Genomic DNA, 60,948 nt, shown 5'->3' with positions numbered 1-60,948 from the left:
TATTATGAGTACTTAGAACAGGGGTCTCAAACTCAATTTACCTGGGGGCCACTGGAGCTAGGGTCTGGGCAAGGCTGGGCCACATCAGGTTTCCCCCCCCCCAAAAAAACGCATTAATTAAAAACAGAAAAATATACAAACTTTTTCAGTGCTTTGGTTCCGATTTTCTACAATAAAAGCTCTGATAAAACATTCCACTGTTCTCAAATATCTTAATTTTTATTTTTCTGCACAAAATAAGATGAAAAATAAATAAACAAATCAAGAAAATCAATCAGTAATAAATAAATATAATAATAATAAAATGGCAAATAATAAAAACTTAAGAAACCACATATAGTTGGTGGGTAGACAAATTATTTTTTTCAGATTAAAATGAACAAAGCATTATTAGAGCCCTGTAGACATGACAAAACACGACTATAGTCACATTTATACTCTTTTTATTTACAACATATTGCGCAACTGCAGGGTCTTGAGACACATGCTAACTCGCAAACTAGAGAGCTAGCGACCTAAACGGTAGCCTTCAAGTTATTTCCTTTAAACTTAAATAGCCAAAAACTTACCACTTCCACACGGATAGGGAGGATAACTATTAACAGTTATTTAACCTTTAACATGAACATTAATCAAACGTAATAATTTTTTCTGGGTACATGATACCATACAGCATCCATATCAAACTTGCGCGGGCCGCACTAACATTAAACTTTCATATCAAGGTGGGGGCCTCAAACTAGTGTCCTGCGTGCCATATTTGGCCCGCGGGCCGCGGGCCGCGTGTTTGAGACCCCTGAGTTAGAAGGTAAATATTACTTGTGTTGAGATAAGGCTGCCCTGTTCTGGAATCTTTAGTATGAGGGACCTAAGGGTGCCATGTTTTACCAACAGCCCCGTGCTTTAGCAAAGGCCAGGCTGCATTGTTATGCAACAGTTTGCTATGAATGAATAGGTTTCAGTGCAGGCCCAGTGAATGCATGTGGAAATGAGTGAATGAGATGAGGAGCTGCAAAGGGGGATCCCAGAGGGAGTCCCCTTGGCTCTTGTATGTCTTCTGTGTTTTACTTTTGCCCTTAAATGCATCCTATCTATACCAGAGCTGGAGAAGTAATGCAAGGTAATACAGGAGCAAAACAGCCGGTTTAATCCCCACAGCCCCGATATAAGACCACCAGCCAAAACTCCTGAGGGGGTGACTCTTTGTTTCCTAATGAACCTCTGCTTCATTTCTATACTTGATAAAATAGCATTAAATCCATGCCATCTAAACCAGGGGTCTCAAACACGCGGCCCGCGGTCCAAATGTGGCCCGCAGGACACTAGTTTGAGGCCCCCACCTTGATATGAAAGTTTAATGTTAGTGCGGCCCGCGCAAGTTTGATATGGATGCTGTATGGTATCATGTACCCAGAAAAAATTATTACGTTTGATTAATGTTCATGTTAAAGGTTAAATAACTGTTAATAGTTATCCTCCCTATCCGTGTGGAAGTGGTAAGTTTTTGGCTATTTAAGTTTAAAGGAAATAACTCGAAGGCTACCGTTTAGGTCGCTAGCTCTCTAGTTTGCGAGTTAGCATGTGTCTCAAGACCCTGCAGTTGCGCAATATGTTGTAAATAAAAAGAGTATAAATGTGACTATAGTCGTGTTTTGTCATGTCTACAGGGCTCTAATAATGCTTTGTTCATTTTAATCTGAAAAAAATAAAAAAATAATTTGTCTACCCACCAACTATATGTGGTTTCTTAAGTTTTTATTATTTGCCCTTTTATTATTATTATTATTATATTTATTTATTACTGATTGATTGATTTTCTTTATTCTTGATTTGTTTATTTATTTTTCATCTTATTTTGTGCAGAAAAATAAAAAATTAAGATATTTGAGAACAGTGGAATGTTTTATCAGAACTTTTATTGTAGAAAATCGGAACCAAAGCACTGAAAACTTTGTATATTTTGCTGTTTTTAATAAATACGTTTTTTTTTTTTTTTGGAAAACCTGATGCGCCCCAGCCTTGCCCAGACCCTAGCTCCAGTGACTTGACAAAACATGACTATAGTCACATTTATACTCTTTTTATTTACAACATATTGCGCAACTGCAGGGTCTTGAGACACATGCTAACTCTCAAACTAGAGAGCTAGCGACCTAAACGGTAGCCTTCAAGTTATTTCCTTTAAACTTAAAAAGCCAAAAACTTACCACTTCCACACGGATAGGGAGGATAACTCATTCATTCATTCATTTTCTACCGCTTTTTCCTCACGAGGGTCGCGGGGGGTGCTGGAGCCTATCCCAGCTGTCTTCGGGCGAGAGGCGGGGTACACCCTGGACTGGGCGCCAGCCAATCACAGGGCACATATAGACAAACAACCATTCACACTCGCATTCATACCTATGGACAATTTGGAGTGGCCAATTAACCTAGCATGTTTTTGGAATGTGGGAGGAAACCGGAGTACCCGGAGAAAACCCACGCATGCACGGGGAGAACATGCAAACTCCACACAGAGATGGCCGAGGGCGGGGACCGAACCCTGGTCTCCTAGCTGTGAGGTCTGCGCACTAACCACCAGACCGCCGTGCCGGGGAGGATAACTATTAACAGTTATTTAACCTTTAACATGAACATTAATCAAACGTAATAATTTTTTCTGGGTACATGATACCATACAGCATTCATATCAAACTTGACCGCACTAACATTAAACTTTCATATCAAGGCGAGGGCCTCAAACTAGTGTCCTGCGGGCCACATTTGGCCCGCGGGCCGCGTGTTTGAGACCCCTGTTATAAACAAAAAAGTCCCTTTCCCCTCTCTTCTCTGAGCTCCGGCACTGAGCCAATATTCCCACTGTCTTCCCTCTCCCTCTCTGTGAAGTGACATCACCAGTTGGCATCAAAAAGCATGGGGGAATAATTGGGTCTTAGATGGTTGAAGTAACTAAGAGTGTGTGCGAATTTGCACGGATTTACTCAACATGAAGCACATAGATGTTGGCATCGCCAGTCAAGTAGCATAGCATATTAAACATATATACTGTATTTGCATATGTATGTAAATGAGTGACATTTAAGTCAACAATTCAGATTTTTGAGGCTGCGGGTTGGTTTAGAGTGGGGGTGGGTGCTTTAATAACTCCCTATAGACTCCATACATGACCACCCAGCAAAGCCCCGGCTGTTCACTACGCTTTGCGCTACATACTCAGCCTACTTAGCGAGAAGCCTTTATTTGCACGATGCGCTTTGTCAACTTCTATTTAGCGGCTTCTTTACAACACACCCGGGGCCTTTGAATATTAACTGTGTGATCACTCTTGCCACACAAGCAGCCTCTTTGGACCCCCCGATCAACTCAGCCCAGCTCCCCTGCAGTTCGCTTCAGGGCTTTGTGCCCAAACCGAGTCTCTTGTCATTGGCTGTGGTGGAAATGTAGTTGAAGCAATGCTTCAGTGCCATCATTTAAAGATTTTGATTCAGGCATCAGAAAAAGCAAGAAAGAGCGGGGTGTCATTGTAAGCTGCAAGTGAAGTGCGACTGTTTGTGTCCTGTAATGACCGCAGCAGCCGGGGGCAGGAAGGCATCCGAGGGTGGGAATGTCTGAGCCGGTGTTTTTTTTTGCAGGCCAATAATCTCCTTTATTGAGTCTCAGGAAATCCTAATTGGAGTCGGAAGTGGCCCTTGTGGCCAGATGTGCAAAGACAAACAGTCAAACTCAACCCCCCCCCCTTCCCACCCTGTCCTAGGACAACTGCTGAGTTTAATTTAAACTCACAAACACTAAGAACCCAATGACAACTGACCACAAGCAACTCGGCATCTTTGGGGAATCCCACTCCCACTTTACAGCCCAAACAAAAAGAGAAACGTGAGATGCTCTCTTGCATCCTGTATTAAAATGTTATGGCACTACGGACACAGCTTGGAGAACATAGCAAAGTATCAGATGTACAATAAGGACAGGCTATAAAAACACGCAAAGGAAACATACACATAATGTCATTGTATGGTCATATCACCTCGTACTTCGGTACGAGGTACATTCATTTTCTACCGCTTTTTCTACCTTTTTAATTTTATTAAATTTTATTATATTTTATTAAATTTTATTAATTTTATTAATTTTATTAATTTTATTAAATTTTATTTAATATAATTTAATTTTATTTAATTTTATTTAATTTTAATTAATTTTATTTAATTTTCATTCATTCATTTTCTACCGCTTTTTTCAACCTTTTAAATTTTATTAAATTTTATTAAATTTTATTAAATTTTATTTAATTTTATTAAATTTTATTAAATTTTATTAAATTTTATTTAATTTTGTTTAATTTTATTTAATTTTCATTTATTCATTTCTACCGCTTTTCTACCTTTTTAATTTAATTTTATTTAATTTTATTTAATTTTATTTAATTTTATTTAATTTTATTTAATTTTATTTAATTTATTAATTCATTCATTTTCTACCGCTTTTTCTACCTTTTAAATTTTATTAAATTTTATTAAATTTTATTAAATTTTATTAAATTTTATTAAATTTTATTAAATTTTATTAAATTTTATTAAATTTTATTAAATTTTCATTCATTCATTTTCTACCGCTTTTTCTACCTTTTTAATTTAATTTAATTTAATTTAATTTAATTTAATTTAATTTAATTTAATTTAATTTAATTTAATTTAATTTAATTTAATTTAATTTAATTTAATTTAATTTAATTTAATTTAATTTAATTTAATTTAATTTAATTTATTCATTCATTTTCTACCGCTTTTTCCTCACGAGGGTTGCGGGGGTGCTGGAGCCTATCCCAGCTGTCTTCGGGCGAGAGGCGGGGTACACCCTGGACTGGTGGCCAGCCAATCACAGGGCACATATAGACAAACAACCATTCACACTCACATTCATACCTATGGACAATTTGGAGTCGCCAATTAACCTAGCATGTTTTTGGAATGTGGGAGGAAACCGGAGTACCCGGAGAAAACCCACGCATGCACGGGGAGAACATGCAAACTCCACACAGAGATGGCCGAGGGTACGAGGTACATTATTTAAAAAAAACAAAACAAAAAAAAACCTTAAACTGTATTATGGAAAGCAGGAAGTGAACAAATGTGACAGTTACTGATTTCACACAGAGATGGCTGAGGGTGAAATTGAACCTAGGTCTCCCAGGTCTGAGGTATGCGCGCTAACCACACGACCGCCGTGCAATCTATTTTTGTTATTGGACACCCTGAACTGGTGGCCAGCCAATCACAGGGCACACATAGACAAACAACCATTCACACTCACATTCATACTTATTGACAATTTGGAGTCGCTAATTAACCTAGCATGTTTTTGGAACATGCAAACTCCATGCAGAGATAGCCGGGGGGGGGGGAATTGAACTCGGGTGTCCTAGCTGTGAGGCCTGCCACTAACCACTCGGTCGCCGTGCAGCCCGTTAGAAATACCATTGGTCTAAAAAAAAGTAAACAAATATGTCTGCCAAGGTCTATGAATGCTTAGTAAGTCTGACTTTTCCACTCTTCTTCCATTAAAGAGGACTGAGAGTCACTCACAGTTGTGTTTGTAATTCTGACTCACAGCCTCTCATCTCTCTCTCAGTGTCCATCTTGTTCGCGTCATCGTTTTATGTCCTGTCGGTGAACCCCCACGCACTGCAGCAAACATCGTGTGTGAAGTCCCTGCAAGGTTTTGCATGTATAGCTGCATAGGAAGTGCACTCTTATAGATTCTAGAGATCTATATAGATTTGTCATGTGGGAGTGCAAATGGAGAGTGCCTGTGCGTGTTTCTTCCTTGCTTCCTCTTGTAAGGCTGGAGGTCTGACCCAGTCCAAAGATCCTTGTCAGGCCATAACTGCACGTGATCCAAGTACATTTCTAAGGAACCTGGGTTTGATTTAGAAGAACCCCTTCCCAGACACAATGTCACAGTCCCAGATCAGAGCCAGGTGTGTGTGTGTGTGTTTTCGTGGAAGCTGTGTTTAAAAATACTTTTGCACACAAATGTAGTTGCACTGACCTATTTAATGTACCACAAAACCCAGGAGGCACAAAAAAACGCATATGGTTATAATCAATAGTTTCAGTATTACACAGTCTTTTACACGACATACAAATGGAGCATGAGGGTTCATAATCCATATTATGGATTGCTTTACATCAGGGGTCTCAAACACACGGCATGTGGGCCAAATGTGGCCCGCAGGACACTAGTTTGAGGCCCCCGTCTTGATATGAAAGTTTAATGTTAGTGCGGCCCGCGCAAGTTTGATATGGATGCTGTATGGTATCATGTACCCAGAAAAAAATATTACGTTTGATTAATGTTCATGTTAAAGGTTAAATAACTGTTAATAGTTATCCTCGCTATCCGTGTGGAAGTGGTAAGTTTTTGGCTTTTTAAGTTTAAAGGAAATAACTTGAAGGCTACCGTTTAGGTCGCTAGCTCTCTAGTTTGCGAGTTAGCATGTGTCTCAAGACCCTGCAGTTGCGCAATATGTTGTAAATCAGGGGTCTCTAACACGTGGCCCGCGGGCCAAATGTGGCCCGCAGGACACTAGTTTGAGGCCCCCGCCTTGATATGAAAGTTTAATGTTAGTGCGCAAGTTCGATATGGATGCTGTATGGTATCATGTACCCAGAAAAAATTGTTACGTTTGATTAATGTTCATGTTAAAGGTTAAATAACTGTTAATAGTTATCCTCCCTATCCGTGTGGAAGTGGTAAATTTTTGGCTATTTAAGTTTAAAGGAAATAACTTGAAGGCTACCGTTTAGGTCGCTAGCTCTCTAGTTTGCGAGTTAGCATGTGTCTCAAGACCCTGCAGTTGCGCAATATGTTGTAAATAAAAAGAGTATAAATGTGACTATAGTCGTGTTTTGTCATGTCTACAGGGCTCTAATAATGCTTTGTTCATTTTAATCTGAAAAAAATAATTTGTCAACCCACCAACTATATGTGGTTTCTTAAGTTTTTATTATTTGCCGTTTTATTATTATTATTATATTTATTTATTACTGATTGATTGATTTTCTTTATTCTTGATTTGTTTATTTATTTTTCATCTTATTTTGTGCAGAAAAATAAAAATTAAGATATTTGAGAACAGTGGAATGTTTTATCCGAGCTTTTATTGTAAAAAATCGGAACCAAAGCACTGAAAAAGTTTGTATATTTTTCTGTTTTTAATAAATGCGTTTTTTTTTTTTTTTGGAAAACCTGATGCGACCCAGCCTTGCCCAGACCCTAGCTCCAGTGGCTCCCAAGTAAATTGAGTTTGAGACCCCTACTTTACATCATGGTTGGTTTTTTTGCATTGCACAAACAGCTGTAAAGTTTTTTGTACTTTTAGGGAGTTTTGGGAGGAAGATGTCATTTTGAATGTAATGCTTCCGCAACTTTCAAGTAAGATTATGGTGTGACATCTGAGGGACGGGAGGGGCCTACAATAAATTGAAAGCTTGCGGGCTCCCACAAGAAATCTTACACATGAACACTTTCATGCACATTCTCTGCAGCTCACTGTTACGCAAAGAAAGGCTGGAAACACACAACAGATTGTTTTGTCTCCTGGAGTTGGACCGCCTTGGTGAAACAAGTGAAGGATGCCAAGTTAAAATCCCTTCCTCAGTGATCTCTGCCACTATGCCCGTTTGCAAGAGAGCGGGGGCAATGGAGGTGAAAATGTGCAGACTTGCGACTATAAAGCGGCCGTCTGTCAACAGTGGCGTTTCCTTGTATTCTGAGAAGTACGCTGTGACGTTGTGTCTCACTGAATAGAAAATGAAGTTTCCTGAGAGAGGTTTATTCTGGCACGGCTACACTACAACATGCCCCGCTGCACAGCAACAACAATAGCCGCATCTACGGGGTCGTAACCTCCTAATTACTGCAGCCCAGGAGGCGACGACAAGTACTTGTCAGCGGCACCTATGATAGAGGCTACCTGAGATGGGACTCACCAGCGCTAGGTGATATAGGCTGCAGCACCTCAGATGAAAAGTCTGCCTGACAACACTCGGGTCATTTCAGCACCACAGTGTGACTTCTAGCCTCTTGCCTTTCACCCATCATATCTTTTTTCCGAAATCATGGTGGGTTACGGTGAAGATGTGGACATCAGTTCCCATGTCTGAGAGCCATCGACTCCTGCTCTCAGGTTCTCAGCAGGATATATTTCTTAGCATGATCAAGGCCTTCCGCACCAGTACCAAATGATAGTCCTGCTTCAATGATAACATTGGCTCAAATGTCAACAATTTGACCGTTTCAAGTATTAAATGCTGTTTCATTCACAATTTTATGGCCTTAAGTTTAAATTACATTACTTTTGATGTCAACAATCCATCAAAAATGCCAAGTGTGGCCCGCAGGACACTAGTTTGAGGCCCCCGCCTTGATATGAAAGTTTGATATGGATGCTGTATGGTAATCATGTACCCAGAAAAAAATTATTACGTTTGATTAATGTTCATGTTAAAGGTTAAATAACTGTTAATAGTTATCCTCCCTATCCGTGTGGAAGTGGTAAGTTTTTGGCAATTTAAGTTTAAAGGAAATAACTGGAAGGCTACCGTTTAGGTCGCTAGCTCTCTAGTTTGTGAGTTAGCATGTGTCTCAAGACCCTGCAGTTGAGCAATATGTTGTAAATCAGGGGTCTCAAACACGCGGCCCGCAGGCCAAATGTGGCCCGCAGGACACTAGTTTGAGGCCCCCACCTTGATATGAAAGTTTAATGTTAGTGCGCAAGTTTGATATGGATGCTGTATGGTATCATGTACCCAGAAAAAATTATTACGTTTGATTAATGTTCATGTTAAAGGTTAAATAACTGTTAATAGTTATCCTCCCTATCCGTGTGGAAGTGGTAAGTTTTTGGCTATTTAAGTTTAAAGGAAATAACTTGAAGGCTACCGTTTAGGTCGCTAGCTCTCTAGTTTGCGAGTTAGCATGTGTCTCAAGACCCTGCAGTTGCGCAATATATTGTAAATAAAAAGAGTATAGATGTGACTATAGTCGTGTTTTGTCATGTCTACAGGGCTCTAATAATGCTTTGTTCATTTTAATCTGAAAAAAATAATTTGTCTACCTACCAACTATATGTGGTTTCTTACGTTTTTATTATTTGCCGTTTTATTATTATTGTTATTATATTTATTTATTTATTACTGATTGATTGATTTTCTTTATTCTTGATTTGTTTATTTATTTTTCATATTATTTTGTGCAGAAAAAATTAAGGTATTTGAGAACAGTGGAATGTTTTATCAGCGCTTTTATTGTAGAAAATCAGAACCAAAGCACCGAAAAAGTGCATCGCTGCTCAGTTAGCCTCAATTTCCAACAACAGGGTAACATATGAGCCTTTTCACTATAACCCTAAATACACATAATTACATGTACAAAGTGTGTTTCAAAGTACATTATGAAGAGGAATATAACTGCACACATAAAAATAATTAACACAGCATATAGTAAGACCGCAAATCCGTTTATAAATCCAGAAATAGATTTCAATACCAACTATTCATGCTAGCAAAATAGCATTCTTTTTGAGGTAATGTTGACAACAAAACCATGGGTGAATTGTGAATACAGTTTTCATTCTTATAGTAGTTCTTATTTTGACAGTTTTATTATTGTACTTTTTTGTTTAAGATACTATTTTTGCATATTTTATATCATTTTGTCCTGTGTTTTGTTGTTGTATATTAGCTAGGCTATACTGTATTGTAAATCACCCTGCTACATTAATATACTTCAAGAGCTTAAATAAATGGAAATGTATTTAATTATTATTTTTTTAAACGCATATGTATTTGCCCGATATCGGTACCAGTCTGAATTTTACTCAATATCGTATCGTAAACTAAATAGTACCATAGCGGGCCACTAGGATCACTAAATACAGGACATCCATTTTTGTTGTTTTGAGCTTGTTCTGACTGATGCGTTCAATGTAGGTCTGTTTTTTGGCAGCTTCTCTTCAACGTGAAAACATACATAGTCTGAAACTTTCAAATGCCTTGATAAATGGATTTAAAGATGTATTTGACTTTCAAGGCTTTCAAGCTCGTACACGGTGTAAAAGAACAGCCGATGTAGACCAAAGCCGTGTTAAAATGCGTGCACTCCCACCTGACAACTTCCAAATCCGCCCCCATGGGAAAACTGGGAGGACACACAATCAAGGCATATCAGGCTTGGGAGTGCGTGAGCGCGCCTGCGCGTCCCCGGCGGCGAGTGACCCGTCTTTCCAGCGGCTGAATCGCGTTGCTCATCGGGATAAAAAAAAAGGGAACAAAAGAGCGACGCGGTGAAATGTTGAAATAAGTACGTTATTCCCCATCTGGAGACGTGTCGTCGCTCATATCAGGTAAGCTAGTCGTGGTGTCTAATTTAACTGACCGATATTTAACCCTTAATTGTGTTGAAATGTCACTAATGCTAATACTGAGTTGTTTCATACATATCTTTATTATCTTTATTTAAAGTGTTATCAACATAAAAGTTCATAAAAGAGTTTTTAACAAGTTTTGGAGAGGATCGAAAACTTTCCCAACACTTTTAAAATCTTTTCCAAGTTTTTAATAATAACACGGGTGTTTGTGATTACTCGGCTTTGAAGCCTGGATCTGAAACTTATGAGTCACAATGTAATTGTGTTAGCAATCCTGCTTAAACCTGCCTTTACAAGTGTGTTCGTTAAGCTCACACAAAAAGGAAAAAAAAGATTATTGGGAAGTCAACACCCCATGTATTTTAATTAGAAGGGAGTAGCTGTGTTTGCATGTACTGTACATGAGGTGAGATGAACAGGATGGGACAAGCAGCTCAAACAGTGAAGTCATATTTGTCAGCATGTACTTTTTCCCTCCTAAAAATGCCTAGAACTTGCATGGAAAGTTGAAACAGAGGTTAAGTCCAAAGTCTTGACTGTTAATGAAAGGGAAGGCAATAGTCAGGTGAGGTCATGGATGGATTACTCTTGCAAGAGGATAAGCAGGACTTCTTTTGTGCTTAATATTGCCTGAGATTCGATTTTTCTTGTTGTATTCTTATCTAGACTGGTTGACCTTTGAACCTTGAAAAGATGTCCGAGTAGACCCCCCCCCCCCCCCCCCCGCTTCGCTCTCTATGCTCATCAACCTGACTCAAACCGTCAAGGAACCTTTCATGGAACGCTGCCTCCCCTCCCCGCCGCCCCTGCTCCTGTGCTAAGTGAAAGCCATGGATTCATGCACGGTGATGATGCCACCCATGGTAGCTCCCCCGCCACCTCCGCCCCCTCCTCCGCCACCTCCACCTGCTTCCTCGTCAACTTTAACCCGAGTGTGCGGTGCCAATCGGAGTCGCCTGAGGAAGCTCAACTGGGAGCGTATCCCCAAAGAGAAGGTGGAGGGGAGGAAGAGCGTATGGAGCGGCGCGGGCCCGGGTGAGGATGAGTTTCCCATCGATCTTCACTCGTTGGATGAACTGTTTGGCCAGAAGGACTGTAAGCCTCAGGATAGGACAACCACTCTGAGACGGCGGTCTGCTCTGCTACGTTGCAGAACTCCTCAGGACAGTCCAGAAGAGGTCAGTAAAGTATGCTCGTAGCAATACTTTTCTAATTATTATAATTAACTCACCTTACCATTACAGATATCCCTGCTGGACTCCAAACGCAGCATGAACATTGGGATATTCCTTCGCCAGTTCAAAATGTAAGCAGAATTCTTATTATATTCAATGTAATGGGTGGTTGTATTTTGAAGAAATTGAGGTGTGTCATGCATTACTTGACTGCAACCACCAGAGGTAATGGTAATGGTAATGGTTTTATTTCATTTGAACATGCATCTGATTACAATTGAATGCATCCCATAATAAGTTCACAGTTCCACATGTCCAAAAGGAGTAGGAAGAAGCAAAGCTTATTAAATCTTACCATTTAATAATGGTACTCCATCTGGTACTTTTACAATCAGTAACTGTTACATTTGGTCACTTCCTGCTTTCCATAATACAGTTTTTTTTTTTAAAAAATATTTTATTTTTTTAATAATGTACCTCGTACCGAAGTACGTAGAGGTGCTGTTGATTCACTATTAACCACTTTTATTTTTTGTTGTTGTTACAGGAGTAAAAAAGAATTTTTTTAAGGGAGAATATTTCTTTAATATTTTATTACATTTATTCGATTTTTTAAAAAATAAAAATTGCATAATTGATTTATCATTAACTAATTTAATACTATCTTCTTCGGGCAAGAGGCGGGGTACACCCTGGACTGGTCGCCAGCCAATCACAGGGCACAATATAGACAAACAACCATTCACACCACACTCACATAAAATAGTATGTCAATCATCTAATCATGCTGCACTCACATTAGTCTCTCTGTAGCCCGGTTAGCGCCATTAGCTCTTCCATCTCACGTTCCCCATGACGACTAGACGGTAAACATGTTTAATACTGTCTTTATACATCAACCTTTATACCGTCTTTTTTTGCTGTTCACTCCCGTTATGCAGCTTCTCCTCCTTCATATCTCTGTGGGGATTGCTCCGTGTAGCGAAGGGGTGCTCGAAGCTAACAGCTGCTCCAGAGTGTAAACAATGGAGCAAACGTAACAAGATGAACATGCATAGATGCACACTTGTTTAAGAGGTCGGTATGGGACAAAAAACAATAAGAAACACTAAAAACGAAGCAGAAGACATGGAGCTATCTTAACTAGCTTGCACTCGGACTGCGCCATCTTGAAACAATAGGCCTCTGCATCCCAGCCCAAGTTAGCATCCATGTTTAGATCGCCATAGTACACCATATTTATGTGTCTTGAAAAATCAGTTAAGATTGTCTAAAATGGTAATGAAGGGGTTGAATTAAAAAAAAAAAAAAAAGGCTGGGCTTGAATGAGTTCATGTTGTAAAAATTAAAACTTGCGTAATTGTTGTAGAACATTTCCCCCAGAGACAAATGCCCATCCTTAAATGGCACACCCGGTTTGGATCTGCACCAAGTGCAGTTACACTTTATGTATTATTATATTTGAAAAACAAATCAAATAAGTAAAATCCAAAAGTAAAAAGTTACTTCTTTCATTGTTATGTCACCGACACATAATATAAATGACTACAAATAACTATGACTCCATGTTAGCAGTTTTGATTTTGCAGGTTTTGCTTGCGGTCTTATCAGTTCTCATGGAAGGTACTGCAGGAAACAGACGTGTGTTCAAAACTGCCCTGGGGAAAACACCACTTCACTTGACACTACCATAAATCAAACGACATGGAGTTGGAGGGTGGCGAGGGCGGGTGTTTTGGGTGGGGTTCTTGAGGATATTGCAGGGAACAGGTGCTAAGGGTATAGGGTCCGGTCTAAGCAGATGGACTGGCCATCTCAGAAGTCATAATAGGAGTCAGAGTTGACACCTGCTGAAGCCCTCAGGGATTGTCTCCTGTTTAAATGACCCCCTACTGTGAGGGACCTCGCTGGTGGCATCTAAAGTCATTAACTCACTATAGCTTTTTTCCCCGTAATTATTGCATCATGGGTTGTTTTTGTAATGCTCACTTGATATGATGACATCTGTTTGTTGTGCTGCTGCGGAGTGAACAACTTATCTATTCTATTCCTAACTAGATATGTCAAGACTTGCCTCTCAAAAGAGCCTTCTTTATGCAAACGTTTGTCCTGTCTGGCGCTTTTTTGACTTCTGTTCTGTTCTCAATGTAAACGGAGCCGCTGTTGAAATGCGGCGTCGGTTAAAACAACATACTGTATATGCTTTTGTCCCTCATATGAAAGCACAGGGGAGCGCTGTGCAATACCTGCACAATGTAATGACATCCAACACAAGAGCTCTAATAGAAATCCTGCCTTTTTACAAAGATGACTAAAAAGGCACTCATAAAAGAGAGAGAAATATTTTGAGTCTTCAAGTTATTTATTATATGCTAGGTACCAGTGTTTTGTGGATGTATAAATGTTCTGTTTTACTGTTATTTTAGAAGATATGAAAGTTTTTAGGGCAGCACAGTGGACGAGTGGTTAGCGCGCAGACCTCACAGCGAGGAGACCAGGGTTCGATTCCACCCTCGGCCATCTCTGTGTGGAGTTTGCATGTTTTCTTCGTGTATGCGTGGGTTTTCTCCGGGTACTCCGGTTTCCTCCCACATTCTAAAAACATGCTAGGTTAACTCCAAATTGTCCATAGGTATGAATGTGAGTGTGAATGGTTGTTTGTCTCTGTGTGTCCTGTGATTGGCTGGCCACCAGTCCAGGGGAAAAAGTGGTAGAAAATGAATGAATGAATTAAATTATTAACGGGTGGCACGGTGGTCTAGTGGTTAGTGTGCAGACCTCACAGCTAGGAGACCAGGGTTCAATTCCACCCTCGGCCATCTCTGTGTGTTCTCCCTGTGCATGCGTGGATTTTCTCCGGGTGCTCCGGTTTCCTCCCACATTCCAAAAACATGCTAGGTTAATTAGCGACACCAAATTGTCCGAAGGTATGAATATGAGTGTGAATGGTTGTTTGTCTATATGTGCCCTGTGATTGGCTGGCCACCAGTCCAGGGTGTACCCCGCCTTTTGCCCGAAGACAGCTGGGATAGGCTCCAGCACCCCTTGCGACCCTCGTGAGGAAAAAGCGGTAGAAAATGAATGAATTAAATTATTAACGGGCGGCACGGCGGATGAGTGGTTAGTGTGCAGACCTCACAGCTAGGAGACGAGGGTTAAATTCCACCCTCGGCCATCTCTGTGTGTTCTCCCCATGAATGCGTGGGTTTTCTCCGGGTACTCCGGTTTCCTCCCACATTCCAAAAACATGCTAATTAATTAATTGGCGACTCCAAATTTTCCATTGGTATGAATGTGAGTATGAATGGTTGTTTGTCTATATGTGCCCTGTGATTGGCTGGCCACCAGTCCAGGGTTTACCCCGCCTCTCGCCCGAAGACAGCTGGGATAGGCTCCAGCACCCCCACAACCGTTGCGAGGAAAAAGCGGTAGAAAACAAATTAAATTATTAACGGGCGGCACGATGGTTAGCGCGCAGCCCTCACAGCGAGGAGACCAGGGTTCAATTCCACCCTCGGCCATCTCTGTGTGGAGTTGGTGGGTTTTCTCCGGGTACTCCGGTTTCCTCCCACATTCCAAAAACATGCTAGATTAATCGGCGACTCCAAATTGTCCATAGGTATGAATGTGAGTGTGAATGGTTGTTTGTCTATATGTGCCCTGTGATTGGCTGGCCACCAGTCCAGGGTGTACCCCGCCTCTCACCCAAAGACAGCTGGGATAGGCTCCAGCACCCCTTGCGACCCTTGTGAGGACAAAGCGGTAGAAAATGAATGAATGAATGAAAGTTTTTATCTTCCACACGCTTATGAAATGAATTAAGATGTTGAGTTATGGGCCATATACACTCTACATCCAGTAGCATGTTGGTGATAGAGTGTGTGTGTGTGTGTGTGTGTGTGTTATGGATGGTAAGACGAGGCTAATGGAAAGCTGCTGGACTAAAAAAAATAAGATGTGTCACTGGTGCAAAGTAAGCCAGAGGTCAACAGGATCGGTTTCTTGACATCCCAAAGCTCTTCAGACATCTTCCATGTGATAGACATGTATGGCGTCGAACACCCCCTCCCCCTCCATGTAGACTGATAAGAATAGGGAAAACCTCGTTATCTCATTATTGTGTGAAAACAAAGGGCTGATATTGCTCGGAGGGAGGGGGGGGGGGTTGGGAAATGACACCAGTGCTAGTCTGGGATCCTCGTTGTATAAATGATGTCATTCTTACATTGCACTTTTTTTTTCCCCCACACAGGCCGGCTAAGGAGATAGTTGAGGATATCAGGCATGGAGCCGGAGATCGCTACGGAGCCGAAAAGCTCACGGAGCTCTGTAAACTGCTGCCTGACAATGAGGAGGTAAAGTGCACCCCCCCACCCCCTCACCTATACTTCATCTGTCTCTGGTTAGGATGATCAAAAAGTGTGCTGTTTCACCGTGTTGTAAGATGTGGTCTGTTTTCGCGGAAGGAACACGGTGAAAGATATTGGAATTGACTGTTAAACAGCAAGCCGTTTTTTTTTCCAGATTTTTCCTCAACATCTGTTCTCTTTCAGGAATCTCGCCTGAGGAGGTTCAGTGGGGAGCGGAGTTGGCTTGGGGAGCCTGATCTTTTCATGCTCCTGCTGGTGGAAGTCCCCAGGTACGCCTCACCTTAGCCCTTGTTTGGATAAAACTACCCAGCATGCCCCCCTGTTCGTCGCAGAGTATCCTTTTTTTTTTTTTTTTTCCCCAGCTCTATTTTCTGTGTGACTCGCGTGCCTTCCCTTGAAATGACGTGTGTTTGTTTAAGTGATGATCAGGAGGGCTTTTTTTGTCTTCATCATCACTCATCCGTCTCTCTCTCTCTTTTTTTTTTCCCCCTTCCATTAGTTTTCGCCTACGTTTGGACGCCATGATCCTACAGCAAGAGTTTGACCCTGCTCTGACCTCTCTGTGTGTGGCAGCCAGATGTTTGAGGGAGGCGGCCAGAGGTAAAGTAACAGCAAAGAGTTATGTACTCTACCCTTATTAAGATCTTTGTCTTTTTTAATGCCTGTATATAGAATTAAGTGGTAAGAAAATACTTTTTATATATTCATGTTTAGACTGTTTTTGTTATTGTTCTTGACTCGAATCTTCATCTAGAACTGCTGAGCTGTCCAGAACTACACTCCATCCTCCGTTTGGTGCTTAAAGCAGGGAACTACATGAACGCTGTGAGTGTCTCATAAAGCCGTCAGTTCTGATAAAGCTGACATTTTCTCTGTGCGCAATACACAATACTCTTGAGTGTGTGTGTTACTCTGACACCTGTTTATTTGAAAGCATCACAAAGTGTTCGTCTGTGAAATTTCTGACCTTGTAATGTGGCTTCTCAGGGTGGATACGCGGGGAATGCAGCTGGATTCCGAATATCATCGCTACTCAAACTGGCTGACACCAAAGCAAACAAACCCGGCATGAATCTGCTGCACTTTGTCGCAATGGTTAGTATGTGAAGTGTATACTGTAGTAGTAGAATTTGAATATTTTGCAATACTATAAAGGAGTATTCATGTCAAATTGAATAGGAAATATTAGCTCAGCTCACTTGTAAACAAACTGTTTCGTTTCATCAAATGCTATGCAAACATTCTGCAATAAGGGGGGCGGGGCTTCTTCAAGACATCAAACTATCAGCCATCCGAAACGCCAGCATTGCTATGACGCACAGGGGTTTGTTCCTATCGCCGCAGCGTTTGAAAAGGTTGCCAGGGACGACCCGAGGGCTATCTGTGATATCATCATGGAAATGATTAGTAAGATTGCTAGTAGAGCCCTTGGCTAGGAGCCACCGCTGCAGTAATAAATAAATATAATAATAATAATAAAACGGCAAATAATAAAAACTTAAGAAACCACATATAGTTGGTGGGTAGACAAATTATTTTTTTCAGATTAAAATGAACAATGAAATGAACAAAACACGACTATAGTCACATTTATACTCTTTTTATTTACAACATATTGCGCAACTGCAGGGTCTTGAGACACATGCTAACTCGCAAACTAGAGAGCTAGTGACCTAAACGGTAGCCTTCAAGTTATTTCCTTTAAATTTAATTTAAACTTAAATAGCCAAAAACTTACCACTTCCACACGGATAGGGAGGATAACTATTAACAGTTATTTAACCTTTAACATGAACATTAATCAAACGTAATAATTTTTTCTGGGTACATGATACCATACAGCATCCATATCAAACTTGCGCGGGCCGCACTAACATTAAACTTTCATATCAAGGCGGGGGCCTCAAACTAGTGCCCTGCGGGCCACATTTGGCCCGCGGGCCGCGTGTTTAAGACCCCTGCCTTAAATGATTCCATTATTTTCATTCAGTACTTTTCTTCTTGTATTTGTTTCCACCAACTCCATGTTTTGCATGCAATATTTTATGTATTTCATAATTTTTTTCTTGCCTAAGAGTGTTTGACGTTTTACTTTCATTTGGAACAATAGCTCTACAACCATTTGTGTTGGTCTTCACAGGAAGCTGTGAAAAAGGATCAGAGTTTACTGTCATTTCCTAGCCAACTGGGCCATGTTGGCCCCGCCTCAAGGTCAGTCTCTTCCCCAAACATGGATCCCATTATGAATATACAAGTTCAGCCTAATAACATCAATACGGCAGAAACACATGTTCAGTTGAGATGACTTTGTCAAAGTAGGCCAGAATGTAGTCCGTGTAGCTGGACCCTTTTTTTATCATGTGTGTAATTGTCTCTGATGTCAATGATTTAAAGCTTGTACTTTTATGTTTTGTTTTAGGTTGAGTGAGGAGTCCGTGTTGGAGGATTTATCCAAGTTAAAAAGCAGAGTGCTGGCGCTGAAAGTAAATGTCCAGACGGAGGCAGAAATTTTGCAGCTTACGCAACCTTTCCTGGAGGTACAACACATTGATCACGTACTTTAATTTTCGGGACTAATGCGAGTACCCAAATACAAGCCAAACCTACTCAATTTAAAAAGGCTTTGTACATGCAAAATATATGCTAAATTGCTGTAATATAGTGCATGTATGACTAGTTGAGCAATTGGTTTCTGTACCAAAACCACTTCAGTATCGGAACGAACAGCCTCACAATTCCCGAGCCTGTGCTGTCGTCCCCACCAAACAGCATCCATCCCGCAGAAACCTGTCGGCATGAGCAAACCTCCCCACACTGCTAAGATCCACAGGCATAGCCAAGCAAAAGCCACCAGATCCATCACTTTCTACCGAAAAGTCCCGTCATGTGTTCTCCATCTTGACTGCGTGTGCACAAAGTGCAAAACAACTGCTTCAAAGCACACAAGATGTTGCGAGAACCAGAACATGACCACACTGTATAAGCCACGGGGTTTGAATCGTAAGGGGGAAAAAAAACGGAAGTTCTAGTACTTACACACAATGGCGATTCTAGCTTCAGTGGCGCCCTGTGCGATTCCCACTTCATGAAAATTTCAAATTTGAATACATTGTGGCGGCACGGCGGTCGAGTGGTTAGCGTGCAGACCTCACAGCTAGGAGGACCAGGGTTCGATTCCACCCTCGGCCACATTGTTCTCCTTTAGACTGCATAACTCTTCAGTGGATTGATTTATTTGTGGCAAGGTTCTTATCTCTCAGTAATGGAGCTAATGCTAATAGCTGACAAACACAAATGTGACCCTCGTGAGGCAAAAGCGGTAGAAAATAATGATTGAATGAGCCGATTCTGCACGGTGGTCGAGTGGTTATGGCGCAGGCATCACAGCTAGGAGACCCGGGTTCGATTCCACCCTCGGCCATCTCTGTGTGGAGTTTGCATGTTCTCCATGTGCATGCGTGGGTTTTCTCCGGGTACTCCGGTTTCCTCCCACATTCCAAAAAACATGCTAGGTTAATTGGCGACTCCAAATTGTCCATAGGTATGAATGTGAGTGTGAATGGTTGTTTGTCTATATGTGCCCTGTGATTGGCTGGCGACCAATCCAGGGTGTACCCCGCCTCTCGCCCAAAGACACTCGACCCTCGTGAGGAAAAGCGGTAGAAAATGAATGAATGAATGAATACATCAACTCTCAAATGTGGAGCAAACAAGTAACTGTTGACTGTTGTGTTTGTCTGTTCAGATGACAGAGGAACGTCTAAAGGAGGCCGAGGATGAAGTTGAGGGAATGAGGATGTCAAGTAGAGCGCTTGTGGATTTTTTCTGTGAGGATGACAGCACATTTAAACTGGAGGAGGCCTGCAGGGTCTTTGACTTATTTTGCTACCGCTTCCAAAAAGCTGTCAAGGTACGAAGCCGAAATGCCTATATTAAAGTAAAGGCTCACATGAGCAACATGAAATACTCTACATCAGGGGTCTCAAACTCACGGCCCGCAGGCCAAATGCGGCCCGCAGGACACTAGTTTGAGGCCCCCGCCTTGATATGAAAATTTAATTTGTTAATTTGTTTCATTTGTTTTTTGATTTGCTTATTTATTTTTCCATCTTATTTTGTGTCAAAAATAAAAATTAACATTAAACATTTATTTAATAATAAAAAATTATGTTAATTTGTTTCATTTGTTTTTTGATTTGCTTATTTACTTTTCCATCTTATTTTGTGTCGAAAAATAAAAATTAACATTAAACATTTATTTAATTTAATAATAAATAAAAATTAATTTATGATTTATAATAATTTTATGTTTTATCAGAGCTTTTCCAAAGAACCAAAGCACTGAAAAAGTGGAGGTTATAGCAGAAGCATTGAAGACTATTATATATATTTATTAATATTTAATATAATTATTTATTAATATTTTTATTATATTTTTTCTGTTTTTACTATATATATATATATATATATATATATATATTTTTTTTTTTTTTTATTATTATTTTTTTTACCTGATGTGGCCCAGCCTCACCCAGACCTTAGCTCCAGTGGCCCCCAGGTAAATTGAGTTTGAGGCCCCTGCTCTATATCATATTCTCTCTCTTACAGGAGAATGCAGAGCGTGAGCTGAAGGAGAAGAAACGTCTGGAACGTCAGAGAGTGATTGGGGAAAAGCGCCGCTCTCTGGCTGTGTGCACAGATCTGGACCTTAGGCTCAGCCTCACCAAAGAGCCTCACGGTCAGGAGAACCAAGATGAGCTGGAGAAACTCCTGGAGAAGAACTTGAGCTACACCTGGAACCGTCGGAGTCTGAGAAGCTCCGATCCGCGCAGGTACTCCCATCACCTGTGCAGTGACAAGAGCTTCCCAGAGCTGGGCAGCAGCCCGACGTCCTTCACTTGTCACTCCAACAGCTCGTCGGATCACGAGAGCTCCACCGTGCTTTGTAGCTCTCCGGAGATGGACGGTACTTGTTCTCCCGTTGGTCAAGCAGGTGTATTGGATCAGGACAACAGGACTAGTATGGAGGGTGTTCATGACACTCATATTGCATCATATTCACAACATGGACGTGGTTTCACGGTTGGGAAACATGGATCTAAGAACATTTCTATTTCTACAAATGAAAGTGGACTAACCATTACCGAGAACACGGAGTATTCGCCTGTCTTCTGTCGGAATTCTGCTGCCATAAAAACCGATTCACATTCCCACACCTCCAGTCATGGACACGGTTTTGGAAAGAGTAATCCTCTTCAGAACAAATCTAATAACACAAGCGATGACCGGACTACATCAGTCAGATTTCAAAGATCTGAAAAAGAATGTGTTAACACTCCGGATAAAATGGAGTTACCTCCACTAAGTACATCAAATGCGACTGCGATGTCCGGTCCCGATGATGCTACGAGAAAGCTCAATGCAGAAGCGTTGACGACTCTTCCTGTCAAGGACACCTGGATGCTGCCCAGTCTTCCGGAATTCAGCCAGTCTCACCCGGAGGAGTGTTCGGATGTGCCGAGTCCTGAGAGGGAACTTGCAAGGTCGTACTCTCGCGTGGGGGAAACTGTAGAGTGCCACACTCTTGTCAAAGGCCTCCGATCCTACGACACCCTGTCACCCCCGACGTCTCCGCTCCCGCGTCCCACGCCGAGCCTCTGCTCCAAGTGGAGGAAAGAGCGAGAGGTTGATGCTCCACCGCCAACTCCATCATTAAAAGACGAGAGTGGAGGTTTGAAGCTTCCTGTGCGGAGCGGGGTCAGGGTCAAAAGAGGACTTGGGTCACGTGCCGGACCTGCACAAGCCTGCACAAGCATCCCAAGGGTGCGCACCAAAACGGAGGGTTCAAATATTACCGCCCCAGCCGTGACGCAGTTAGCAGCGCCAAGCCATCCAACCGGCTCCCGTTTGTCCATGCGTTCATCGCCTGTCACTCAACCGACTTCACTCCACGCAAATGTGAAAAGAAGCAGCAGCACACGTGAGAGGAATCAGACAATCAATGACACACAATCTTTAGCAAAGTCCCCCCTACACAAAAGGACCTTAGAGAGACCGACAGCAGACAAGGTCTCAAACAGGACCCGGTCCACGTTCATCAGAGGGAGTCCTCTTCGTGTGTCCAAACGGGTTGCCCCCAACTCGGAGACTCAGACTCCAATCCAGGCTGCGCCCGCCCACAGCCCCTCATCCGCCACCGCTAAGACAATACGCACAACGGAACAGACAAGACAATCTTCCACCCGGAGCAAAAACCCCAAAACTGCAAACACAAGTGCCTCTGCTGCTACCTCTAAAATCCCGTCACGAATTCCCGGTTCCAAAATGCCTCGACCGACTACAACACAGCCACTGTGGAAGTAAGAATGATGCCTTTATATACCTGGAAGTCTATGCAGATCTACCGCTTTCCTCACGAGGGTCACGGGGGTGCTGGAGCCTATCCCATCTGTCTTTGGGCGAGAGGCGGGGTACACCCTGGACTGGTCGCCAGCCAATCCGCAGTACCCGGAGAAAACCCACACATGCACCGGGAGAACATGCAAACTCCACACAGAGATCGCCGAGGGTGGAATTGAACCCTGGTCTCCTAGCTGTGAGGTCTACGCGCTAACCACTCGACCACCGTGCCGCCCTCTATGCAGATCTGGATATTTTTTTAAAACTTGATAAATTCTAGATCTACCACATTGGCTTTGTAGCTAAACTACTTTTGCCATGTTATATTATTATTATTATTTTCATGCACCAGCATACAAATAGATCTTCTTAATTAAACCCTACCTCCTTTTTTATGTTCATTTGTATCCTTTGCAGGCAATAGGATGCAAACTGTAGAGCAGGTAAAACACTCAATTTGGTGTCTGAACAAACAGCCAAATGTGCCCAGTCAGAATACCACTAGTGCGCTTGTTACCGTAATGAAAAAGTGTATTCAGTGGCATGTAGGTAGAATATTTTCCAAAACACTGTGATGCCTATGCTATTGTTTTTGTCGGTCTTAATTGGTACAAAATTTGTATCCTTCTGCGGTGAAGCCTCATTGTTCCGATGCACTTTTTTAACTGAAGAGGCCATGAGAATTTGACTGTTTTGTTGTTTTTATATTAAAAAAATGTATAACTTAATTGAATAACAGTGGTTGTTATTCACTGTTTTATGTGGATTTGTAAATAAGATAAATAAAGGAGTTGTTATGGACGATGGTGTTCGCATCTCTTGACACAGTACCCTCGATTCTGTAGGTGGCTGTCGTCATGGAGATGCTTAAGACGATCCGGGGATTCTTCTGCCAGAACAAGGGGGTGCAAGTGCTAGAGTGGAGGGTGATGGCGGGTGTCGGGGGTCCCAGCAGTGGGAACTCGGTCTTTACAAGCCTCGGTGACGCTAGAACCTCTTGAGAAAAGCAATAAAGCAGTGCCTCCTTTGTGCTCTCGAGTGTCCGGTTGTCGCACAGCACTAGCCTCTTAACCCCCACTGTGTAAAGGTGACATCATCAGAGTGGGCCAAAATGATCCCACTTGAGTTGCTGAACCCTGCTTGATGCTTTTGTTTTCCTTGTTTTGTTTTGTTTTTAAACCAAGTTTGGATCAATTGAGTATTGACCTGCACTGTATAAACTAGAGATTAGCAGAGGGCAAATTAACATTCAATTATTATGTCATGGGAATAAAGTTTTGAAGCACATACATTTAATACAGAAATATTAGCGATGTAGACAAGTCAATGTCAACTTATGGGCAACTGTGCCCCTGCCAAAAAAATATTGTTTGATGGCGGCCATCTTTTAAAAAAATTGCTTGTTAGTCCCTGGCAATAATATCACAGTTTGATTACTGCTCCCACACTATATTATGTTTTATTTTCAGAAACCACTGTTTTGTGGTAGAATATGGTTTATTATTAGTGGAAAATAATTAAATTCTGGCAAATATTGTTCTGGCAGTATTGTTGCATGGATTAGACATCCATCCTTAATACATTATCTTACCTTGCACTTGATGTAGCCAGCCATGGATGAAGGTTTTCCTCCCATTCCGTGTGAAAGCGGTAAGTATGTGGCTTCTTTCTGTGTCCTTCTTTCCCATTTTGTTTGAAATCCTTTTTTAAATTTAGAAGAAAGAAATCTAAGGTTAACTGGTTAGCTCGCAAGCATGTTAGCTTGCTAGCAAGCAGCCGTCGAGAGTCCATGTGGAAAAACAGTTGTACAATAAACACAAACAATGAATAATAGGTGTGTAATGGTGAAAATAGGGGTGTTATTCCAGGTCTGCAGGGCCCTAAATATGAAAATATTCAATTTACTATCATCCAATATCGCTGAAATTCAGGTATGGAATCCATTAATCACTATAAACGAGGGATGACTGTATATGCTAAATTACATGGCATTACACAGGCGTCTTTCCAAGGTTATAACGTTTTAAAATAAATATTGTTTATAATTGTTTTTTATTATTATTTATTTTAATATAATACCTGATTGTTTTGGCGCACACAATTGCACAAATGGATCCAAAAACAGTTTATGGCATAGACCTAAAGACTACAAACTTTCAAACAAGCTACAGTACAATAACATGTTTGTTTGCGTGTGAGGCGTTTTAAATAATTGCCTTTTGAGTCATTTATTCTGAAATGGCAGACTAGTAGTTTTCTACAAACCATATTGAAAACGTTTACGTTTTTTTATTTAGATTAAACAACAATGCCACCTAGCGACAGTAAAAAGACAATTCCATGATTAAAAACTACAATTCCCAGCTTCCGTCGTATCCTGACGTTACGTTCTACGTATTGGGCAGCTCCCCGGATGCGGCTGTGATTGACTATACCAGGCAGAAGAGATCGCTAGCTAAGTGGCGGTAAGTCACAAAATGCTTTAAATGTAATTGTTAAAGCTTACTGTTACACCTATAATATGTGTCATTGTATAGTGAATATTCTACTATGACTCCCAGGGATGTGTCGGGTTCTGAATACATCGTTTGGAACAGTGATGTGAAATGAATTTATCAAGTTGTTTGCTAACTGGCTAGCTTGCTAGCTATCGTACGCGCTAGTTCCTTAGCGTGATGCTAACCGCCAGTGGGGAACGCCTAGTACCATACGAGATCACTCAGCGATAATAATCACAAGTTAATCGTTTCGCTTTTGAGACGGTCGTTTTCCTGTTGATGCTAGCGCTTGTTTTTTCCCACGTCATACCTTGTTATTTACTGGAAGGTTGAACTTGTTTTGCAGCTGAAAGTCGGAAGATTAGCGAATGTAGCTGTGGTTAGCGTGTTTGCTATCAAGATTGGTATTTAATGTGGTGATTTAAATGATACTTCAATCACTTCCACTGTATACTTTTAACTGTTTAACGCCGCTGGTGATTAATAGGGAAGTGATGGTGTAATCAAAATAAATTAGTGTACTTTGGGGTTACCTAGGTGCCCTTGTTTGTTTTTCAGGTGCTGCAGCCCCAGTGGTCGTTAGCAGGATGCAGACCATAAAGTGTGTGGTTGTTGGTGATGGAGCAGTGGGGAAAACATGCCTGCTCATCTCGTACACCACCAATGCCTTCCCTGAAGAATACATTCCAACAGTGTTTGACAACTATAGCGCTCAGATGAGCGTGGACGGCCGCAATGTCAGCCTTAATTTGTGGGACACAGCCGGCCAGGAGGAGTATGACCGCCTGCGTACTCTCTCCTATCCTCAGACCAACGTCTTTATCATCTGCTTCTCCATCGGCAGCCCCTCCTCCCACGCTAATGTCAGGCACAAGTGGCACCCTGAGGTGTCTCACCACTGCCCCAGTGTGCCCATCCTGCTCGTGGGCACCAAGAGAGACCTGAGGGGTGACGCAGAAACGGTGAAGAAGCTGAAGGAGCAAGGGTTGGCTCCCACTACCCAGCAACAGGGGAATGCCCTCGCTAAGCAAATCGGGGCCGTCAAATACATGGAGTGTTCTGCTCTCCTGCAGGAAGGCGTGCGGGAGGTATTTGCCGAGGCCGTGAGAGCAGTGTTGTACCCCGTCACGAAAAAGAACACCAAGAAATGTGTGCTTTTGTAATGAGGATTCCTGGATTTGGATTGCGGAGGAGGAGCTGTTGAGTTCCACAGATGCAAAGGATGGCCGAGAGCAGTCCCTTCTTGGCTCCTGCCATGCCACCTCAAGCAATTTAGACTTCTTTATCAGCTCCTTATTCATCCTCAGGAGGACTCCACCCTGATGCCATCATCACCAAAGTGACTTTGCCAAAATGAGGGCAAAAAAAAACAAAACAAAACGGATCTCTTATTTTTCTTACATTTAAATTTTTGATATCTACACTTTCTTCACATGTTACACTTGTAGGTTTATAGCTTCTCTGCTTTGCCTTTATAAGAAATGCTGATAATGGTCGTCACAAGCCATAATTCCATCTAAACCAAGCTGCCCTGTTTGACTGGAGAGATCTACTGTTGTTTAGGTGGAGCAATAGTGACTACCTCATGCTCACATAGGTTCTTGCATCTCGCGAGTGTCAAACACCTGCATAGTGACGCTTGCCATTTAGTCCACACGTAGACGCCGAGCAGCTTTTTTTAATTTCAAGCAGCTTGAGTCCAGTCAACGCGTGACGATCCCGGACAAGGGCCAGTTCCCAGCACATCACCGGTATGCGCGGATTAGTGTTGAGCTCGGTGCTCAGCGTGGCATGGTCGAGGTGTCCATCCCGCTGCCCACGCATGGAAGAGCCAGCCGGCCTTTTTTTGAAGATAAGCCGCTCTCATTAAAATCAGCCAACTAGACATCTCTTGAGCCAAATTAAAACCAAACCGGTACCGGATCCTTCTAAATGACAGAATAGGATGCGGCTCAGCTCGCTCCTGCCTCCTCACTATTAAAAACTTGGAATTAAGGACAGGGTTTTCTCGATCGATGTTGGCAGCCATTTATATTATGGCAAATTTGCATTGTTCTGAGCTCCTGTTTCAATGCCTGTGTCATCTTAAGCAGATGAGTACTTCCCAGTGGAGGTCTGCATGGCTGGAGCTCAATGTTGCATAGCTGATGTCATTTTTTTTTTTTTTTTTAGACCACAAACTAGTGAATCAACAGTGCCTCTGCTGGTTACAAGTAGTGTACTCCATTTTGCCTTAGTTGTTTCAATGCCGCGATTAATTGATGATGGTCGCCACCCTGTCTTGGAATCCCAAACAATTGTATTTTCTAATCAGAACATGTTCAATTTACTCCAGTAAAAACGGTTTTAATCTACAATGTGGCCAAAGTTTACTATATTTTTTGTAATAGCCTATGTTTATTAGATTGTTCACGTCAATGGCTTCGCTGCCTTGCATTAAATGCTAGCAGAATATGACCACGGCGTAATTGACCCAGTGTATATGTAATATCCAAACATGTTTTAAATGGCTCGCGCTAGGCTGTGTATTTCTCTTCCTGTATTTCATTAAAATAATTCCATTCTTGAATATGAATAAGACAAAAAAAACAAGAATTTCTACCACCACGTATATTTTTCTTAAGCATCGCAGCAGTTTTAATTGTCATGATTGACAGAGGCAGGCGTTTTGTCTGCTCACATGCCTTATCCAAACCAAAAACCGCAGTGGTGGTATTTTGTCAAACCCAAAGGTTGTCATTTTAGTGCCACAAAAGCCTTTAAATACAACCCCCCTCCCTTGTCCTCTTCACCAAACTATGAATCTCACGTTACGTTCTTACTTTCTTCCTGTCAGTAAACACACTGCAGCACTCTTTAAAGCTCGGTTGCAAAACTGACATCTCAATGCGCAAGTACGATTCTTAACACATTGTGGTTTATATGCCTGCATTGCATGCTGCAGCGAGAGCAGCGTATAACAATAACTGCAGTGGTGGAAGGTGCCTTGTCGGTTTTTATGTTGTTTTTAGCAATAAGTGGTGGGTTGTTTTTAGCTTCACGCTGCCAGTAATGACTTTTTTTTTTTACTCAGTGAATTGTATGAAATGACTTTATTGCGGCCTGTAATAACCAATACGCAATAACATTTAAAAGGGCTGATTTAAAGTGAAAATATGTGCACAATTAGACAAACTGTGGTCATTTTGTCCCCCCTTCCCACACTTTTAACATGTCCTGATTTCACTCAATAACGGAAGTGGAACATACACCTGTGGGCTCTTTTGTTGTCGGTGTCCCAGAGCTGTATGCTACCGTGTGCGTGGTACTACGCTTTTACACTGGGAACTTGATTTGTAGAGATCTGTAATTGTTTTATATATAACAAAGCATATTTGTATAAATGAACTAACAGTGAGATGATTTTAAATTATGCCAAATAAAACGGTGGTTGAAACCAGGCTTGGAGTGTGAATTGTGTGTAGTTGCCATGTGCGGCCGCTAGATGTCCTCAAGTCAAAGCCAACCTCTTTACACTAATGAGCACCATTTTTCAAACTCATTTTTTACTCCTCTGTACATAAGGAGTTAATGGTCTATTTCCAAACAGTTTTCCAGTGCTATCATTCATCTTTGCAGACACCAACTGGTTCAATCAGTGACAAGCACTGAAAACTCAGCAAGCTGTTTACTTTGAAAAATCCCCTTGACCTTTAAGGGTGGCGGCTTCTTCAGATGACAGATGTGTTCGACTCCACCTCAAGCTCATTAGAACTGCGCTGGTGGAATATTCCAAGTATGTTTCCTCCTTTGCTTTTACAACAATGATGGGGCTTGGATTGTGTCTGACGATTTGTTATTGTGAACTTAAAAAGTGGCTCGGAGGAGTAAGGGGTTGGCTGTCTGGAAGACGCTTAACTAATGAGATGTGGTCCACTTTGGGTGACCATTTTTAGTTGAGGACTGCACAATATCTCATTATTGATAGTTTAACTTCAAATTATATTTATATTAGAATATGACACAAGCCAATAAAAAACAGTCATGGGCTGCATATGGACCCTGGGCTACACTTTGGAAACCCCTGTTTTAGCGTAAATATTAATAATAAAATAGGTATTATGTTATAATAGCTGCAACTTATGATTCTTTTAATCTGAATATTATTGTGGGTGGCACAGTGTCGAGTGGTTAGCGTGCAGACCTCACAGCTAGGAAACCAGGGTTCAATTCCACCTTCGGCCATCTCTGTGTGGAGTTTGCATGTTCTCCCCGTGCATGCGTGGGTTTTCTCCGGGTACTCTGGTTTCCTCCCACATTCCAAAAACATGCTAGGTTAATTGGCGACTCCAAATTGTCCATAGGTATGAATGTGAGTGTGAATGGTTGTTTGTCTTTATGTGCCCTGTGATTGGCTGGCCTGTGTACCCCACCTGTCGCCCAAAGACAGCTGGGATAGGCTCCAGCACCCCCGCGACCCTTGTGAGGAAAAGCGGTTTGAATAAAATAAAATAAAATAAAATAAAATAAAATAAAATAAAATAAAATAAAATAAAATAAAATAAAATAAAATAAAATAAAATAAAATAAAATAAAATAAAATAAAATAAAATAAAATAAAATAAAATAAAAAATAAACGAAACATGATACACACAATCTGTGTGATTGGCTGGCCACCAGTCCAGGGTGTACCCCGCCTCTCGCCCAAAGACAGCTGGGATAGGCTCCAGCACCCCCGCGTTCCTCTTGAGGAAAAAGCGGTCGAAAATGAATGAATGAATGTTATTGTTTTTATCAATTGAGTACCTTATTTTCTGCACTATAATGCATAATTAGGAAGAAAAAAACATACATAAGTCACACTGGAGTATAAGTTGCATTTTTTGCGGGTAATTTATTTTACTACTTGACCAAAACCGACATTACATCCTCTTGGAAGGCAAGTTCTAACATTAATAAAATAATAGAGAACAGGCTGAAAACATGTAAGATATGCTAACACAATAGTTATTCAGCTCCACAAAAAATAAACATAAACAAATTTTTTCATTTATAATTCGCTCTGGAGTATAAGTCGCAGGAACAGCCAACCTATGAAAAAAAGTGCGACTTATAGTCCGGAAAATACGGTAATTGGTTAGGCCTAAGATGTTGTTTGGCTTGCAACATATTGCAGCAAAATTATCCCTCCATTTTGTCTACATGTGAATATCTTTCTCTTGTATCGTCAGCAAATGAAGCATCCTGTTTTTTGGCCGTTGTGATCGACAGATGACACATTTGCATGCAACCTTTTGTCTGATTGCTTTTTTCCCTTCTCCGCTGCTACCTTTGTGATAAAAATGCTACAACTAAAGCCGTCCAGCAGACATCCTTTCAGTGAGTCATCAGTGCGGAGCCAAAGGAGACCTTGATTTCAACACCTCCTTAATATTCCTCACTACTGTCACTCTTCCATGATGATGAGGACGATGATGTCCTGGGTGAAGCCATTAAAAAAAAGCTTCTTTTTTCCCTCTTGAACTATTATACACATGAAAAATCACAAGCTGTGACCTCACAGGCAGGATGTGCTGCATTTGGACTGGGAAAAGCTGCAACATATTCAAATCAAACTGTTTCAGTAGAAAGAAGAGGGGAAATGAGATTTCAAAGGAACGCAGGGGGGGGAGTGAGGGCAATTGGCTGTGCTTCAGTTGAGAGGATGGGTGTGTGGAATCATTTTTTGGAGGGGGGGAGAAGATATGCAGAAAGAGAAAAACTGTTCTATTGTACATTGCTTACATATTTTATTCAAGTATGAATGAAATGAATTATGAGATAAAAAGGTGTGTACCCCTTTAAGACTATGAGCGTTTATGCCCTGTTTTCCTAACCTTTGGATTGTTTGGCTTTGAAAATAAACGTGTTGCATTTTTTAATCAAATAGCTGGTTTGTGTGCGGCATGCATCAACCTTTACAATTCACAAAAGAAAAAACACTTCTGTGAAAAAAAAACAAAAAAACAATCTGAAGAGTCGGAGCAGATGATGAGATATGCCGTGGATGTCGGCTTGGGATTGAAGAGCAATCCCTCTAAAGCCACGAGAGGTTGTTCAAACACTGTCATTGTCAGTAGCTCAATATTTGACCTTTTACAGAACCTCACCAAGCAACACAGACAGATATTGTACAATAAAACTAAAATAAAATAAAAACACTCACCCTTTGCAGAAGCCTGACAGTCATGGAGAAGGACAGAGAAGGTGATATCACTTTGTGGTCTTTTCCAGGTGGAGGTGTTTTCAAGTCTCATGAGATATGTTGATACAGAACTAGAGGTAGCAGAGATGAGGATGCTGAGGTTCTCATTGGGAGTGACCAGGATAGATAGGATCAGGAAGGAGTACATCAGAGCGACATTACATGTTAGAGGCCTTGGAGATGAAGTCAGAGAGGCCAGACTGAGACTGTGCTGGAGCCTATCCCAGCTGTCTTCAGGCGAGAGGCGGGGTACACCCTGGACTGGTCGCCAGCCAATCACAGGGCACATATAGACAAACAACCATTCACACTCACATTCATAGTCGCTAATTAACCTGGCATGTTTTTGGAATGTGGGAGGAAACCGGAATGCCCGGAGAAAACCCACGCATGCACGGGGAGAACATGCAAACTCCACACAGAGATGGCAGAGGGTGGAATTGAACCCTGGTCTCCTAGCTGTGAGGCATGCACGCTAACCACTAGACCGCCGTGACACCCGTTAATAATTTAATTAATTCATTCATTTTCTCCCGCTTTTTCCTCACGAGGGTCGCAGGGGTGCTGGAGCCTATCCCAGCTGTCTTCGGGCGAGAGGCGGGGTACACCCTGGACTGGTCGCCAGCCAATCACAGGGCACATATAGACAAACAACCATTCACACTCACATTCATACCTATGGACAATTTGGAGTCGCCAATTAACCTAGCATGTTTTTGGAATGTGGGAGGAAACCGGAGTACCCGGAGAAAACCCACACATGCACAGAGAGAACATGCAAACTCCACACAGAGATGGCCGAGGGTGGAATTGAACCCTGGTCTCCTAGCTGTGAGGTCTGCACGCTAACCACTTGGCCAGAGTGCCGCCCGTTAATTCATTCATTTTCATTTTCTACCGCTTTTTCCTCACGAGGGTTGCGGGGGTGCTGGAGCCTATCCCAGCTGTCTTCGGGCGTGGAATTGAACCCTGGTCTCCTAACTGTGAGGTCTGCACGCTAACCACTCGACCACCGTGCCGCCCGTTAATTCATTCATTTTCATTTTCTACCGCGTTTTCCTCACGAGGGTCGCGGGGGTGCTGGAGCCTATCCCAGCTGTCTTCGAGCGTGGAATTGAACCCTGGTCTCCTAGCTGTGAGGTCTGCACGCTAACCACTCGACCACCGTGCCGCCCGTTAATTCATTCACTTTCATTTTCTACCGCGTTTTCCTCACGAGGGTCGCGGGGGTGCTGGAGCCTATCCCGGCTGTCTTTGGGTGAGAGGCGGGGTACAACCTGGACTGGTTGCCAGCCAATCACAGGGCACATATAGACAAACAACCATTCACACTCACATTCATACCTATGGATAATTTGGAGTCGCCAATTAACCTAGCATGTTTTTGGAATGTGGGAGGAAACCGGAGTACCCGGAGAAAACCCACACATGCACCGAGAGAACATGCAAATTCCACAAAGAGATGGCCGAGGGTGGAATTGAACCCTGGTCTCCTAGCTGTGAGGTCTGCACGCTAACCACTTGTCCACTGTGCCACCCGTTAATTCATTCATTTTCATTTTCTACTGCTTTTTCCTCACGAGGGTCGTGGGGGTGCTGGAGCCTATCCCAGCTGTCTTCGGGCGTGGAATTGAACCCTGGTCTCCTAGCTGTGAGGTCTGCACGCTAACCACTCGTCCACCGTGCCGCCTGTTAATTCATTCATTTTCATTTTCTAACGCTTTTTCCTCACGAGGGTCGCGGGGGTGCTGGAGCCTATCCCAGCTGTCTTCGGGTGTGGAATTGAACCCTGGTCTCCTAGCTGTGAGGCCTGCGCGCTAACCACTAGACCGCCGTGCCGCCTATTTCTTGAATTCAATAGTGTTTCTCGCCTTCCATATTATCAAAATTCTGGCGTTCTTTGGCTCAATTTGTGAGACACCGAGGTGATCAAAACTATTGAATTAAAAAAATAACTCATGGCAAAACAGGAAGGTGGTGTCTCGCTGCTATATTGTGTCTCACAGATATATTGTGTCTTTGAAAACCATTTTTGAGTCAACCGCTGATGATGGTGGTAGCTGACTTCCGGTTCCTGCTAGCAAGATATGCAAACAACGTTTGTTAGCACGGTGTAAATTTTTAAGCCTTAACCGAGACGGATGCTAGCCGAGATGCCACAGATGATTTTTTTTTTTCCCATGTTGTCTTTTTGTGGTTTATGTGCTGCGGGCCAAGTGCAACATTCTTTTTGCTGATGACGTGTTCTGCTGCAGACTGACCTCACAGTAATCCATAAACATCTCAGACATAAACAAACACAAAGTACACACACACAGACAGAACATAATCCCTTTCTCCCACGGGGCGGACTAAGACAACTGGATTGGAAGGACTTTTCCCTTCCCACATTATCGCACCTGCGTGTCTTATAACGGTGTCATCCTTTATAACAACAAAGCCCCGGCGAACTAAACAGAGCCGATGAGATTTACTTGTGTATTTCCGAGACCCAGATCTCAAGCAGGGGGAATAAAGAATAAAGAATACAGAATACAGAAAAGAAAAGTCCATACGGAATCAAATAAAGCTCCTATCTCCTCTGGAAACGATCCAAGCTTTGACCTTGATGTGGGCAAAACCGTAACATCTGCTGCTCAAAGACAAAAGGGCTGAGATGAAAAGCGTGAATGCAGTAAGCAGGGCAGCATAGGATGAGGGGCTTTGAACACACTTTGTCTCAACGCCCCAACACGTGCTGATCCGTTTAAACGTCCACATTGTTCTCCTTTAGACTGCATAACCCTTCAGTGGATTGATTTATTTGTGGCAAGGTTCTTATCTCTCAGTAATGGAGCTAATGCTAATACTAGTTGACAAACACATAAATGGGAGAACATGTGGATGATGATTGACTCGAATGGTCCTCAGACCTGGCAGGAGGCCTCTGGGAAGACCTCAGACACACCGGAGAGACTATGTCTCTCAGCAAGCCAGGGATCAGGGCTGTGCATTTTTATTAATTATTAAATTATTAACTGGTGGTCTAGTGGTTAGCGCGCAGGTCTCACAGTTAGGAGACCAGGGTTCAATTCCACCCTCGGCCATCTCTGTGTGGAGTTTGCATGTTCTCCCCGTGCATGCGTGGGTTTTCTCCGGGTACTCCGGTTTACTCCCACATGGGATTGAACTCGATTCTCCCAGCTATGAGGTCTGCGCACTAACCACTAGACCACCGTGCAGCCTAGCAAATAACATCTCATTCATTAATTAATGTTATTTTTGGAATCTAAAAACGAAAATGGCTGCAGGGCGGACAAAGGGGTTTGCACGCAGGCCTCACAGCTAGGAGACCTGAGTTCAATGCCGCGCTAACCAGTCGACCGCCGTGCTGCCTATATCATTTTAATTCATCTAAAATACTTGGTTCTCCAGGTTGTCTTTTAGAATCCATAACCTCCCGAACCGAGTGGTTAGCACACAGGTCTCACAGCTAGGACACCCAAGTTCGATTCCACCCTAGGCAATCTCTATGTGGAGTTTGCATGTTTCCCCAGTGCATGCGTGGGTTTCCAGTTTCCACATTCCAAAAACATGCTAGGTTAATTAGCGACTCCAAATTGTCCATAGGTATGAATGTGAGTGTGAATGGTTGTTTGTCTATATGTGCCCTGTGATTGGCAGCTGGGATAGGTTCCAGCACCCCCCCCCTCCACCCTCGGCCATCTCTGCGTGGAGTTTGCATGTTCTCCCCGTGCATGCGTGGGTTTTCTCCGGGTACTCCGGTTTCCTCCCACATTCCAAAAACATGCTAGGTTAATTAGCGACTCCAAATTGTCCATAGGTATGAATGTGAGTGTGAATGGTTGTTTGTCTATGTGTGCCCTGTGATTGGCTGGCCACCAGTCTCACTCAAAGACAGCTGGGGTAGGCTCCAGCACCCCCTCCCGACCCTCATGAGGTAGAAAAGACACGATATATCCGTGAGACACAATATAGCAGCGAGACACCACCTTCCTGTTTTGCCATGAGTTATTTCTTGAATTCAATAGTTTTGATCACCTCGATAACTCACAAATTGAGCCAAAGAACGCCAGAATTTTGATAATATGGAAGGCGAGAAACACTATTGAATTCACGGCGGTTTAGTGGTTAGCGCGCAGACCTCACAGCTAGGAGACCATGGTTCAATTCCACCCTCTGTGTGGAGTTTGCATGTTCTCCCCGTGCATGCGCGGGTTTTCTCCGGGTACTCCGGTTTCCTCCCACATTCCAAAAACATGCTAGGTTAATTAGCGACTCCAAATTGTCCATAGGTATGAATGTGAGTGTGAATGGTTGTTTGTCTATATGTGCCCTGTGATTGGCTGGCAACCAGTCCAGGGTGTACCCTTCCTCTCGCCTGAAGACAGCTGGGATAGGCTCCAGCACCCCTCGCGACCCTCGTGAGGAAAAAGCGGTAGAAAATGAATGAATGAATGAATTCAAGAAATAACTCATGGCAAAACAGGAAGGTGGCGTCTCGCTGTCACAGTGTGTCTCTGGGAACACTCATGTCAACAATCACATTTTCCCTAATGATAAAAATTAATTTAAATGTTCATTTATCTCTTTAAAAAAACTATAAAAACATGATTTGTGTTAACTTTTTTGGCCTTTCTGTAACGGATTAATCAAGTTTTTCCCATTTAGGTGTTTTTGGATTCAGTCTTGATCATTTCCTAGGAGCAATTTCCAATTGTAGACCTTACCAGGGGCCGCATAGCCCAGCACAACATAGCTAAATTCTACTTCCCTCATATATAAAGATGCCTCCTTTGACTGTAGTAGAGGCCGAGTATGCCGTGTCCTACACCTGGCCTGGGAATACTTCAGAGTCTCCCGACGGATAAGAAAATCGTTTTTGGATAAGCATACGAAAATGCCTTTAGAACAATGATTTCCTGCATGATGACTTTTTCCTTACACTACAATACAAATGAGTCTAACTCCTAAAAGCAGCATGGACTTTGCTTGCTCCATTGGGTGCATTCACTGAAAATAATTGAAGTACTATATTATATGAAAGAAACGGCGGTGCTGGGATGAAAATACATCTACATGGGCACTTACACAACCATTATATATACTGTATAGTCGACATGAATGCAATAATAGGAAGGAATCAGCTTTTTATCAGTTGTCGCAAGTACTCACCAACGCTACAATGGCATACAGTATACGTACAGCAAGGAATACAGTAGAAATATGGTAATAGTAATGGTTGGTAATGTCATTTGAACATGCATCAGATTACAATTGAATGCATCACATAATCAGTTCACAGTTCCACATGTCCAAAAGGAGTAGGAAGAAGCAAAGCTTATTAAATCCTACCCCTCCATGTGGTACTTTTACAATCAGTAACTGTTACATTTGTTCACTTCCTGCTTTCCATAATACAGTTTAAGGTTTTTTTGTTTTTTTTATAATGCACCTCGTACCGAAGCATAAAAATGTTATATCCAAATGCCCGCAAGGTATGCTGGGTAGTCCAATACAACATTATTGATATATCGCCATATCAACAATATGTTAGCTCCTCCTTGTTTACTTCTTCTCCGCAACATATTTTGCAATTATATCTCATATTGTATGCTACCCAGCATACCTTGTTACATTTGTTCACTTCCTGCTTTCCATAATACAGTTTAAGTTTTTTTTTTTTACTTTTTTGTTTTTTTTTAATAATGCACCTCGTACCGAAGTACAAGGTGATATGACCATCCAATGACATAATGGTTACCATAGTAACTGTCAATATAGTGATATATATAGCACATCATGACTGGTTCAAGACTCTTCATCCTTGTATTTAGCAAACATCAACTGCTTGTATTGTTTCTTGAATTGGCTCATCGTTGTGCATTGTTTGAGGTCCTTACTCAATCCATTCCATAGTTTGATTCCACATACTGAAATGCTATGGCTTTTTAACGTAGTCCTAGCATATAAGTGTTTCAAATGTAGTTCTTCCCTGAGATCATATTTCTCCTCTCTTGTAGAGAAGTATTGGATGACATTTTTAGGTAATTGGTTGTTTTTAGCCTTATGCATTATTTTAGCTGTTTGAAGATGAACTATATCAGCAAGTTTAAGTATTTGTGATTTTAGAAATAATGAGTTAGTATGTTCTCTGTAGGCGGCATTATGAATTATCCTTACTGGCCTTTTTTTTCAGCAAATATTGACTGAATGTATAGAACTGCTTTAAAGCTCATAAGGCCAGTAAATGGGAGCACGTCTGAGAGCTGTAATAGATGGTTTGCTTTCACAGCATCTGACAGACTAAGACTGACAGCTTCCTCTGTGACCATGGAAACTGTAAATTAGCCCGCTCAATTGCTACGCTAATCTACTGGCTGACATCCTGATGAGAGCAGCTGAAGAAGAGAAGAGGTGGTAGGCAGACGAGAGGGTAAAAAACCACACACACTAAAAAAAAAAAGGGAGCTAGTACATGGTGACTTTTGTGTTTGCAGGAAATACGTGCAATGCGCCTGTGGCATCAACTCTATGATGGAGCTCTTCCTGCTCTCCACTGAGCTCCACAAAAGAGATGTCTCCTCCAGATGTGATATGTGCAGCTTAGTTCCCTCCCTGGCTTGGAAGCAAGCTGTGTGCAGTAATTGGAGCTGCTTTCCCTTGGGGCCGCGCACTAATCGCTTATAACCCCCGTGCCCAGCACTGATGCAGCACCCAGCGGAGTGCTGACCCCTACCTGCCTTCACCTCATGGCTCCATAATGAAGGTAGACAACATACATTCATTCATTTTCATCTTCTGCCGCTTTTTCCTCATGAGGGTCGGGGTGCTGGATCCTATCCCAGCTGTCTTCGGGCGAGACTGGTGGCCAGCCAATCACAGGGCACATATAAACAAACAACCATTCACACTCACATTCATACCTATGGACAATTTGGAGTCGCTAATTAACCTAGCATGTTTTTGGAATGTGGGAGGAAACCGGAGTACCCGGAGAAAACCCACGCATGCACGGGGAGAACATGCAAACTCCACACAGAGATGGCCGATGGGGGAATTGAACTCGGGTCTCCTAGCTGTTTGGTCTGCGCACTAACCACTCAACGCCGTGCAGCCCGTTAGAAATATCATTGGGTTAAAAAAAAAAAAGTAAACAAATATGTCTGCCAAGGGCTATGAATGCTTAGTAAGTCTGACTTTTCCACTCTTCTTCCACTAAAGAATTGTTGTGGTGGCCAGCCAATCACAGGGCACATATAGACAAACAACCATTCACACTCACATTCATACCTATGGACAATTTGGAGTCGCCAGTTAACCTAGCATGTTTTTGGAATTTGGAAACCGGAAACCCACACATGCACTGGGGAAACATGCAAACTCCACATAGAGATTGCCTAGGGTGGAATCGAACTTGGGTGTCCTAGCTGTGAGGCCTGCGTGCTAACCACTCGGTTCGGGAGGTTATGGATTCTAAAAGACAACCTGGAGAACCAAGTATTTTAGATGAATTAAAATGATATAGGCGGCACGGCGGTCGAGTGGTTAGCGCGGAATTGAACTCAGGTCTCCTAGCTGTGAGGCCTGCGTGCAAACCCCTTTGTCCGCCCTGCAGCCATTTTCGTTTTTATATTCCAAAAATAACATTAATTAATGAATGAGATGTTATTTGCTAGGCTGCACGGTGGTCTAGTGGTTAGTGCGCAGACCTCATAGCTGGGAGAATCGAGTTCAATCCCATGTGGGAGTAAACCGGAGTACCCGGAGAAAACCCACGCATGCACGGGGAGAACATGCAAACTCCACACAGAGATGGCCGAGGGTGGAATTTAACCCTAGTCTCCTAGCTGTGAGGTCTGCGCGCTAACCACTAGAACGCCGTGCTGCCCATTTCTTGAATTCAATAATTCAATTTCTTGAATTCAATCTTGTTTCTCGCCTTCCATATTATCAAAATTCTGCCGTTCTTTGGCTCAATTTGTGAGTTACCGAGGTGATCAAAACTATTGAATTCAAGAAATAACTCATGGCAAAACAGGAAGGTGGTGTCTCGCTGCTATATTGTGTCTCACGGACATATTGTGTCTTTTCTACTTCACGAGGGTCGGGGAGGGGGGTGCTGGAGCCTATCCCAGCTGTTTTCGGGCAAGACTGGTGGCCAGCCAATCACACGACACATATAGACAAACAACTATTCACACTCACATTCATTCTATGGACAATTTGGAGTCACCAATTACAATTTTTGGAATGTGGGAGGAAACCAGAGTACCCGGAGAAAACCCACGCATGCACGGGGAGAACATGCAAACTCCACACAGAGATAGCCGAGGGTGGAATCGAACTTGGTTCTCCTAGCTTTGAGGCCTATGTGCTAACCACTCGTCCGCCGTGCAGCCTCGTAAGCTTTATATATGGATAAAAAGGTAAACACAGGTGTTTTTCAGTTAAAGGGGACCTATTATGCTAATTTTTTCGTATTGAGTTGTGGACTCCTATAGAGCAGCTACACACAATAACCCACATGAGGTTGGAATTGAAAACTGGTCTCCTAGCTGTGAGGTCTGCGCGCTAACCACTCGACCGCCGTGCCGCCCAGACAACATAAAGTCAACACAAAAAAACAAATATGGCAAATCCTAACACCCCCAAAGACCTGTAATAAATACTGTAAAGATGATATGGCCTCACTAAAAGGTAAATATCCACCTACACAGAACAGCGCCATAAGCTCCGTATGAAATCATGCATTAAACACTAGCTCAGACACGAACATGCTGTTTGAGATATGCATCACTGTAAACAGAAGGGAAGGTCAACTGCCTATTTCTCCTACGAGGCCCTCCAGAGTTATTACTTTCTCCCACACTTTTCATTTTGCAGCTGAACAAAGAAGAAAACCCTGTCGCCCTGAAAGTACCTGGCATACTTGAACTACGACTTAGACTCTAATGAGAACAGCAGCAAAGGAATCAGCCTGTGTGCCACATCAGGCCCACTGTGGATTTTCAAATGTATGCTACTATGGCAAGGCGGTCTGGTGGTTAGTGCGCAGACCTCACAGCTAGGAGACCAGGGTTCGGTCCCCGCCCTCGGCCATCTCTGTGCGGAGTTTGCATGTTCTCCCCGTGCATGCGTGGGTTTTCTCCGGGTACTCCGGTTTCCTCCCACATTCCAAAAACATGCTAGGTTAATTGGCGACTCCAAATTGTCCATAGGTATGAATGTGAGTGTGAATGGTTGTTTGTCTATATGTGCCCTGTGATTGGCTGGCGACCAGTCCAGGGTGCACCCCGCCTCTCGCCCGAAGACAGCTGGGATAGGCTCCAGCACCCCCGCGACCCTCGTGAGGAAAAAGCGGTAGAAAATGAATGAATGAATGAATGAATGCTACTATGGCATGCTTCTGTTGATAAAATAGACGCAAGACGCAATATGTAGCTTGTACACAACACAACACGTCAACACATGACACACAAAGTAATAAATGACACACCATGTGAGCATACAAATATCTACACGCAATACCAATGCCATGCCATAAAAAGCCATACATTCCTGCCGCAAGGTATGCTGGGTAGCATACAATATGAGACATAATTGCAAAATATGTTGCGGAGGAGAAGTAAACAAGAAGGAGCTAACATATTGTTGATATGGCGATATATCAATAATGTTGTATTGGACTACCCAGCATACCTTGCGGGCATTTGGATATAACATTTTTATACTTCGGTACGATGTGCATTATTAAAAAAAACAAAAAAAACAAAAAAAACCCTTAAACTGTATTATGGAAAGTAGGAAGTGAACAAATGTAACAGTTACTGATTGTAAAAGTACCAGATGGAGGGGTAGGATTTAATAAACTTTGCTTCTTCCTACTCCTTTTGGACATGTGGAACTGTGAACTGATTATGGGATGCACTCAATTGTAATCTGATGCATGTTCAAATGAAATAAAACCATTACCATTACCTGTTATGAAAGTTGTGTTTTTGTTTTGTTGCACCGTGAGCAAGTAATTCTATATGGACGACCACTCCAGTAATTTTTTTTTTGTCAAAGACAAAAACAAAAACAACAGGATTCTTGCTGTGATATATAAAACAAACAATGATGGCGGTCATGTCAAAATTGCTACTGTTGCAGTGAGAAGCAGGCCTACCGGATGCAGCGGTACAAATCACATCAGTCCCTATGATGCAACTCCCATTAGTGGAATAAATAGATTTAGTGACTTTGTAGTCATCTGCCATGGCTTTTAGTGGTTACTGGTGAATGGAGAAAAGAAAAAAAGGCTTATGAGAAATAACAGGGGTGCAGCTTGACATGATGATCATTCAATCCCAGCCATTTTTCAAAAGCCGTCCCTTTCGGTACCAGCTATTTTTGATGATTCTGACACACAAAATATTATTTTCTACGGCTGTATAGACATGGTATATACCAAAAGAAAGATTAAACTCTCATCTTTCACTAGAAAAAAAGTCAATTTCTAACTTTTTCTGTTCTTTAGTCATCAGCAGTAGAACATAGGTAACATAAACAACACAAAAAATGATTATTTACATGAAAATATTTATAAACAACATGAATTAGGTGGCACGGCGGCCAGGGTTCGATTCCACCCTCGACCATCTCCGAGTTTGCACGTTCTCCCTGTGCATGTGTGTGTTTTCTCCGGGTACTCCGGTTTCCTCCCACATTCCAAAAACATGCTAGGTTAATTAGCGACTCCAAATTGTCCATAGGTATGAATGTGAGTGTGAATGGTTGTTTGTCTATATGTGCCCTGTGATTGGCTGGCCACCAGTCCAGGGTGTACCCCGCCTCTCGCCCAAAGACAGCTGGGATAGGCTCCAGCATCCCCACGACCCTCGTGAGGAAAAGCGGTAGAAAATGAATGAATGAATTAATTAATTATTTAGGCGGCACGGCGGTCGATTGGTTAGCGCACAGACCTCACAGCTACGAGACCAGGGTTTGATTCCACTCTCGGCCATCTCTGAGTTTGCATGTTCTCCCCGTGCATGCGTGGGTTTTCTCCGGGTACCCCAGTTTCCTCCCACATTCCAAAAACATGCTAGGTTAATTGGCGACTCCAAATTGTCCATAGGTATGAATGTGAGTGTGAATGGTTGTTTGTCTATATGTGCCCTGTGATTGGCTGGCCACCAGTCCAGGGTGTACCCTGCCTCTCAACGCGTAAGCTCTCTCGCTCAACACGATTTTGATTACGACTTTTCACTTCCTGGTTCCTGCATAGAGCAAACTTGCAGGCCCCGCTTTTATAAAATGCACTTCTGCCACCTTTTGGCTGTTTTTAAAACTGCACCAAACATGTTGTCTTCTATTGTGGAGTTGCATCATCACATCTTTGTGCCTCACATGCAAAAAAAAAAACTTTAAATACGTCTTCGGTAGCGCATGAGTGAATGAAATAGACTAGTTCTTGCAGTAAACAATATTATATTGTAATATATTGTATTGTTTCTAACTGGTTACTCTCTGTTATACAACGTCTGTTCAAGCGCACTACGCACTTATTCTTGCATTCAAGCTGTCCTTGTCTCTGTTGCTCAGTTTGTGTTGACATTCCTCATTGTAGTTTATTTGGTGCCATGGAGTATTACTTCGAGGATCAACTTTGCATACTTTAACCATGCTAGCTTAACGCTGTCGCTACATTACACAGACGACAGGTTGCAGCCTGTTGCATTTTGTCGCTCTCAACCTTGCGGTGTGGAGGTGCGGAAATAAAAATAGCAAAACAATTTCAATTGTGAGGAAATATAGATTTGTAGGCAGCCACAAGTAATGCGTTTCTTCTTGGCCTAAAAAGAAGCCTTTGTCCCACGCTTCATTTTTTATGTGTATACTCCAGTATTGACGTTGCTAAATAATTCACATGTTTTAACATCCACTTCCCGTAGCAGCACCTCCAATTCACAATTACTGAACTTTTTATGTGCTCTGACTCAGGAGTTTTTATTTCCCGTAATGTTTCCTTCATTCTCAACAACTTCATTAAGTCCTTATTTCTAAAATCACAAATACTTAAACGTGCTATATATATATCACTATATTGACACTTACTATGGTAACCATTATGTCATTGTATGGTCATATCACCTCGTACTTCGGTACGAGGTACATTATTAAAAAACAAAAAAAACAAAAAAACCCCTTAAACTTTATTATGGAAAGCAGGAAGTGAACAAATGTAACAGTTACTGATTGTAAAAGTACCAGATGGAGGGGTAGGATTTAATAAGCTTTGCTTCTTCCTACTCCTTTTGGACATGTGGAACTGTGAACTGATTATGTGATGCATTCAATTGTAATCTGATGCATGTTCAAATGAAATAAAACCATTACCATTACCATAAGTTTTGTGCACTGAGGACTGTTAGCCTATGCTAATTTCATATATCTGCCATATGCGTTAGGTTCAGGTGCAAACAGTTATGCACAATTTAAGTGCATTTGACATTGGGGGTACGTGTATCAAAATGAAAGTTAGTGCCCAACACTCAAAATTACGAGTGCGCCTGAACGCCTCACAGTCTGCCACAGGAAGGAGACACAGCCACAATTTGTTCCTTGCTCTGTGTATGTATTTTTGTATTTTCGATACTATTAAGAAGGTGGTAGCGAGTTGGGACACCATGGAGTTACTCCAGTCAGATAATGGACACTTCATACTCAACAAGCAGGATCAGGCTTTTTCTAAAATGATGCATTCAAATGCATCACATAACTCCTGGGACACAAGTTGCCGCTGCATTCAGGGAGATTTGTAAATCACAGCAAACACACTCACACCCGCACATGCAGCCCAAAGTAGGTGATATTTACAAAACCAACCACTTCTTCTTGACGTGATTGTTCCCAAAGACACAATGTGGTAGCGAGATCAACACCTTCCTCTGCAACAAAAAAAGCAAGTGCCAGCATTTTGACATGATTTAAAATTAGGGCTGTCAATTGATTAAAATATTTGATCATGATTAATCGCATCCGCCCACAGTTAACCTAGAATTAATCGCAATTAATCACAGATAAAAATATGTTTTTATGTATAATAAGTAGGGGAAATTTTTGTGGTAAACGATTCGGTGTACAACTACAATGATAATTACATCAAATTTTATGTAAAATGATATAAATTCCAGAAGTATAAACCTTTATTCAAAACAATACAGTCAGCAAGCATATTTTTGGATTAATATTTATTTTTATTATTAGCATATTAGCTCTTAAACTCGCCCACAAACGACCAGCAAATGCAAAATGTGAGCGAGTGAGACATCTCACACTGACACAAAAATGTTTTCGTTTTGTGGTCAGCTCAAAATAAGATTTATTTATGATACTGGTTTTAAAATCTAAATGCTTGTGAGTAAAAAAAGCCCATTTATGAACATTCAGAAAGGATTATTATTAAAGATTTGCCTCAATGCAAATGACGCAGTCATAAAATAGTTCAAAATTCCAAACTCAGTCATTTCATTTTTAAAACACATTAAAATACATAGAAATTAATCATTATACTACAGTAAATATTATTTTATTACAATACTGTAACTATTAATTAGAAATCCTACAGTTTTTGAATGCAAGCTACATACATTTGTCCTACTTTTTGACGGTCATTGAACACACCATCTACTGAAAATGTACTCAAACAGAGGCGATCTTTTTAACGTTAACCATAAAACACGAATTGGGACGAACAACAATCGAGGTTTTACTGTATAAGCAATTTGAGCATGATATGTATATACTATGTACGCTGTTTATACATTGAGTATTTTTTATTCCTACATAAGTGTGTATTTCAATGAACCTGCAGCGTATCATGTGTCTCTGGGCCACTGATACAGACTACAATTATATCCTCAACACGACTCCACTCGGATACTAAAATAGATTTATTATTCACCAGCCCACACAAGTGTCCACCCGCTTGAAATTTAGGCACACAAACCAAACGGGTGCGCTTCATTAAGGCTGAATCCTAATCCCAATCTTTAGTAGCAAAGTAGCCAATGATTGAATATCTAATAAGACACAATTTTACACATTTATATGCTTATTTCGGTGTTCATTTCAAGTCTAGTCCCCACAACCATGTGTAAAAAAATAAGATATAATATAAAAAGGTAAAGGGTAGAATTGGGATTCAGCCTAAATCAGGGGTCTCAAACTCAATTTACCTGGGGGCCACTGGAGCTAGGGTCTGGGCAAGGCTGGGCCGCATCAGGTTTTCCCCCCGCCAAAAAATGCATTTATTAAAAACAGAAAAATACAAACTTTTTCAGTGCTTTGGTTCCGATTTTCTACAATAAAAGCTCTGATAAAACATTCCACTGTTCTCAAATATCTTAATTTTTATTTTTCTGCACAAAATAAGATGAAAAATAAATAAACAAATCAAGAATAAAGAAAATCAATCAATCAGTAATAAATAAATATAATAATAATAATAAAACGGCAAATAATAAAAACTTAAGAAACCACATATAGTTGGTGGGTAGACAAATTATTTTTTTCAGATTAAAATGAACAAAGCATTATTAGAGCCCTGTAGACATGACAAAACACGACTATAGTCACATTTATACTCTTTTTATTTACAACATATTGCGCAACTGCAGGGTCTTGAGACACATGCTAACTCGCAAACTAGAGAGCTAGCGACCTAAACGGTAGCCTTCAAGTTATTTCCTTTAAACTTAAATAGCCAAAAACTTACCACTTCCACACGGATAGGGAGGATAACTATTAACAGTTATTTAACCTTTAACATGAACATTAATCAAACGTAATAATTTTTTCTGGGTACATGATACCATACAGCATCCATATCAAACTTGCGCGGGCTGCACTAACATTAAACTTTCATATCAAGGCGGGGGCCTCAAACTAGTGTCCTGCGGGCCACATTTGGCCCTCGGGCCGCGTGTTTGAGACCCCTGGCCTAAATCATCAAACGGAACAGAACACGTTTAATATCCAATTACTAATTTTCATATGGGTGATTCATGCCAACCAATATTTAGCATGACTTTGTCTACTTGAGGTCAAAGAATAATGAATGGGTTTGTATGAGAGGAGCCTCTTGAGTGCAGAACAAAAATAAGGTTCAGGTTCATCGCATGATTACACTCGCAAAGTTGAGAGGTTTTTAGTATGCAATAGACCTCAGGTGCTATGGGGAAACGCTATTTCAATCTTAAGCGTCCTGTCTGGCTTCTGATGACAAACCAATAGAGATGCAGTGATTCATTGCCCCTGCTAGTCTTCAATCAATATCACAGGTAGCAGGGGAGGCTGCAGAGTCTCTGTTTCCTCTTTAAATCAAACTCTCTATATGGGGGAGGCAAGACAAGCCCCCCCACCCACCACTGTCCTTTATCACAGGAGGAAAGACAAGCTCAAGGAATCGCTCAAGGCAAATTGTGGCTTCTGACCAGGCTGTCAGGTAGCTAAAATGTGTCTTTGTAGCGTGGAGTGGGAACATATGCGTTTGTCTATTTGGTCACGGTGGTTTGACTTGTACGAGTGGGAGGAAGAGGGAGGTTTTATTTATTTATGGTTAGCAAAACCCATATTTTTATCTGCAACTGACTCAATTAGTATGCAAAAATATTTGGAAAGCAGACTAAAAGATTGCAGAAGTTCACTTTAGAAGACAACATAAGACTTTATTGATCCAACTCTGGGGGAATTAACTTAGCAGCACAATGGAGTCTTGCAGCAAAGGTTAGGGAGGTTCATTGATTCATTTTCTACCGCTTATAGGGCGAGAGGCGGGGTACACGCTGGACTGGTGGACAGCCAATCGCAGGGCACATATAGACAAACAACCATTCACACTCACATTCATACCTATGGACAATTTGGAGTCTCCAATTAACCTAGCATGTTTTTGGAATGTGGGAGGAAACCGGAGTACCCGGAAAAAAAACCCAGGGGAGAACATGCAAACTCCACACAGAGATGGCCGATGGGGGAATTGAACTCGGGTCTCCTAGCTGTGAGGCCTGCGCACTAACCACTCGTACGCCGTGCAGCCCGTTAGAAATATCATTGGGTTAAAAAAAAAAGTAAACAAATATGTCTGCCAAGGGCTATGAATGCTTAGTAAGTCTGACTTTTCCACTCTTCTTCCATTAAAGAGGACTGAGAGTCACTCACAGTTGTGGTGGCCAGCCAATCACAGGGCACATATAGACAAACAACCATTCACACTCACATTCATACCTATGGACAATTTGGAGTCGCCTAACCTAGCATGTTTTTGGAATGTGGAAACCGGAAACCCATGCATGCACAAGGGGAACATGCAAACTCCACATAGAGATTGCCTTGGGTGGAATCGAACTTGGGTGTCCTAGCTGTGACGCCTGCGTGCTAACCACTCGGTTCGAGAGTTTATGGATTCTAAAAGACAACCTGGAGAAGCAAGTATTTTAGATGAATTAAAATGATATAGGCGGCAAGGCGGTCGAGTGGTTAGCACGGAATTGAACTCAGGTCTCCTCGCTGTGAGGCCTGTGTGCAAACCCCTTTGTCCGCCCTGCAGCCATTTTCGTTTTTATATTCCAAAAATAACATTAATTATGAATGAGATGTTATTTGCTTGGCTGCACAGTGGATTAGTGGTTAGCGCGCAGACCTCACAGCTAGGAGACCAGGGTTCAATTCCACCCTCAGCCATCTCTGTGTCGAGTTTGCATGTTCTCCCCGTGCATGCGTGGGTTTTCTCCGGGTACTCCGGTTTCCTCCCACATTCCAAAAACATGCTAGGTTAATTTGCTGTCCTGCCTAGTGTCGCCAATAAGGTGCCTAGTGGCGTGCAGTGGCTCAAACTGCCTCCCAACTGGCTCATGGTGGCCTGTAACAACAGCAAAAATTTTGTTTGGTGGCAACAAAATTTCAAAATGTTTAAAATTTTCATCACCACTTGCATCAAGCAATCGCCACAAAGTGTCCACCAAGTGGAACCAAATGTCGCAAACAATTAGAATTGGAATCCACTGGAATGTAATGGCACGAGCCAAGTTGTGGCAATGATGCTAGGAGTCCACTGGGCTGGCGCTAGTAGATTATGTGATTGGTGCGTAGAGGATTGCTGTGGCACCAAATTAACGGCAACATGGCAACATGGCGAGCGAATATACAACGGCAAAAATTTTGTTTGCCGGCAACAAAATTACCAAATTGTACCAATTTTGTTTGGTGGCAACAAAATTTCAAAAATGTTAAAGATTTTCATCAACACTTGCATCAAGCAATTGGCACGAAGTGTCCACCAAGTGGAACCAAATGTCGCAAACAATTGGAATTGGAATCCACTGGAATGTAATGGCACGAGCCAAGTTGCGGCAATGATGCTAGGAGTCCACTGGGCTGGCACGAGTAGATTATGTAATTGGTGCGTAGTTGATTGCTGTGGCACCAAATTAACGGCAACATGGCAACATGGCAACATGGCAACATGGCAACATGGCAACATGGCAACATGGCAACATGGCAACATGGCAACATGGCAACATGGCAGGCGAATATACAACGGCAAAAATTTTGTTTGGTGGCGACAAAATTTCAAAATGTTTAAAATTTTCGTCGCCACTTGCATCGAGCAATCGGCACAAAGTGTCCACCAAGTGGAACCAAATGTCACAAACAATTGGAATTAGAATCCACTGGAATGTAATGGCACGAGCCAATACGTAATTCGCCAATGACATCATCTTTGGCGCGAACTGCCGCAAACTGGCACCAACTGGCCCAGTCGACTCCAAACATAATAGAAACTATGTAACCTTGGTTAGCATCCGCCCCGCTTAGCATGTTTTTGAGCCCATCAGAGCCAGTAAGTGGCATCAACCCAAAAGACAACAAAAGAACTTCTGGAAATGCTTTGACACCTTCATGTTTGTAGGTCTTGCTGCCTTCAGGTTCTTCAGTTCGGGAAAGTCTTTACTTCTTTCTTTCTCAGGCTGATTACCTCCAACTCTGGTCTCCAATGAGTTTCAGCTATTTAGGATGCTCTCCTACCAGGAGACACCATAGATGTTTGCCCTTGAGGTTAGTCTCATCTAACCCTCCCATTATAGATCATTCAACTTCCTGTGAGCTCATTTGCTCGCGCACGTGACCCAATACAATAGCTGAATCCTGATCCTTCCCCACCTTTTTCTCCGCCTCCTCATCCTCCCACTCTTATCAATAATTCAAGCCTCGCTGATGGCAGCCCCAAGCTGGGTGAGGAGCTGGAGGCTTTGAAGAAAAGGTCACACCACCGAGGGGCTTCTAGGATGGCATTCATTAGTCTACCAGGTGCTCACCCCCAAGACAAACACTCATTTCCTGTAGATGCGGCCATTACCCTTCCCGTTCACAGCAGGGTGTGAACATTTATCCATAACTATAAACATATTTGCCCTTAACTGCTCACCTGAGAGGAGTTCACGCTTAAGTGTTCAACACACACACTCATTCGATTTGTTATCAAAACCAAGCCCCCCCCATTGCGGATATGTCAGCCCCCTACTAGGAATACCCCAGTGTTTGAGATTTGACCTCGTATATATCTTCTAACCCAACACCTACCAACACCACACAAGAATAATGGCTCACTTCCTGTCGTGCTGTCCCGCCTCCATCGTGATCCAAACCCATCCATCTCACAGACACAAGGCAGCAGGAGGAGGATAATACTAAGTCAGTTATATTGAAGGAGAGCTTGGGTGTTGCCTTCACACTTGTTCAATTGCTTTGCTGCTACAATATTTCTCATTGGGAGTATAACCATGGTATTTTAGTACTGCAAGTTATGAAACATAACCATAACCACCTAACCAAATCGTCTGTATGTTAGTGGTCTGTTCGTAAAGTCATTAAAGCATCCTTATCTACAGTGGCTTGGCTATTGTGGTTGGCGTTTCCAGGTCTGTACTCACAAGCTGAAGCCTATCCCAGCTGACTTTGGGCAAAAGACCGGGTACACCCTTGGAGTAGTTGCCAGCTAACCTTTGGACACAAAACATTCACACCTAATGTGTATATTTTCGGTGTGTAAGACGAATCCGGAGTACTTATTACAATTTGTTATCTGTTACTAGGGATGTCCGATAATTATTGGTTCTTATTGGCCCGAAAAATGTAATATCGGTATCAGTTCGGAGTACTTATTACAACTTGTTACCTATTACTAGCAATGTCCGATAATTATTGGTTCTTATTGGCCGACAAATGCAACATCGGTTGATATCGGACCAGAGTACTTATTACAACTTGTTACCTATTACTAGGAATGTCCGATAATTATTGGTTCTTATTGGCCTGAAAATGCAATATTGGTTGATATCGGTATCGGAGAGGACTACTTATTACAACTTGTTACCTGTTACTAAGAATGTCCGATAATTATTGGTTCTTATTGGGCCGAAAAATGCAATATCAGTATCGGGCCGACATATTTATTACAACTTGTTACCTATTCCTAGGAATGTTCGATAATTATTGGTTCTTATTGGCCAAAAAATGCAACATCGGTTGATATCGGTATTGGACCGACGTACTTATTACAGCTTGTTACCTATTACTAGAAATGTCCAATAATTATTGGTTCTTATTGGCCCGAAAAATGCAACATTGGTTGATATCAGTATCGGACCGACATAGTTATTACAACTTGTTACCTATTACTAGAAAAAAAAATGCAACACCGGTTGAAAATGCAAGATTGGTTGATATCGGTATCGGACCGGAGTACTTATTACAACTTGTTATGTACTAGGGATGTCCGATAATTATTGGTCCTTATTGGTCCGAAAAATGCAACATCGGTTGATATCGGTATCAGACCAGAGTACTTATTACAACTTGTTACCCGTTACTAAGAATGTCCGATAATTATTGGTTCTTATTGGCTCGAAAAATGCAATATCAGTCTTGGACCGGCATAGTTATTACAACTTGTTACCTATTACTAGGAATGTCCAATAATTATTGGTTCTTATTGGCCAAAAAATGCAACATCGGTTGATATCGGTATCGGACCAGGGTACTTATTACAACTTGTTACCTGTTAGTAGGGATGTCCGATAATTATTGGTTCTTATTGGCCCAAAAAATGCAATACCGGTTGATATCAGTATCGGACCGGATAGATAGATAGATAGATTTATAAGATGTTTTCAAATTATGTTTTGCTGCTCCAGTCTATTTTTCTTTAGTGAGCGAGAGGGTTCAATGGCTCTTTTGATAGTAAGGTTGCCGACCCCTGATCTAACATATGAATGTCTAATGAAGTAATATTTCCTTCTCAAGTACCAGTCCTCCAAGAGACGTGTTTCCAGCAATGCCACCAGCTAGGGATGTTATCTTGTTTTCAACCACCATTAAATTATGTATTTCCAACTGGTTTTCACGATGTAGAAAGCCAACAAAATTATTACGTTCTGTTTTTACCCATCCAAATGAATTTCCTAGTCTGTCCCAGGATATGTAAACACAAACACAAAGCCTCCTGTTGTTGACTTACCTGCTGTCTCCCACCAATATCAATGTGCACTGATCTCTCATTCAAGGCAGAGGCTTTAAAAGACAGACAGGCGAGAGGTGAGAGGATCTCAGATGAATAAAATATTGTGATAACTCTCTTATGGTGTGAGCTTTGACTCCGATGAGACAGAAGGCAGTAGCGATGGTTACTTTGATTGTGAATCAAATCCTATTCTTCATTGCCGTCTATCCAAACATGTGTTCATAAGCCAAAATGGAGCTAAGCTAAGCTTAAAGACTAAAGTCCTTCAAAGCCACGCGGATGTGAGGCGATAATAAATTGTTCCATTAACTCACATCTGATCTAACACAGGAGGAAGGCCGTGTGATGTTGGCTGACAAATGTCTGATAATTATTGGTTCTTATTGGCCCGAAAAATGCAAAAATCTGTTGATATCGGTATCGGACCGGAGTACTTATTATAAGTTGTTACCTGTTGCTAGGGATTTGCGATAATTATTGGTTCTTATTGGCCGGACAATGCAATAAGGGTTGATATCGGTATCGGACCGGAGTACTTATTACAACTTGTTACCCGTTACTAGGGATGTCCGATAATTATTGGTTCTTATTGGCCCGAAAAATGCAACATCAGTTGATATCGGTATTGGACCGGAGTACTTATTATAACTTGTTACCTGTTTCTAGGGATGTCTGATAATTATTGGTCCGAAAAATGCAATATCAGTGGATATCGGTATCGGACCAGAGTACTAATTACAACTTGTTACGTACTAGGGATGTCTGATAATTATTGGTTCTTATTGGCCCGAAAAATGCAACATCGCTTGATATCGGACCGGAGTACTTATTACAACTTGTTACCCGTTACTAGGGATGTCCGATAATTATTGGTTCTTATTGGCCCGAAAAATGCAACATCGGTTGATATCGGTATCAGACCGGAGTACTTATTTCAACTTGTTACCTGTTTCTCGGGATGTCCGATAATTATTGGTTCTTATTGGCCAGACAATACAATAAAGGTTGATATCAGTATCGGACCAGAGTACTTATTACAACTTGTTACCTGTTTCTAGGGATGTCCGATAATTATTGTTTCTTATTGGCCCGAAAAATGCAACATCCGTTGATATCAGTATCGGACCGGAGTACTTATTATAAATTGTTACCTGATACTAGGGATGTCTGATAATTCTTGGTTCTTATTGGCCCGAAAAATGCAACATCGGTTGATATCGGTATCGGACCGGAGTACTTATTACAACTTGTTACCTGTTGCTAGGGATGTCCGATAATTATTGGTTCTTATTGGCCCGAAAAATGCAACATCGGTTGATATCGGTATCGGACTGAAGTACTTATTACAACTTGTTACGTACTAAGGATGTCCGATAATTATTGGTTCTTATTGTCCCGAAAAATGCAATATCAGTTGATATCGGTATCGGACCGGAGTACTTATTACAACTTGTTACCTGTTAGTAGGGATGTCCGATAATTATTGGTTCTTATTGGCCCGAAAAATGCAACATCTGTTGATATCGGTGTCAAACCAGAGTACTTATTACAACTTGTTACCTGTTGCTATGGATGTCTGATAATTATTGGTTTTTATTGGCCTGAAAAATGCATTATCGGTTGATATCAGTTACGGACCGGAGTACTTATTACAACTTGTTACCTGTTTCTAGGGATGTCCGATAATTATTGGTTCTTATTGGCCCAAAAATGCAACATCGGTTGATATCGGTATCGGACCGGAGTACTTATTATAACTTATTACCCGTTGCTAAGGATGTCCGATAATTATTGGTTCTTATTGGCCGGACAATGCAATAAGGGTTGATATCAGTATCGGATCGTAGTACTTATTACAACTTGTTACCCGTTACTAGGGATATCCGATAATTATTGGTTCTTATTAGCCTGAAAAATGCAACATCGGTTGATATCGGTATCGGAGTACTTATTCAAACTTGTTATCTGTTTCTAGGGATGTCTGATAATTATTGGTTCTTATTGGCCCGAAAAATGCAATATCGGTTGATATTGGCATCGGACCGGAGTACTTATTATAACTTGTTACCCGTTGCTAAGGATGTCTGATAATTATTAGTTCTTATTGGCCCGAAAAATGCAATATCGGTTGATATCGGTAATCCACGCGGATGTGAGGCGATAATAAATTGTTCCATTAACTCACATCTGATCCAACACAGCAGGAAGGCCGTGTGATGTTGGTTGAGAAATTGTTACGGTTGTCTTCTTATCAAACAGCCTTTGCCTAAGACACCACCTGCTGCAAAGTAAATGTTATCATACTGGAGAGTGTTTTGGCAGGCGCATGTACTACACTACGTCTTCCAAAAAGGAAATCCGCGAACTCCACGGCGACAAACCCCCTCTGAGTGTGTGTAAACAGTGTTGCCGGCTGAGTGGGAGCTGGGAGCCGCTTTCACCTTCTGTTTGTCTTCTGCTTGGAGATGTTGAAGCTTCCTCAAAAAAAAAAACATGACAGATACACAAATATTTACGACATACCTGACATGAGTGGCATTGTACACAGATGACAGACTCGGCACTCCCCAATCTTCAAGGGATTAACCCCCCCGGCATCTGTATCGCAAATTCACACATAGAGATCTGTGTAAAATATTGTGATGCTCTCATGTTGCTTAGCAGTGTTATAGTCCAGTTCTTTTCTGAAAAAGCGGGTCAAAAGGTGGTCAGTTTTGGGGGATTTTCGGCAAAAAAAACACAAAACTGACCCTCACACTTTGCTGTCAGAACTTGGTTTTGATGCCATTTTTTTTTTAGTGTTCAAAGATTCCTCTCGGTGGAAGGTTTTTACTTATTACAACTTGTTACCCGTTACTAGGGATGTCCGATAATTATTGGTTCTGATTGGCCTGAAAAATGCAACATTGGTTGATATCGGTATCGGACTGGAGTACTTATTATAACTTGTTACCTGTTACTAGAGATGTCGGATAATTATTGGTTCTTAGTAAATCGGATCGGTCATTTTTTATTGGTTCTTATTGGCCGAAAACTGCAACGGAGTACTTATTACAACTTGTTACCCGTTACTAGGGATGTCCGATAATTATTGGTTCTTATTGGCCTGAAAAATGCAACATTGGTTGATATCGGTATTGGACCAGAGTACTTATTACGACTTGTTACCTGTTGCTCGGGATGTCCGATAATTATTGGTTCTTATTGGCCCAAAAAATGCAATATCAGTTGATATTGGTATCGGACCTGAGTACTGACAGTACCTGACATGAGTGGCATTGTACACAGATGATGTGTTACAGTCCAGTTCTTTTCTGAAAAAGCGGGTCAAAAGATGGTTTTGACCCGTTTTGGGTTTTTTTCAGCAAAAAACCCCAAAACTGACCCTCTCACTTTCCTGTCAGAACTTGGTTTTGATGCCATTTTTTTTTAGTGTTCAAAGATTCCTCTCGGTGGAAGGTTTAAGAACCTTTCAGGATGATTCCAAGCCGTGGCGGTGCAAGCCATAAACAGGATTTTGCAGCAAACCTGGAAATATGGTCCAAGATAAAAACTGTCAGGAGGTTGACCCTCCGCTCCGACTCCAAAAATTTGATTTAATACAACTTTGGGTGCTCGAAGTTGCCTGATTCGGGGGGGACTGTTGCTATTTTGGACCGGATGCAGACTTTAAAAACCAAGTATTGGAATCAGTATCATCCATGATGCTTAAACAACTAAACAATAAGCATCCTGTTCCTCCATTAGTCCCCAAAATCTCAATCTTCTACTTCCCAGAGATTCTCAAACAGATCCTGTCTTTTAAAAAAAACATCCGAAACCAAACGTTTATATTTGCAGGAGATGTTAGATGTCTCAAGGAGATACAAACATTTGGAATTGCTATTGATTTTTTTTTAATGTCCATGAGCGTAAAAAAAAAAGACAAGATGAGCTCATTGCAGCTCAATGGAGCAGAAGAACCTCATCCAGGGGTTCATCATCCCAGAGAAAGTTGGTTTAATTCCGATAACTGAGTGCACATTTTGAAACTTTGGATTATATACGTATTACGTAGCCAGGGAAAAACGCTTCAAAAGTGAAATCGGTCTCCAACATCTACACCAGGGGGTCGGCAACCTTTCCTATCAAATGAGCCATTTTTTTTGGAATTGCGAGTCTCCCATGATTTTGATTGACTTCCAGATTTAGAGGGAATTTTGGGGTATCAAAGTAGTTCAGAGGAGAAAAAGATCGAGTACTCTTACTAGTAACAGTTCTTGCTAATATAGAAGATTCATTCATTCATTTTCTACCGCTTATTCTCACAAGGGTGGCGGGGCGTGCTGGAGCCTATCCCTAGTCTCCCTAGGTTTGCGCATTTGGAAGTGAGACCTTAAAGAAGTTTGGAATGGCTCAAAACACTCGATTTCAAAAGGCGTGGTATAACTGACCCTTTGTGATGTCACAGAGGGACGGACTTCCTTATATGGGCAGAGCCAGATATTCTCTCTGCCCTCCCCTAAATTCTGCTACTGTTTACGAAACAAGCTCAGGCTATCCCAGCTGTCTTTGAGCAAGAGGCGGGGTACACCCTGGACTGGTCGCCAGCCAATCACAGGGCACATATAGTCAAACAACCATTCACACTCACATTCATACCTATGGACAATTTGGAGTCGCTAATTAACCTAGCATGTTTTGCTGACCCCTCATCTACACTATTTCAACCAACTCATCAAGTCCTGGTGCTGGTTTGCGTCCATGCATCTTCTGTATGAATTGATTAGATCAGGGGTCTCAAACTCAATTTACCTGGGGGCCACTGGAGCTAGGGTCTGGGCATGACTGGGCTGCATCAGTTTTTCAAAAAAAAAAAAAAAACGCATTTATTAAAAACAGAAAAATATACAAACTTTTTCAGTGCTTTGGTTCCGATTTTCTACAATAAAAGCTCTGATAAAACATTCCACTGTTCTCAAATATCTTAATTTTTATTTTTCTGCACAAAATAAGATGAAAAATAAATAAACAAATCAAGAATAAAGAAAATCAATCAATCAGTAATAAATAAATAAATATAATAATAATAAAACGGCAAATAATAAAAACGTAAGAAACCACATATAGTTGGTGGGTAGACAAATTATTTTTTTCAGATTAAAATGAACAAAGCATTATTAGAGCCCTGTAGACATGACAAAACACGACTATAGTCACATTTATACTCTTTTTATTTACAACATATTGCGCAACTGCAGGGTCTTGAGACACATGCTAACTCGCAAACTAGAGAGCTAGCGACCTAAACGGTAGCCTTCAAGTTATTTCCTTTAAACTTAAATAGCCAAAAACTTACCACTTCCACACGGATAGGGAGGATAACTATTAACAGTTATTTAACCTTTAACATGAACATTAATCAAACGTAATAATTTTTTCTGGGTACATGATACCATACAGCATCCATATCAAACTTGCGCGGGCCGCACTAACATTAAACTTTCATATCAAGGCGGGGGCCTCAAACTAGTGTCCTGCGGGCCACATTTGGCCCGCGGGCCGCGTGTTTGAGACCCCTGGATTAGATCAATGACTCTAATTTGGACGACCTATGGAGGGGGTGGTGCAGTTTTGCATTGATCACCATAACAGATGAATACCTTTATCGATATTAGCACGCCGTCACCTTAAAAACCACGTTTTTTTTGGATCCTCCCAGTCCCTACGTAAAAGCCTAACCATGCCACAAGAGATAAGCCGAAGTGGACCAAATCAATTCTTGCAGTAGGTTAATTGCTTGACTGCATCACCCTCTTTTCCCCACACTGTGGGGGGGGGGGGGTTATATTGATTCTCTGATCAGGTAAGATTTTAATTTCCCCAAACCTCTCAGGCTATGTTGACAATCTGAGGTAAGGAAATGTAATTACTTGAGGTGACTTAGCTAACCACTGTTAGATGGAGATGCAATGGTTGACTTGACTGCACCACAATAACCTGCTGGTATGCTGGAGCTGTAAATGTTATGTAAATGTAAATGCTGTAAATAGTACGTATTTCCTCAAATAGTGACTGCGGTGGTCAGATACCTCATGTTCTTCTCTCGCTAAAATAACCTGAGTAAATAATATAATAATAATAATAACAGTAAAGGATCGCGGGGGTGCTGGAGCCTATCCCAGCTGAATTCAGGGCGAGCACCCTGGACTGGTCGCCAGCCAATCACAGGGCACATATAGACAAACAACCTTTCACACTCACATTCATACCTATGGACAATTTGGAGTCGCTAATTAACCTAGCATGTTTTTGGAATGTGGGAGGAAACCGGAGTACCCGGAGAAAACCCACGCATGCACGGGGAGAACATGCCGACTCCACACAGAGATAGCCGAGGGTGGAATCGAACTCTTGTCTCCTAGCTGTGAGGTCTGTGCGCTAACCACTACACCACCGTGCCGCCTACAGTAAATTTGTGATCAAAATTTTGACAACAGTTGTAGTGCAAGAGGAGCTGCATGGTGGTCGAGTGATTAACGCAGCTAGGAGACCGGAGTTCGATTCCACCCTCTGCCTCTGGTTTCCTCCCACATTCCAAAAACATGCTAGGTTAATTAGCGACTCTAAATTGTCCATAGGTATGAATGTGAGTGTGAATGGTTGTTTGTCTATATGTACCCGGAGAAAACCCACGCATGCACGGGGAGAACATGCAAACTCCACACAGAGATTGCCGAGGGTGGAATTGAACCCTGGTCCACTAGCTGTGAGGTCTGCGCGCTAACCACTAGACCGCCGTGCCGCCCCCAATGGAGTTTATTATTTCAAAAATAAGATTAAGAATGGAAATATAAATTTCAAAATAAAAGTTTCACCGCAAAAAATGAACCGAGGCGCTAACTGAAACAGCAGCACCTATTGAGGTGTGTCATCTTGTCACATGTGGGGTCTCACACGTTCTTTATCAAGACTAATTTTACATCAGAAAGGATCATATTTTCAGGAGAAATATGAGGAAATAAACCAGACAGCCTTCAATTAGGCTGCACCCCGTGCATGGGCGGGTTTCCTCCCACATTCCAAAAACATGCTAGGTTAATTGGCGACTCCAAATTGTCCATCGGTATGAATGTGAGTGTGAATGGTTGTTTGACTATATGTGCTCTGTGATTGGCTGGCGACCAGTCCAGGGTGTACCCCGCCTCTCGCCGCGAATTCAGCTGGGATAGGCTCCAGCACCCCCGCGACCCTGTGAGGAAAAAGCGGTAGAAAATGAATGAATGAATTAATTTAATTTAATTTAATTTAATTTAATGAAAACCATACAATGACATTATGTGTATGTTTCCTTTGTGTGTTTTCATAGCCTGTCCTAATTGTACATCTGATGCTTTGCTATGTTCTCCAAGCTGTGTCCGTAGTGCCATAACATCTTAATACAGGATGCAAGAGAGCATCTCACGTTTCTCTTTTCGTTTGGGCTGTAAAGTGGGATTCCCCAAAGATGCCGAGTTGCTTGTGGTCAGTGTGAGTGTGAATGGTTGTTTGACTATATGTGCCTTGTGATTGGCTGGCGACCAGTCCAGGGTGTACCCCGCCTCTTGCCCCGAATTCAACTGGGATAGGCTCCAGCACCTCTGTGACCCTTTTAAAATTCAGTTTAAAAATTCAATGTGATTCTTAATGATGACAAAATTCAAATATTGTTGTTTTCGTCCATTGTGGGCATGGCGTCCTTCAAGCCGCTGACAATACAATAACTCTAAATGAAGTTCTGAGAACACACGGGGCGCAGAAGGCCAGAATTATCATATTTCTCTTTCAGCCACGCATTAATTGCTTGCATTCATCCAGAGAGTTCCAGCGCGACTGAGTCTGATTAAATCTGAATAACTCCAGCATGTTCTGTTAGCGGTGCTTTTAATTAAATTCTTTCTCTTCATTGAAATAGCTGTGGCTGCAGGGGGGTGGGGGGTAGTGGTGGGGGGGGGGGGGGGACACTCCCTCTGCTCACCTTGATGTGCTGGAGACACAGCCACGGGCCATAATAGAGACTTCACAAGACTCGGGGAGAAGAACACAGGCAAGTCTGCGACCACTTCAAAGCCGTTGGAGAACTTCTACATAATGGATGACAGGCGAGAGCTCGTTGTTCCTTTGTCGCAATTCATTTTAGAAACAATTATTCCATCTGTGCCATTTAAAAAAAAAAAAAAAAAAGACATCATGCCACCTCAAAGAGACAACTACAGCACAGGGACAAAATATAGATTTCTGATTCACTTAAGGAAATAAAGACGCAATATGTCACATGACATCTTCAGTTGAGTTTGCATATAAAAACATAACGAGGTGACATTCAAATCACGAGTACGATACTCCTGAACTAGAAACATAAAAGGCTTAGGGGAAGGCACTGTTATTATTTCGGGACTAATTCTTTATAAGTCATTTATCATTTTAGAATGATTAATAATGTATTGTAGCATGTCTTACACGGCATTTGAACGCAACATTTATTTATCCATCTGTAGAAACAACCACTGTGTACAATTAGATCGGTGAAATACGGTGAGGTTCATGGCTGGTGTGACACTGACTCCTCAACATATACATAAAGTGTATTATTTATGTATCGATATTTTCCACTTATATGACCTAAAATATAGTTAGAATGTTATATTGTGTTAAACGATGCAAAAGTTTCAGAAAATGAGGTTTGTGCATTTGGAATTGAACCCTGAAAGAAGTTCGGGATGGGTCAAAACGCTCGGTTTCAAAAGGCGTGGTAAAACTGCTCCTTTGTGATGTCACAGAGGGGCAGACTTCCTTATATGGTTCATAGTTAGGAAGCGCTTTGGGCGTGTGACCAATCACAGCAGAGTCACCATGTGAGTGGAATAAATTAAAACAGACCAAATAGGTGCAGATTCTGCAAACTCTAAAAAGTTTTCTGTGCGGGTTATTGTGTGTAGCTGCTCTATAGGAGTCCACAACTCAATACAAAGGGTCGAAAAAATGAGCATAATAGGATCCCTTTAACTGAAAAACATCTGTGTGTTTACCTTTTTATCCGTATATAAAGCACACGAGGCTGCATGGCGGACGAGTGGTTAGCACGTAGGACTCAAAGCTAGGAGAACCAAGTGCGATTCCACTGTCGGCGGCATTATGAATTATCCTTACTGACCTTTTTTGCAGTACATTTAGCGAGTGAAGATTGCTTTTATAGTTATTAGCCCATATTTCCACACAATAAGTAAGATATGGTAGAAGCAGAGAGCAATAAAGAGTGTGGA

At 41.8% G+C, this 60,948-nt stretch overlaps 2 protein-coding genes across 3 annotated transcripts; both read left to right on the top strand.

The window, feature by feature from the left end:
* Positions 1 to 11,169: 11,169 nt before the first annotated feature.
* Positions 11,170 to 23,079, top strand: fhdc2 (FH2 domain containing 2). Its single transcript, XM_058063543.1, is given in 13 exon segments — positions 11,170 to 11,200; positions 11,203 to 11,252; positions 11,254 to 11,610; positions 11,677 to 11,738; positions 15,860 to 15,962; positions 16,161 to 16,246; positions 16,477 to 16,577; positions 16,732 to 16,802; positions 16,965 to 17,072; positions 18,118 to 18,188; positions 18,397 to 18,514; positions 19,723 to 19,887; positions 20,586 to 23,079. Coding segments are annotated over 13 exon segments (3,078 nt in total). The 3' UTR covers positions 22,341 to 23,079.
* Positions 23,080 to 24,731: 1,652 nt separating this feature from the next.
* Positions 24,732 to 28,313, top strand: rhogd (ras homolog gene family, member Gd). Of its 2 annotated transcripts, none has more exons than XM_058063545.1 (2): positions 24,732 to 24,841; positions 25,433 to 28,313. In XM_058063545.1, exon 2 carries the CDS (start codon positions 25,462 to 25,464, stop codon positions 26,035 to 26,037), a length of 576 nt encoding a protein of 191 aa, XP_057919528.1. In that variant the 5' UTR covers positions 24,732 to 24,841; positions 25,433 to 25,461; the 3' UTR covers positions 26,038 to 28,313. The 2 variants fall into 2 exon arrangements, with proteins under 2 accessions (XP_057919528.1, XP_057919527.1); XM_058063544.1 differs by having other exon boundaries at positions 24,778 to 24,841; positions 25,412 to 28,313.
* Positions 28,314 to 60,948: the final 32,635 nt, after the last annotated feature.

Source organism: Doryrhamphus excisus, chromosome 23, assembly GCF_030265055.1.
Source record: "Doryrhamphus excisus isolate RoL2022-K1 chromosome 23, RoL_Dexc_1.0, whole genome shotgun sequence".
Taxonomy (NCBI): Eukaryota; Metazoa; Chordata; class Actinopteri; order Syngnathiformes; family Syngnathidae; genus Doryrhamphus; species Doryrhamphus excisus.
The sequence above is the reverse complement of the archived record's forward strand: the minus strand, read 5'-3'. Positions and strand labels throughout refer to the sequence as shown.

Coding starts and splice junctions, on each gene's coding strand:
- rhogd (XM_058063545.1), top strand. CDS start 25,462: ATGCAGACCATAAAGTGTGTGGTTGTTGGTGATGGAGCAGTGGGGAAA.